The sequence below is a fragment of the Nesoenas mayeri genome (genome assembly GCF_963082525.1).
Source record: "Nesoenas mayeri genome assembly, chromosome: 25".
NCBI lineage: Eukaryota > Metazoa > Chordata > Aves > Columbiformes > Columbidae > Nesoenas > Nesoenas mayeri.
The window spans coordinates 3,678,346-3,737,120 of record NC_137549.1 but is presented as its reverse complement, the minus strand read 5'-3'; the positions used below and the strand labels follow the sequence as shown (position 1 = coordinate 3,737,120).

Sequence of the window (58,775 nt, the reverse complement as noted above, 5' to 3'; positions counted from 1 at the left end):
ATAGCTTTAATGCACAGCTCTCCTGAGCAAGACCACATACATCAATAAATAAAATTAATAGTAATAATTAGAACACCCCCAACAAACCCAGCTGTCACCAGTTTGGCTTCTGTGTTCTCCGCTGTGCCCTTTTCAGCAAGGGGTGCTGCCACTTGGCCGATGCACCAGACACAGAAGAAGCACTGTTGCCCCTTCTCGGTGAAGATCTGCTGGGGGATCTTCAGTTCCCTGGACACCAGCCTGGGCAGAGTCTTCCAAGGCACCTGTGGGCTCCCACGCTTCTTCATGCCCGGTGTCCCGAGGCCTCGGCTGCTCCCTACCCATCCGATAGCCACATTGCCCTTGTCCCAGGAGCAGCGCGCAGCTGAGGTCTTCCCCGTGCAGATGTCGTGCACCCCGTGCCCAAGGGATACCCAAGGGATACTCAAGGGATACCCGAGGGATACCCACAGGATACCGGAGGGCACCCGGCTCTAGCACTGCTTGAGGGGTTCCTCCAGGGCGATGTACGGCACCACGACAGGCCATGAGTCACTGGGCCAGTATCCCAGCTTGGGCTTAAATGACGGCATCTCGTTCCTGACGTCAAAGTAGATGACCAGTGGGAAGCAGTACAGGAGGGATATGGCTATCAGCACATGCCTGGCGAGGAAACCAAAAAAATGTATTGGACAAGGGTGATTCCATCTAGTACTCCTGCAGCTGGCATTGCCACCGCAAGGCTTGAGCCGGGGGTGCGGCAATGACAGGCAAAGTCCCAATCCCAAAATACATGAGGGTTGCAGGGAGTGCAGGTCCTGCCCATGGGGAACTCCTAGGAGAGCTCTGTGAGCTGGAGAGTCAGTTCCTTGGATGGAGGAGAAGGGGTGGTGTGGGGGACTTAAACCCAAAGTACCCATTCCACCTTGCCTGGCCTGGCCCAGCAGCGCCGAGTGTCCATCCCAGTTATCCCAGTGGTTTGTGAGGATGAATCTGAGAGCGTGCGGTGTGTGCAGCACTTACAACTGCACTTGACCAGGCACTGAAATGTCTTTCCCAAGCAAATCACTGTCTTTCACTTTGGCTGTTAAAATAACTCAAAGAACATCGCACTTCACGCAGCTTCCTCAGAGCAAAAGCAGCCCTTGGAAAGCACGTCTCTTACCTGGAGGGACTTTTGGAACAATTTCACTTGCAAAACACCATTTGGCTGGTGCAGAGGAGGTCAGGGATAGCAAGCAGTGATTAGGATTAAATCCTTGGGCTGGGGCCAGCGCGAGGAGCAGCATCAATAGCAACAGAGAAAAGGGAGAGATGGCTGGGCAGAGATGCAGCTGCTCCCTGCTCGAGTATCACATCCTTGCTGTTGTCTCTCCTTCACTGTAGTTCTTTATCTCCTGAAATGTTTGGGCTGGGGTACCTGCCTTCATGCTGGAGCCCTTACCAGAAGCTGTGGAGGTAGGGGAAGCCGATGGCCTGCCAGAGCCCGCAGAGCCACCGGTCACTGATCCAGCTGCTGATGGCCAGCACCCACCACAACACCATGACCGCGGCCATGCGGTGAACCCTCTTGTCGTTGCACCTGGAAGACACAGCAAGAGAGAGGAAGTGGAGGATTGCGTTGCAAGGAAAGGGGGTTTTAAAGAGGGCTGTTGCTGTCTGCAAATGCAAATGCAACAGGGCAAAACCCAGGGAGTTTCTTCTGGAGAGTATTCATCAGAGCTGGAGAAGCGTAGCTCTGGAGAAGGGGCTTTTTGACTTTCTGTGGGTGAGGATGATGCCAGGAGATACCAAGGCTCTCCTGCCTTTCTCCCCAGATCCCGGTGGGTTCTTCCAACCCCACACCGGTTCCCAAATCTCCCCCAATTCCTTGCAAAGTTGATAGTCCAACATGTGGCTGATGAAGACTTGGGCTCAATTCACCATTGTGCAGCATCTTGGCCATATGTGATCCTACCAGGAGCATGCAATGGACCCGCAGATAACCCCCCTCAGCTCCCTCCTTACTTTTTGAGCTCCCGCCACATCAGGTACAGCAGGTGGAAGGCGATGCAGTTGAGTGCATAGGCATTGACAGCAGGTTTGACAAAGGACATCAAGGTACTGACCACGGTGGTGATACCGGTCAACCAGAAGAAATGCTTCCTATAGGGAGATGGGAGTGAGTGTCAGTGTCCCCAAGGTGCAAAGTGTGGAAGGATGATGTATGGAAGGGTTCTCAGCCTGGAGAAGGCTCGAGGGAGACCTTATAGCAGCCTTCCAGTGCCTTATGGGGATGCACAGGAGAGCTGGAGAGGGACTTTTTACAAGGACATATAACGATAAGACGAGGGGTAATGGTTTAAACTGAAAGAGGGGAGATTTAGTTTAGATATGAGGAAGAAATTGTTGGCCCTGAGAGTGGCAAGAGCCTGGCCCAGGTTGGCCAGAAAGATGGTGGCTGAACCATCCCTGGAGACATCCCAGGCCAGGCTGGATGGGGCTCTGAGCAACCTGGTCTAGTGGAAGGTGTCCCTGCCCAGGGCATTGGGGTAGAACTTATTGTCTTTAAAGATCCCTTCCAACACAAACTGTTCTATGATGATTCTGTGCTAAGGATGGGAGAAGTCCTGCTCATTGCCTGAGAGAGGAAACCCTGCTCCAGAAACTCCAGTCTGTTTAGAATAATATAATCATAGAATCATTTTGGTTGGAAGAGACCCTGAAGATCATCGAGTCCAACCAAATTTGCACATGGCCAACCTCAGCCTCTGCAGTTAGTCCTGCCAGGAAGGCTGAGGTACCTGTTTAGATCTGTGCTTTGCCAAAATCTGCCCTGTTAGTCCATGCCAGAGCGGGGAACGCAGCTGGGGAGGTAACTCGTGCAGTTTCACGGTGCTGCCAGGGGTGAGCGTTGGGAAGCAGAAGCATCGGGAGCTCTGCAGAGGGAAGGGCTGCAGAGCAGGAGTCTCGGCAGCGGGGGCTTGAGCGGGGTGAACATGGAGATTTGGGCTGAGTGAACAACAATGGGGCTCAGCGGCGCCTTTCACATGCAAATCCCTTCCCAAGCCCCTTCCCTCTCCCCAGCCACCTCTCCCAGTGAACTCCTGGTGACCCCAGCATGGGAAGAGCAGACTGGGAGCAAAGCTTTGCAAGGCCTCTGACTGGGCTGGCTCAGAGGGCAAACCCGCCACGGTGGGATCATCCTTGGAGCAAAGCCTTGCTGAGTTCCATCTCACGCAGTCTCCCCATCCCCTCTGCTGAGCTCCTCCAGCACAGCCACCCTCCTACAAACAACCTTAGAAATGCGGGGTGTTAACTCAGACCAGCTTGTCCTGCAGGAAACCCTTCAGTGAAAGTTCTCTGTGGATGGCAGGAGAAGCTGTAGCAGTTTGTCAGCATGGGTAATTGAATAGCAGTGCTCGGGAACATTTGATTTCGTAATTCATTTTGATGATTTCCATGCAAAGTTCCCTCTGAGCTTTGCAAAGACAAGCAGCTCCAGTCGATAGGAGCCCAGCACAGCTCTTCCCCTTCACCACCGCCTGGTGGAGAGTCTAGTCCCAAAACAAACTGCAATAAATGCTGTGCTGACCTCTTGCAGGGGAGCTGGCTGGGGACTTGGGGAGGGATCTGTGGGTCACATGCACCAACGTCATTGTCCCCACTCCCCTCTCATAGCCTGCAACCCAGTGTCCCTCAGGGTCATACCTGCTCTTGATGCACCTGGGGAAGTAAGTTTTTGGTAACCAAAAGGAATAGGCCACAGCCAGTGTCCAGAGGATGGAGAGCTCGTCTAAGAGTTGTCCCACATAGCTCAGGGTCATGTGGAAGTACACGGAGAAGAGACCTACAAGGAGCAAGGACAACTCGTGTCAGCAAAGCTCTGTCCTTGTGCAAACCCGTGTGGCCTGGGAAGCTTCCTGAAGGGCAGGACATGGACCGTGGTATTCATGGAGGCCTGAGCAAGTCTGTCACCCAGCACTGTGGGGTTTCCTGAGCTGGACACTGTGCATCCACAACCAGCACGGGCTGCAGGCTGCCCACAGACCTGGCTGTTGGATCTCCCACCCCAACCCGCCCCCGGGCACCAAGAACCAGCCTCCAAAGGCATCACAAGTGAGCAGTCGGGTACTCTGGCAACCTGTCTGGTCTTCTCGCAGCCTTGGCACCCACCTACACAGAGGAGGAGGCCAGAGATGACGTACAAGGGCACGGGGCGGTGCTGACGGTACTGCCGGTTCAGGTAGAGCAGGACAGGAGAAAGGGCGAAGAAGCCCACATTGCTAATCTGAAAAACAAAAGGCACGTTCAGCTTATTGCATGATCTCGGGCAAGTCCCGTCCTACCGTGTGCTCTCAGTGTCTCCACGTGTGAAGAGGACACCGGTCTCTAGTGGAAAACATCGTGTGGAGGCAGGTGTTGCTCTTGGCACAGGGCAGAGGCATTTCTCAAGACGCCAGGCTGGAACTGGGCCCCTTTTGGGTGATGGTTTAGCATCAGCTGCCCGGTGTCTTCAAGCAAGCTTCCAAACCCCTTCTGCTCGCAGCTGTCTCCCTCTCCATTCAACCCAGACCTGCCAAAAATCTCCCTGGATGGCTTCTGCCCTTTTTGGCCAGCAGCTGGCTGGACTGGGTGGAAAACCATCGTTACCTGGGAGCGGGTGCGGTGGGAGCAGCAGGACAAGCAGGACGTGGGCGGGTGGGAAGGGGCAGGATGGAGGTGATGTGCTGCAGTGTCAGGTGCGAAGCCACGTGGCCCCGAGCGGGGAGGTATTTCTGGACACTGGTAATTACGTGAAGTCACAAACCTCCTTTAAGCATACCTAGCGATTTAATGCAGCAAAATTATTCTGCCCCGATTTCCAGCTCTGCGGAATTGCTGTATTGACAGACTCCCATGTGTCAAGGGAGGAGCGGGTGGTGCTGGGGCTCAGCCTGTTTTTGCCGCCCGGCTGGTTGCTGGTGCTTTTTGGGGAACAGAAGATGCTGATGGGCAAAATGTGGGAGCTGGGAGGATCAGCAAGTGCCCGAAGCCTGGACCTGTCTGCTGGATCAGGCCCGTTCCACCCTGCAGCTATGCAGGAATGAAGCTTGAAATAGTCCTTAACCCTCTTTAGGTTCTTACCAGGCTTTTTCACCTGATTTTCCAAGCTCAGTAAAGGGGTCTATTGGAGAAGCTCAGCCTCCACCGTGAAAAATCTTTCTTGCTCATGAGAGGTTGTGACTGTGGCACCGTGTTTTACCTGCCAGACAGGGCTCTGGAAGAGCATGGCAGAGCCATCAGTGAAAATGTCATTTGGCAAGTCACCAGGGTGACTTCTATCTCACCTTGACACTCCTTTTCCTTTCATCTTCCAGGTGAAGATGCTGCCCCGGACCCCCAGCCTGGAATCTGACCCCAGAGCTGGGGTCTCACCTCTCATGCACCAGGAAAACTGCAAGATCGACGCTTGGCTTGCGACGGCCCCTGGGATTTAACTTTATGGTAACAGGGCTGCAAATTACAGCGATGTTGTCACATATGTGAAACACACCCTCTCATATTCCAGAGGGAAACATAATTCATGCCTAATGTAAAGTCTCTATGCCCTTTAATACCTGGAGATTAATCTTGCATTTCACTAAGGCTTTCATGGAATGAGTTGATGCTCCGATTAACAGTAATTCTCAGGCCAAGTGTATTGGTTTTCTATAGGTGCTTAGAGCCAAATCCAGGCTTGTTTCCACTCCAGCTCTGAAAAGAGAAGCGCTAGTCCCGCTTGCACACTTGAGGTCAAACTGTTCGGAAACGATCGAGAAACCAAACCCTGTGTTAAAGTAACAACTGTGTTGCGAACATTTCTTTTCCTGTGAAATGGTTAAAGAGGCTTTTGGAAGACAAGCAGGGATAGCACCAAGAGAGAGAACGCTTGCAGAAAAGGCAGCAGCATGCAAGTGCCAGCACGTACGTCGCGGTGAGGAAACACGGGGCTCAGAGGTTGCTGAATCCCTGCTGCAGTGGGCATTGCAACAATGCCATTAATTACATGACAGCACTGTTATCACTTCATTCATTCATCATGAGATGTGCAAGATCAGATAGCAGAGGGGAGGGATGATCAGGGGAATTGTGCCAGAGTCGAAAAGATAAACTGACTCCTTGCAGGGCAACCAAACTCACAGCTTAGGGGAGAAATGCTACAAAACCGTGTCTGTGGGGCGCACGGGGTCGGATCTAAGCCCTGATTTGTGAGTGTTGTCTTATCTCTTCCCTTTAGGACGGGGTCAGCTCCATCTCAAGTGTGGTTAGGAGGGTTTTGTACCCAGTGCTCCCATTAAGAAGTGGGTTGTCACGGAAAGGGCTGCCGGGCATCGCAACAGGCTGCCCAGGGCAGCGGTGGAGTCACCATCCCTGGAGGGGTTTAAAAGGCGTTTAGACGAGGTTCTCAGGGACATGGGGCAGTGCCAGAGTTACGTTACAGTTGAACTCAGTGATCCTGAGGGTCTCTTTCAACCAAAATCATTCTGTGATTCTAGGTCGCAGATATGGATCGGGGCGGGAGATGCTGGTTTACAGAGCTTGCAAGCGCAGCAGCGCAGCAAGAGCAGCCAAGGCGTGTGCTCGTCTTTACTCCAGACAGGCGCTTTCTGCAGTGAAAGGAGATTTGTGCAAGACTCGCTGGAGAGCATTCAGTCACTGAAAAGCTTGTGAAGCAGCTTTAGCTGACAGAGGAGCCCACAGGGCCGAGGATAGGAGCAAACGCCTCCCAGGCTCTGCAGACCTGTAGAGCAAGTTCCGAACAGCCCAACTTGCGCGGCAGAGGACGAGGCTGCGTGTCCCGACACCGCGATGTCGCGCCAGCGCTTTGGGGCAGGAAACGGCTGTTTGTCTGGTGTTCGCAGAGTTCTGCGCGAGGAGCTGCCGGGGGCTCCTGCACGGGATTTCTGGGCAGGCAAGAGCGATGCCGAGACCGACACGCTCTGAAAGTGTTTCCCTGGGCTTATCTAGGTAACTTGCACCTGCAGTTGAGCATTTGTGGTGTCAGAGCTCCTGCTGCTTTGCCAGAGAGGCTGCTGAGGATTCAGGTGTTGCTACCAACATCCTGGATCAGTCATTTCAGGAAAGAAATGAGAGGAGAGAAAAGCTCCTGGCTGATGGCCCTCGTGTAGCACAACGCTGTTCTCCTACGAGCAGCCAGAAGACAATACATTTCTGGGTCACTGAGTCACTATAAATAGTCAGCGCTTAGTTGCTAAACCGCAACCAATCGCTAGCCACTGTGTATTATTAGGTACTTAAAAATGCTGTTTACATTCTTCGCTCATACCCTTGGTGCTTATTCTTAATAAAAAGCATCCAACCCAAGCAGACCTGAGAGAGAGCGTGGCTGGCACAGAGCAAATCTCAGCAGCACGAAACTGCCCTGCTCGAGCCCTAGGCAGCGCTGGCAAGAAGATGTTGAAGAGGATGCTCCATTGGGAAGCCCTGCTGATTTAGTGGTGCAGAAGCCTTGGGTAAGGAGCTGGCTGGATCCCCAGCTAGTCCAAAACTCTGGCAAATCGACACTGAAGTCAATATTGATATAATTATTTCAAGGTGAGTTTATCTCCTAGAATGAATTCTGATTTAAAGCACCACTTTCAGACTTGTGTGGAAATCAGCCCCTCTCCAGTGCTGCCAGTGACGCTCCAAAACACCGGAGCTCCATTTGAAATGCTGATGTGAGTCAGAGTGGTTTGTGCAGCTCCTTGCTGGTTCTGCAGCTCAGAGCTCACCTGCAAACAGGCAACAGCACAACACATCCAGCTGGTGCCAGAGGGAAGCGGGATTTGCTCTGGACTGGCAGATCTTCATTTAATTGTCTCAAAAAAAGAAATGACTATACACAGCCTGAACTTCCCTCCTCTGGGCAATTAGAGCTGTGGGACACAGGTGAGGGGAATTATCGTTATTATAGGCAATTTATTAAATGCAGGAAATGCTTTAAAAAATAGAGGAAGAGGCATTTCCATGAGAACAAGAACTACTACTGTTCAACAGTAATTGCTAAAAGTTGTAAACAAGACCTTTGGAAGGTTGTAAAGCCTCACACCCCTGCCAGCTTGTAATTGCACGGAGGTGGAAGGACGTCCTTGCAACAACTGGTTACCCTGTTTCCCTGAAAATAAGCCCTCGTGATTTTTGAGGATGCTTGAAATATAAGACCTACTACAAAAATAAGCCCTACTTACAGTTCATTTAAAAAGTCAATTTAAATAGTGTTGGGGCAGCTATACATGTAAAAAAAAGTAATCAATTTTTGGAGCGAAAATTGTAGAAGATCCTGTCTTATTTTTGGGGAAGCAGCGTAGGTACTGAGTTCCCCGCGGACAGATATGGGGCTGCGTTCACGAGCCTGGCACGGGATGGATCGCACAGGATCACAGGAGGTGAAACTTTCCTCTGCCTTGAGTTCCGGATTCCCAGCCTGCCCGCCACGGTTCACGCAAGCGCTGCCTCTCGCTTTGCCGCTCCTGTACGTTCAGCTGGAATACATGAGCCCTGTGCGAGACTTACCCCAGTTGGCAGGAGAGCGGCAGGACTGGTAGAACAGGATCGCGCGAATCTGGGCTAAGGATCACTGCCAGGGCTTTTTCGCTGGGAGCTCAGCCCCACATGTGCCACAGGGACCCCTGACCCCAGCTAGTTTTATGAGCCTGCTATAAGCAATAAAATTCTCATGGTGTACCTGAAGCTCAGAAAAAGTTTCCCGCACCGGCGCCCACCAACGCCAGGCAGTTCAAAGGAGCAAGCAGGAGGAGGGAAAACAAGGTTGTTGCGTTGCGTCTCGTCTCCCCAAAGTGGCTCGAGGAGCCATTTCTGCCCCCGCCTGCCCTCGGCATGCGCCCACACTCACGGTGTTGTAGTACTCGGCGATGATCGCCGAGCGCTCGAAGTTGCCTTCGCACCAGTCGACTTCGGCGCTCTGGTAGGAAAATATGTTCGGCATCGTTGGGCCACCTTTGCAAAAGGGAGATGAGTGGGTTAGTTTTGCAAAAGGGAAGGGAAAGGGGAGACGTGCGCTCTGCCTGCCCCTTGCACACACACGTTGCACCTCCAGCACAACATCCTTACCCTGCTACGAGAGTCTCATCCTCTTCCCGGTATATATCATATTGCAGAATATTCCTTTCTGTCTCCCCAAATCACCCTAGGAAATGTTCTTGAACTCAAGCCTGGGAATAGTCACCACAGCCCCATCCTCGGTATTAACGTCTCTGATCAGGGATCGTTGCTGCCATACGGTGCATCCCCATTCCAGCCCCGTCCTTGTCACCCTGTCTTCTCCCTTCTCTTCACTTTATGACTCAGATCTTTCTGCCAAGAAGACTTCCCTGTACTGTGTGTAGGTTGTGAACTACCTTTTGGGAGTGGACGACTCTGCTGGGTTTATTGCTCATTGGCTCGGTTCTCCTTAGTCCTTTCTCAGCATCTTCCTGAGGGCTGGAGCTGGGCTTATGCAAGCTCAGCCTGGAGCCCAGCACAGAGCCTGGCTATTACCTGAGTCCTGGGGCACAGGGCAGAGGCACTGGGAGGTGGTGGTGATTGCACGTTGTGTGTGCTCCCATGCGAGCTCCGTCCTGCTCTCCAGTGAAAGGCACCGAGTGGACTCTCCACTGCCAGGTCCCCCCGTTTACAGGTGGGATTCTAGACAAAAATCTAATCTAATCTCGTTTGAAAGAATAAAACTTCTGATCAGATTTCCTATTTGACATATTTTGTTAGAGGTCCTTGAGACTCTGGAGCTATTTCAGAAGCTGATGAATGGATGTCCACCTTAGGGGTGTTTGGAAGCACTGTTCAAACCCTGGCGGCTGCGTGTTTGGTGCACAAGAGCCACAGAAATTCCCCGGAGCTGAGCAGTTACACCCCTGGATGCTTCTCTAGCTCTGCAGAATGAGCAGGTACTGGGATGACACCGGACACTTCAGCAGCATCTCTGAGCTCCCAAAGCACTGATAGAAGACAGAGCTTTGAGAATCCTTTCAGCTTTGAATCTAGTGCAGGGAAGGGAAGTTTATCTTAAAACCACTCATCAATTTATCTTGTGCTTGCGGAGAAACAGTCAAGTCCCTGTTTACACTGGTCTCAGCTGAGCAACCGCATCGAGTTCAGCGGTTACTGGAGGTGTGCAGTGAAGTGAAGCCACCACAGCTTCCACTGCTTCTCTTCCCAAGAAGAAGTTCAAAGGAAGAAAACACAGGAGCATAGCACTAATACCAACAAGCTCTTCTACAACCTCCTCCAACCAGATAAACTCACTTGTGGATAAACCTCCACCGCTCTTTTACAATGGCAGGTTAATGATGCCCTCCCTTTAATCCAGGCTGGCTGGTTCCCCAAAGCAGATGAGATCACAGCTACAGAAGCAAACCAAAAGAGATGGGCAGGCAGATTGGTTTGAGATCTGCTCTTTGCGATCTTGGGCTTCCATGTGCCCATTGACTCCGCAGTGATTCTCTCCCGATCCCCGCTGCTCTGCATTGCACTTTCCCAGCAACGCAAGTGGCTGTGTAAGGTAAAAAAAGAATCGTGCCCAAGAGAGACTCATAGAATAATTTTAGTTGGAAAAGACCTTTAAGATCATTGAGTCCAACTGTTAACCCAACTCTTGCACTAACCCATGTCCCTAAGAACCTCGTCTAAATGCCTTTTAAACCCCTCCAGGGGTGGCAACTCCACCGCTGCCCTGTGCAGCCGCTTCCAATGCCTGACAACTCTTTCTGTAGGTGGTAAATCCCATCTCCTGGCTGAACAGGCATCAGCCAAGGTGTGGCGAAGGGATGGAGGAGACACGAGACAGAAGAAGAAAAAGGGATCTGAAAAACCGAAGCCGCAACCAGAGTGCTCTCCTCCCATTCCATCTCAGCCTGGCTTACCTGGGTTTCCTTGAGCCGGACCAGCAGGGCTTGAGGCGTCGGGAGCTCCAAGGTTTCTAGCAAAGCCGGAGCAGTAACCTGCCCGGCTGCTCTAGCTCTGCAGGAGTGCCCACGGTGTGAGCTCACCCGGAGCAGCCACCAGGAGCAACCTTGGCTCCGTCTCTAGGGAAAGCGTTGGGATGAGCCCAGAGCCATGCACACCCCCCGGGCAAACCTCCCCGGCCCCCCAAGGAAACATCTTGGCTGGAGGGTTTATATGTGTGCACCCAAATGGGCAGGGGCAGGGAGGGAGGGCAGAGGAGCGTGAGCTGGAAAGGTTGGAATTGCGGGTGGAAGTGCCGTCTGAAATCATCCGTGGTGCCCCAAGGCGGGTTCCTTGCGCAGGCGCACACACCCCAATCCTAACCCTGTTTTTCCCAGGGCAGGGACTGATCCATACAACCTCCCTTGCAGAGCTGGTTAAAGAACCCAATACGACTGCTTTTACCAAAAATCACGCAGCAAGCTGATGCTGCCTTGTTTTCAGGGGTTAAACTCGAGCCGCTTCTCAACTTTTCCCCAACTACTGTTTTATTATAAAAAATAATTTCATTATCAAATCACACTTCTTCTAGCTAGTTTACTTCATTATTTAGTTAAAGAATTGGCTGAATAGGACACTTCAGGGTGGCTATTTTGCAAACGGGAGCATACCTAGGAGACCTGAGCCCTTCCTGAAGACACCAGGGCTTACAAAAGCTTCCCAAATCCACACATATTTTGAAACAAGAGGGTAATTAACCACTGAAGCAGCTTTTATTACAACACGGTGGAGCCTCCGTTACATGCGACTAAGTCAGGGCTGGATTTCTTTCTGGAACAGATGATGCAACTTGAAGCAGAAGATCAGAGGCGATCCCCAGAGACGGCTGCACTGGGGTGTCTGTATTGAGGAAATCTGGGGTGAATTTGCTTCTTATTCACTTATAATTCCTGAATTCACGTGCTGAAAGGAGGTACCCAGTTTCCCCAGGGGAATCTCAGTGAGAAGCAAGTAGTGACTTGTCCACCCCAGCACGAAGGTGACGTGCAGTGTCAGCGGGGAAGGTGGCAGAGGTAGATTTGAAGATAAGATGGATCGCTGCCCAGACACAATGCCTGGTGTGTATGAACATCTTCGAAAAGAATGATTATTCCCACCTCAAAACCTCTGGCATCCTCAGCATGAACAAAGCACCCAAGCATCACTGTTATATCCTGTGCCACACAGCAAATAAATAACTGGAGAGGATGTCATGAATCCGCATCTTCCCTGATTCATCAGTTAGCAGCATTCAGGTCATAAAGAGGTGCTGATTGCTGCGTGAGTCCTGCTTCCCAGCTCCTCCTAATGGTACATCCTCCTGCCTGGAGTCACAGGGCCTGGGATGCTGAGGATGCTGAGGATGCTGAGGATGCTGAGGATGCTGAGGATGCTGATGTGGGAGTGAGCTGAGGAGGTGCAGGTACCCAGGGAGCAGAGGGATGAAGCTTTCTCATGGAAGAGTTGCGGAGACATTCCCCTAATCCTCCTCCCCACCTCTCTCCTAGCAGGTGACACCTTGTCTCCCTCCGATGTGTCACTTCCGCACCAGGAAAACCTCACAGATGAGGTTTACTCCTCATCCTGTCCCTTTAGCTGTTCCCTTCCCACTCCTTAGGACTGATGCTGTCTCGCAAGACCCCAGGAAACATCCTAGGCTTTGCAATATGGGATGTGCTGTCATCTGGAGAGCTTCATCCAGGCTCCTCTTCCTCTCCGTCATCCCTTGGGGGTTTTGCACCGAGGCAGCCAAGAGCAGGGGGTGGAAGGGACGGGGGCTTTCCCAGGGGTGTTTTGGAATGTGTGTACTCACACGCCATGGTGGGACACACTGTGCCACCAAAACAGGGGTGTGAGGGCTCTGGTGGGTAAGTTTGGGAGAATCCAGTGGCTGAACTCGAAGCTGGTCCTACCTACCCTGTCCTGTGGCACCTCAGATAGAGGTGTCCACCCTGACTGCTGATGAAAGGGGATGTTTGTTTTCCAAAAGCCCATCTGGGGAAGCCGTGGCTCAGAGACACGTGTGTTTGTTTATTGCCTATGCTGGTGCGGGGCCGTGACCGTGACCATGGCAGAGGGGTGGCCACAAGCAGCCACGAGGTGGGAGTGCTGGCATCCCGCATCCCCGCGGGCTCGGGGCGTGAGTCAGAGCCCTGGGCTGGCAGGACACCAAATGACTTCGCTCCATCCTCACAGCGAGTGGACAAGTTGGGAAGGGAACCCAGGCGTTCTGGCTCCCATGGCATCGCTCTGCCCATGCCCAGGAGAGCCCTGAACAGCCTGGGCAGGCTGCGTCTTGCTGACGGCTCTTTTGCTTTTGGTACATGACTTCAGCTCCAGGGCTGCAATTTCATGCTTCCAGGTATAAAAATACGGGTAGATGACCTGAGAGCCTTGCTCATGCCGAACAGTTAGACAATCCCTGTCATTCGTGGCTCCACGGGGCAGGAATTGCGTCCTCTGCTTGGTTTGGAAGCCGTTTAGCAAACCGTGGTCTGGAAGAAATAATAACAGCAGCGGGAGACGTGCTAAATTTACACAGCCAAATGAAAACATTCATCTTCATTGCTTCTGTATAGCCTTCTGGGAGCGATGTACCCATTCCTATCCACATCTGCAGAGCTGTAAATATCTGTGTCTCTTCTACCAGATGGGGTAGGGGCTGCAGGCAACCAAAAAGCAGCAGCGGCAAGGTCAGCCTGCATCCCACACAAGGTGTGGCTTTATAGTGCCAAATGTCTGAAGCACCTGCTCTTTACAACATCGTGACCCTGGTACTTGTGCAAGGCCGACTCCGTAGGAGCGGAGCACAAACCTTGTCAAGTGCCGGAGGGTTTGCTCTCAGGGTCCAAGAGAAATTCCCCATCTATCCATCACCATTGAGCAATCACCCAGGCACTTGATTATCTCTACTCCAGGCAGGATGCCATACCAATAGTCTTTGCCAATCTGACCACCCCGTGCTTGTTTTGAAATACAGACGGGTTTAAAACAAATGCCCTAATTGCTAATAGGGACAACAATCACAGTGATAATTAAGTGAAGTTCTCCCGGCGCTGTCGTGTGTCACACGTGCTCCTCGCTGCGGTTGTGCGTGCGCAGCAGACTTGGGCTTATGCAACTCAGCGGGAGCTGCTGGGCGTGCAGGGGCTGAGCAGAGACTTTTCTCACCTTTCTTTGTAGATGAAAATATAAACTATCTAAACCAGGAGAGAGTAGAACCACCTTATCCTTGGCAAGGCTCCCTCACTTAGCGTGGCTCACAGACCCAGCGAGGGCTGCCTGCAGTCCCCAAAGGTTTCAAACTCAGCAGAGACAGAGCAGGGAGGCGCCTCGTGCTGAATTTTGCCCCGCAGTCTTTCTTGTGGGAATCTTGACTATGAAGAGATGTGAAAATGGAAGGAGACAAGGAGGAATGTTCTTGTTTTCACTCGGGCTGAGCCCGCAGCTTTCCCCCGCAGCTGGCAGAGCCTTGGCAGCGCTTGGCGCCCGGGTAGATGTGTTTATCTAACGCTGCAATCCTTTCCCAGAGCGGGACGAAGCTTTGGCAGGAGGAGTTGGTGACGGTTTGTGTGAGGTCTGCCAGAGATTTAACACCAGAGCCCTGGGAACCAGAGGATTCTCCATCCAGGGCTGAGTACTCAAGGTGGGGAGACCCCATGGCCCCTCTCAACTCTGCTCCCCCTGGGCACAAAAGGAGCTGCTGTCTCTGTTTTGGGAAGGGAGAAGCTTGAAGGACAGAGCAAAGCCTGGGGAATTAATGCCCTCGTTAAAACGCCTGAGAAGCCAGACCACAAGTTTACCTCTGACCCTGTCATGTGCTGTGTTGGTCTGTTGGAAGGAGTATGAAAAGGAAGGTAAGCAGGAAATAATCCTGCCCCATGTTCTGGTGGTCAGTGATTTCATACTTCCTTAGCTGGAGGTCCTGGACCATCATGTTCCACCAGTCAGAACACACCAATCTCCAGCTTTTAAAGGTTATTTTTTGAGGTCATATCCTGTGGCATTGAGGTCCAGTTTAATGAGGTTCTGGGTGAAAAAATACCTCCTTTTGGCTATGTGCTGCCTGATGGGTACTCTCCAGCCGAGTCACCTCTGGAGTGGGAAATAACGTGTATTTGTTCCCTGTGCTCAAGGCCCCTTTACTGCTCCTCCCCGCAATGTCCCCATCCCACTCCAGTCCTTCCCAGTGCCTTGTCTGGTTTCGCATCTATTGTATGAGATGCCGACATGGCAGAGAGCATCCTTTGTGATTTAAACTCAGCCCTGATGACAAGCAGCTTGTGTCCTCCCGCGAGCTATCGAACAGCCTCTGTCTGCCTTCCCAGGCACTGGTCTGAGCACAATCAAACACGTGCATGTCAAGACCACTCTCCTGCAGACCCTGTCCCATCCCTCCCCATGCCGGCCCGCACCAGCACAGACATTTCCTTTATTCATTTAATAACTCCCTGTTTCTTGACTATGTTGTTCACTTGTTAAAATTTCCAGCTCTCATTGAGAACACAGAGGGTCTAAAAACCCATCTCTAAATAATCAAACCAACTAGCCCTGAGAGTTAAAGCATCTGCAGGCAACACGCTAAATAAATGAAGAAGTAACTCAGGCCCGAAATAACCCCAGGTTGGTGCAATTCGTTTCACTCGCTGCTTGTGTCGTGGCTGAGTTTGTCTCTGAAATAGCTCTGAGGTGTAAAATCTGCCCGATCCAGCCATCCTGTCCCATCTCTGAGGGCACATGTGGTGTGCGAGGGGACGATACCGCACCGTGATGCAGCCGTGGCACGCAATGCTGGAGCGTGTGCTGCCCAGCACGGCATGGCATGGAACAGCAAGGCATGGCATGGCACGGCACAGGGAGGCTGGCAGGCTCTCCCGTGCCCCGGTGCTGGCATGGGGCTGTTTCCCAAGCTCAGTTGCACCCCGTTTCTGCCCACACCCTTTGCAGGGAAGGCAAGAAGGTTGCACAATGGAGGAGGAGGAGGAGGAGGCTGCTCTGGGAACCCAGGCTCCAGGCTAGGTCCTTGCTTATCTCCCCAGCACTCCCCTGAGACTGGGAAACTGGGGTGGGAACTGGGGGAGGGAACCATCCCACCTGCGGGACTATTTCTCAAAGAGCAGAGTTGCCCAAATGCTATTTGTGTGTCCTCAATGCCCAGCGCACAGTGAGCGGAGTACAGTGTCCCCCATCGTACTCTGTTGTGATGAAGGTGATGAGGATGAGCTCCAGTTCATCTGGGGATGCTCTTATTGCGATGTTACTCCTGTCAGCAACCACAACACGAGCACGAACTTTGCAAATCAGGGGCAAGTGCAGCTCTGACCGAGCATCAGTGTGATAACAAACTGAGAAACCCTGATTTTTTCTACCTGTTCACAGAAACTCTCCAGACAACACAAACAGGTGGCGGGGTGGGATTTTGAAGCCTGGAAGCAGGAATTTTTGCAGCATCAGAGCTGGGGGGCAGCGAGGTGTGTAACCTGGGCTAGAGAAGGGAAAGACATCAGGGTTCACCCATCTATGCCCAGTGCTGCACAAAAATGGCACGAGCTGGTTGAGACCTGAGGGGGTTGAAGTATAATCTAGTTGACAGGAAAATGGTTCAGAGACAAGACACGGTCTTGGTGATTTTCTGAAAGATGAGTTGGGTATTGTTTCAACCGCATGTTTTTGAGATATGAAGCAAAGAGTGGTGGCATTTGACAATCCTACACATAGACTTTGCGCCCTTTTGCTCACATGTGTCATAAATCCTTCTGGATTGAAGTGTTTTGGAGGGTGAAATGTGTTTCGTGGGGTTGCCTGGGTGTGTCCATCCCAGCAGACACAGCATCACCTAACCTGAAGGTGAACCCCAGGGAAAGCTGGTGGCATCCAAACATTTTGGGCACCTGTGTCTTACCCAGAAATACAGAAGGCTGCCTGGCTGTTGCATCTTGGGCTGCATGAAAAGGAGCGTGAGCAGCAGGTTTGGGGGGGATTTTGCCCCTCTGCCCCACTCTGGTGAGACCCCCTGCAGTGCTGGTCCAGCTCTGGGTCCTCGGCACAGGACACACATGGAGCTGGTGGAGAGGGGCCAGAGGAGCCACAGGAATGACCCGAGGCTGGAATAGCTCTGCTGGGGACAGGCTGAGAGAGCTGGGGTGTTCAGCTGGAGAAGAGAAGCTCTGGGGAGACCTTAGTGTGGCCTTTTCAGACTTAAAAGGGGCCCATAAGAAAGATGGGGACAGACTTTTGAGCAGGGCTTGTTGTGATAGGACAAGAGGTGACGGTTTTAAACTAAAGGAGGGAGATTCAGGCTGGACATGAGGAAGGAATTGTTGCCCTGAGGGTGGTGAGAGCCTGGCCCAGGTTGGCCAGAGAGGTGGTGGATGAACCATCCCTGAGACATCCCAGGCCAGGCTGGACGGGGCTCTGAGCACCCTGAGCTGGTGAAGATGTCCCTGTCGTGGCGGGGGGGGCACTGAGGAGCGGGGAAGGGCCCTGCATCACAAACCGCTCTATGCGGAGTCTCCGCTCATGGCCCGGGCGGTGGTTCCCTCTGCCGGCACCGGGCGAAGCTGCAGCGGGACCCGGCGGGACCGGCCGGGCCGCGCACGGACCGGGGGACACGGGGACTGGCGGGGGGGACCCAGCACATGAACAGCCCGAAACTGCCCCAAAAATCTCTCTGGAGTAAGTCACCCTGGTAAGAGAGCTCAGCCGTGCAGGGACCAGCTCTCTTCGGGGCTTGTGCAGGTGTTGGCTCCCGCTGTTGCAGCTCATTTGGTGTCCCCATTGCTGCTGTGGCTGTGTCCCAGTATGTCCCAGCACAACCAGCTGCTGGGGATCTACAGCTGCCAGGAGATCTGGGGGAATCTTGTCCCTGTTTTGAGGACAAAGGAGAAGGTCCTTGCGGTGCAGACAGCAGTAACGGCCTCTTCATCCAGGGTTCACTCTCAGGAGGCACTGGGCTCGGAATGAAATAGTTAAAGCAGCGCAAAACAGAAGCAGATAATATTGTCTTGTATTGTAGACAGATGATACGTTATTCCCAGCATCTGTGCTCCAGCTTGCATGAAAAGCTCCAGACCTGAATTTCACCCCGTGTCAGCGTTTACCGTCCAGCCTGTCACTCGCACAGTAAATTACCAGCTTCATGTTAATCTGCTCGAACACAGAAAATCGAGATCGGTTTAAATGCATCTACCAGACATCAAACACCAGACGCAGCTTTAGAATCAATTGGGTTAAATCAGGGCAGCGTTTTGTATTTTAAGCCAAACATAAAGCTGAGCTCCCGAGGGAGCGCAGCCCACGGGAGGAGAGATAAAGCCACCCTGGGACGGGCGGGGAGGGGGGAGCATTGTTTTCTACAAAGAACAGGAAACGAGCCTCAAAGAGTACATGAAAGAGACCTTAAAACAAATGCAGATCAGCAAGGGGGGGCTTCTCGGCTCATCTCCCAGCTGCTCTGCCCAGGGGCCGCCTGCAGAAACTGCTGCTGGAGCCCGGCGGGGGGCTCGGAGGGGTAGACCTGGGGACCCCTCGGGTGCTGGGACTCCTGGGTGGGTGTGAAGCCAAAAAAGGGCCAGATGAGCCTGGGTTGGGGACCTGGTTACAGTGGGACTCGATAATCTTAAAGGTCTTTTTGAACCCCGCAAAAATCTCTGATCCTATGACCCGTGGGGATGCGATTAGCGTGAACAGGGCACTAAGAGGATGCTCTGGGCTCTGCACCCATCGTGGCCTCCCTGCTCCTGCAGTGCCCTCATCACACCTGGTCCTCACAGCATCTGCCCAGCTCCCCCCAGCCGCCGTGCTGGGCAGTTCGGGGGGAGCTCCATAGGGGAACAGAGGTGTGACAATTGCATCAAGGTGAAATGAAGTTTTGCTTCATGAAGGTGCCCTTTATTTGCTCTTTAAGAAAAAAAAGAGTTTGGCCCCTTTGGAGCTTAAACCCTTCTGTTGAACATTGCTGCTTCATTTTGCTGCTCCTAATAAAATAAGGTTCATGTTAGAGGCGACTGGCACAGAATAACTGCAATGTACCAGAAAGCCATTTCCTTCCATACAAGGCGAAGCAGTGGCCGGCTGCCAAAGGGGACAATGAGGGACTCTGAGGCTGGTCCTGTGGGCCCTCGTGTTCCTGTTTACTTGGAGGCTCGCCAGTTGACCCAAGACATTTCTCTGGGTATTTTTTAGTGTGATTTTTAACAAAATCATCGCCAGCGGTGCCCACATCATGCAGGAATCCTCCTCCTGCGCGGGGTCCCTGGGAGCAGTGGCACTGTGTGGCACTGGGGACCTTCCCGAGCCCCGTGCAGCCTGTTCCACCGGCTCCGTCGCACCCGACAGCACCTCCCGGGCTCAGCCGCCCGCTGACCCTCTCCTCGCCCGGCTGCTCATGGCAGGATTCCCAGCTCGCCGTGTCCGCACCCGCGGCGCAGGGTGAACCGCCGGCCTCTGCGGGCTGCCCATCAGATGGGAGATGGGAAAAACCTCATTGTGACCCTCAGAGGAACAAGGGTGTTCCCGCGGTTATCTTGTCCTTCCTTCAGCAGAAAGCTCGAGCAACGCCCCGGCTTTATCAGCCTGCCCGGCTGCGGTGCCGTGGGCAGGAGCAGCCCAGCGGCAGCTGGAAAGGGAGGCCTGGGGTGGGAATGGGGTGCTGGGCATGGGAGTGTGGTGCTCGGGGATGGCAATGTGGATCTGGGGATGGGAATGTGGATTTGGGGATGGGAATGTGGTGCTGGGCATGGGAGTGTGGCACCCAAGGATGAGAATGTTGTGCTGGGGATGGGAATGTGGTGCTGGGCATGGGAATGTGGCACCCAGGGATGGGGATGTGGTGCTGGGGGTGGGAACATGGTGCTGTGGTGGGAGTGTGGCAGAGTGGGATGGGAACATGGTGCTGTGGATGGGAACATGGCACCCATGGATGGGTCTCGGTGGCCCCGGGGCCAGCAGAGCGCAGGGTCTGGGGAAGAATGGGGTCCAGAATCACAGAATCCCAGAATGTCAGGGGTTGAAGGGCCCTGGAAAGCTCATCCAGTGCAATCCCCCCATGGAGCAGGAACACCCAGATGAGGTTACACAGGAAGGTGTCCAGGCGGGTTGGAATGTCTGCAGAGAAGGAGACTCCACAACCCCCCTGGGCAGCCTGGGCCAGGCTCTGCCACCCTCACCCCCAACAAGTTTCTTCTCATATTTAAGTGGAACCTCCTGTGTTCCAGTTTGCACCCATTGCCCCTTGTCCTGTCACTGGTTGTCACCAGCAGAGCCTGGCTCCATCCTCCTGACACTCCCCCTTTCCATATTGATCCCCAGGAATGAGTCCCCCCTCAGTGTCCTCTTGTCCAGCTCCAGAGCCCCAGCTCCCTCAGCCTTTCCTCACATGGGAGATGCTCCACTCCCTGCAGCATCTTGGTGGCTGCGCTGGACTCTCTCCAGCAGTTCCCTGTCCTGCTGGAACTGAGGGGCCACAACTGGACACAAGATTCCAGGTGTGGTCTCCCCAGGGCAGAGCAGAGGGGCAGGAGAACCTCTCTGACCTACTGACCACCCCCTTCTAACCCACCCCAGGTTCCATTGGCTTCCTTGGCCACCAGGGCGCAGCGCAGGCCCCGGGGGCGCGCGGTGGCGGGGCGGGGCCGGCAGGGGGCGCTGCGGCGCGGAGCGGGGTTGGCGCGGCGCTCGCGCGGCCGGCAGGGGGCGCGGCGCGCGGCCCTTTGTTGCCGTTGGCGCCTTCTCGGCGCGGGCGGCGGCGGCGCGCGCGGGCTCGAGCGGGAGGCGGCGGCGCGGGGCGGGGCGGCGGGAGCGGCGCGGGGAGCTCGGGGCGGCGCGGGGAGCGGAGCTCGGGGCGGCGGGAGGATGGAGATGAAGAAGCGGTTGACGCTGGAGCTGCGCAACAAGAAGCCGAGCGAGGTACCCGGGGCCGTGCGGCGCGTGGCGGGCGCGGCGGGGTGGGGTGGGGAAACCGGGGCCGCACGTGGTGCGGGGGCGGCGGGAGAGACGCGGGGCGGGGGGAGCCCGGTCCGGAGGGTCCCGCGCGGCGGGAGGGGGTTGAGCGGGAACCGAGGGTGCGGAGTGCGCGGCGGGGCGCTCCCCCCCCCCCCAGCATGGCGGCGCGCACGTGCGCGGCGCGGCCCGGCCTTGGGCGGTGGCGGCGGCGGCCGGGCCGGTCCCGGTCCGTCTCGGAACGGGGGCGATGGGCGGCGGGGGCGGCCGGGCCGGGCCGGGCCGGGCCGGGCCGTGCTGCGCTGGCTCCCACCGCGCCGCGGCCTCGCAGCAAGGCCGGTGCGGCCCCGCGCAGCCATGGCGGCTCGGCCATGTTAGCGGCCGCCTGGGCCTGCCCCGGCCCGCCCCGCCGGGCTCCCCCGCCCCGGGGCTCCGGGGGCCGCGCTGTCAGAGCTCGGCGGCCGCCTCAGCGCCGGCTGTCCCGGTGCCAGGCCCGAGCGGGGCAGCCCGGGCCGCTCTGGGTGCCGGAGCTGCCGCTCCCGCCGCCCGGGCTCAACCGCCTCAACTTTCCGGCTCCCGGCGGGGGACGCGGAGCCGCCCGCTCTCCATGGGCCGCGCCCGGGGCTCCGCACCTCCCGGCGGGGCCGCGGAAAGGCGGCTGCCCCTTATCTGTGCCCGGCCGGCAGCGAGAGAGCCGGGGGCTGTCACCCGGGTCGGGGACAAGTTGCGGTGTCACAGCGGCGTGCGGAAAAACAGGTTGCAAGCGGAGCTTTTGCTGGAGATTTGTGGCTGGCGAAGGCGTTTGCGGGAGGAGAACGATCGGAGGAGTCGCAGCGTCCCCCTGGGGCTGCGGGTCTGCTCGGGGTTGGCACCGGGAAGGTTTTGGGGGGTCAGAGCCCGTGTGTCCGCGCACCGGGCCGGGGCCGCTGCGGGAGGGACCGGCCCGGCTGCTCCTGCGGGTTGAGCCGGGCTCTGCGCCGGCTTAGAGCTGCTCCCAGCCCGGCTGGCCCGTAAGCCGGTGGCGCTCGGGCTCGCCGCTGTGCCCGCACCCACAAAATGGTGGCTTTGGCCACTTTCACCCCGCCGCGGGGATCTCGGTGCAGCCGGAGCCTTATCCGCGGTGTCGGGAGCACAATGAGCTCAGCTACAAAACTCTGGGCTGAGCCCGTTGGCTGCGCAGCTCGAAGCCCCGACCAGCGAGACCACTTCTGGAGCTTGGAGCGTTAATAAATTCAGAGCCTGTGCTGCCAGGGCGGTACAGCAGACCCGAAACTCTGCTGCCGGTAAGGCAAAGTGTGTTTAAAACAACCCTCTAATAGCTGGCTGGTCCGAGCAAGAGAGGTGAAACGGGAGCACCGCAAAGGGGGATTTTGGAGAGCGTCTCAAGTCTTCTGGCCGAGGGTGATTTATTTGCATCTTGCTGTGAAGAATGTGTGGGCTCAAAGCACGTTTTGGCAGCAGCCTGGGAGAGCTGGGGCTTGAGCTCTCACCTGCGCTTTGGGGGAGATGGGGGTGCCAGGTATGTTCCCCCTCCGGGCGGTTTGGGGGTAGCAGTTCTGTGCTGGTGCTTTGTGGTGCTGATGCCAGAGGGGGTTGAGGTTTGTGCTGAATTACAGCAGCGATGGCTTTGGTGTGTGTCATCTGTGCTGGGCAAAAGTGTGAGGTGCCATCGGTGGTCCTGCCCTGGGAGCCGGAGGTTGAGTTCATCTGCTCAGACACCTGCCCGGCAGATGTGTCACCTTGTCATGGGGACCGTCACAGGGAAACAAATCCTCTGGGTGCGAGTTTTCCAGCACCCCAGTGGCGTTGCGGAGAACGTTGAAGGGCACAAAACCAAATGACCTTGCTTGGCCTTTTAGCGAAACCTGAAGCATGACTCTCCGAAGGCTTTTTGGTGCCCTTGTGCGTGAAATGTTTTGATGCAACTTTGTGGTTCGACCCCTTAGTGCTTCTTAGTGGAGAAGGTGAAGCTGGTCTGGTGCTGCAGGGTTCGGGGTGGTGCGTGGCTCGTGCTTCAAGGTTGGAGTCCGAACCACCACGATTCTCACCTTGTGCCCTCACAAAATGTTATTTGGCTTTGAGATCTTGCATGTCCCTTAATGTAAAGGGGACCTTCGGCCCCACCGCCTGCTTTGGGGCGTCACTGGTGACAGCTGGGGGTGTCTGTCGGCAGGTGAATGAGCTGGTTCTGGACAACTGCCGCTCGGACGATGGGAAGATCGTTGGGCTCTCCTCGGATTTTGAGAACCTGGAGTTCCTCAGCATGATCAACATCAACTTGCTGTCCGTCTCCAACCTCCCCAAACTCGACAAACTGCGGAAGGTGAGTCAGACCTGTGGTCCCACTTCTCCTGCCTTTTCCCACTGACAATTATTTTCCCTGCATTTGCCAGAAAAAGGCAAGTTTTGCTTTTTCCTCTGCTCCTACAACCTGAGCAAGTGAGAGAGGTTGTTTTTCAGTATGCAACAAAATGCTTTAGAGCTCGTTATACGTTTAGCATCCTTTCTCTCTTTTGCTGTTGCGCTGCTGTCAGAAGCTTCAGTAACATCATAAATACTTCGGATTTTAGAGCATGTGCCCCTGAGTCCTGCAGTGCGGAAATGCTGTGAAAAGGGGTTTTAAGTGAAAACTTGAACTGCTGCTCTGTGTCGTGGTCTAACAAACAGGGTCTGGCCCTGAGTTGCCCACTGTAGGCTGCTTCTCAGAGCCATTTTATTCCCCGTGTTGCAAGCCCAGACGCTTTGTGACCATTTGAATTCCCTCCTGGCAGCTGGAGCTGAGCGATAACAGGATTTCTGGTGGCCTTGAAGTTCTAGCAGAGAGAACTCCTAACCTGACACACTTGAACCTAAGCGGCAACAAGATCAAAGACATCAATACCCTGGAGCCCTTGGTGAGTGGGAGGCCGTGCTGGAACCTGAGGGATGACGTTGTTTCCTTTGGGGAGCGTGTCTGTGCAGCACAAGTCCAACGTCTTGGTAACTGTTCCAACAGCACTTCGTGGTTCTGATGGGAACAGATGAGTGGGTCCAATTTGAGGCTGGGCTAATAGTTAATGGCTCCTCTGTCTGGAAAACCAGCAGCCAGTTGCTAAAAGAAGCGTGAAATTGGGCTGGATGAGTAAAACTGTGGATGCAGTGCTCAGTGTCCATCTGAGAAAGGACCGTTAATGGGTCGGATGCGGTTGGAGGTAGGTGGCACCTGGGGTGTCATGGAGCTGAGTTGCTTGGACACCAGTAAGGGTGTCCGTCACATCAGACCAAAGGCGCTGGGACCCTCTCGCCTGGGTGCCGTCACAGCGTGCGTTGCGGGGGGTTCCCGGGGCATCCGAGCTGCCCCAAGGAGGGCTGGTGCCTTGCGATCCTGACTCTGGGGCGTTTGCCTCGTTGTCTGTTGCCTTTGGTCCCTCCGTGTCCTCCAGAAAGAGCCTGAAATGCTTTATTCCTCCTCTCGACGTGGTGCGCGGGGCCATGGCCTGAGCAGGGGCCGCATTCTGCAGGCGCTCCGCTCCGCTCTGCTCTCCTCGTCTTGTGCTCTGGAGTATTTTGCCTGACGTTTTGGACAGGATGGGTCCTGCTCGGGGAGCTGGGCTTGCTGTGCTTGTTGCACACCCGTTCCAAAGGGAGCGAGATCTGCAAATGGATACACAGGGAGCTGACTCCAAGGAGGGGAAACTAGGACAGAGGAGCTAGAAAGAAATCTTTGGTTACGTTTAGCAAGAGCAAGAACTTCTCTCAGTCTGAGGAGCAAATAATGCATGCAAAGACACTTCTGTACTAGATCTTTGTAGCAAACCAGCTGTTCTCTGATGGCTGCCTGATCTTCAAACGGTGCCAACTCATAAGTAATCTAACAAATTGATCTTTGCAGAAAAAGCTGCCAAACTTGCATAGTCTGGACCTCTTCAACTGTGAGGTGACGATGCTCATCAACTACCGGGAGAGCGTGTTCACCCTCCTGCCCCAGCTCACCTACCTGGACGGGTTTGATGCTGATGACCACGAAGCCACTGACTCAGACCCTGAAGCAGACGGGGATGGGCTGGAAGATGAGTATGAGAATGGGGAAGGTGAGGATTTTCTCCTCTTGATCTTTCTTGCTGGGAACAACCCTTTTTCCCCTTCTGTTGCTAAATAGAGGGGGATTATAACTTGCCAGTGAAGTGGGGGCGGCCTGGGTAACCCCGCTCCCTCCCTTGGCAGCCTGAGTAGGGAACGATATGTGCTGCAAGTGTTCTGGCACCTCGTGCACGCGTGTTGTGTGTGATTCCCACTGCTCACGTCGTGCTGGCGTTGCAAGCAGGAATGTCGTGTCTGGGAACTGTCACGCTTATCTCCTCCTTCTTTTGCTAGAAGGTGAGGAAGAGGAGGATGATGATGAGGAAGATGATTTGGATGAAGAAGTCATTGATGATGAAGAAGATGAAGATGATGATCTGGAAGGTGAAGAGGAGGAGGATGGAGTAGACGATGAGGTGAGGCTTTCAGTACAAATCAGCACCACATTGGTGCGTACGGTGGCGCCTTTGTCCCTTCATCTGGTGACCCATCTGACCAGATGTCCCAGGTGACTCTTTGGGGGCAGATCTGCTGAGTGTCACTCTTCCCATACACCTTTAGACTTGTGGTCCACAACCACCATCCCTGCAGGTGTTTAAAAGGCATATAGACGAGGTTCTTGGGGACATGAGGCAGTGCCAGGTGTGGGTTAATGATTGGAGTCGATGATCTTCAGAGTCTCTTCCTACCACAACGATTCTATGATTCTATGACTTGTTTATTGCTTGGCCCCGTACTTCCCGTGGCTTCAAGTGATAAAGCCGCCCTGCTGCAAAATGACACCGCGGGATTGTGGTTCTTGCAACAAATCGCCTTCTTTTGACTCCAGGAGGAAGATGAGGAGGAAGATGGTGAGGACGATGAAGAAGACGAAGCTGATGATGGTGAGTCAGATCTTAAAGTGCTTGCAAAGCTGCCTCAGCAGTGTCACACGCTTGCTGGTTTTGCAGAGCTTTCCAAGCTCCGTGCCTGCAGTTGTTCCTTGATTAGAAGTGCAGTGTCTGCTCATGGGCACCGCTCAAGCTGTTGCTTATGCCTGGCTATTAAATAGCGGTTATAAACCAAGGGGTCACACAGTGGTGATGGACGAACAGGCTTCAGTGCCTGCTAGTACCAACCGAGCTGGGTAAATCGCCAAGTATTAAAGAGAGAAATTGCCTAGGAAAACATAAGTAGCTTGAGTGCCAGTCTGTGCATCTGTCTCGGGAGCTGTTGTCAGCGTGTGCGTGAGATGCTCCTGGGGGGACATGGTCCTGTCTCAGCTTTGGAGGGGAGGGCAGAGCCGAGTCCACACTCCTGGTTGTGACAAACCGCAAACACCCGAGTGCACCTTGGCAGAGCAGCTGACGTGACTTTGTGTGATCCTGAATGACCTTGGGCAGAAATGACTCAATTCTGTGGGTGCTGTGTTTTTGGGGGTGTTCAACACTGGAGAGAGTCCAGCGTAGGGCAACAAAGATGCTGAAGGGAGTGGAGCATCTCCCGTGTGAGGAAAGGCTGAGGGAGCTGGGGCTCTGGAGCTGGACAAGAGGACACTGAGGGGGGACTCATTCCTGGGGATCAATATGGAAAGGGGGAGTGTCAGGAGGATGGAGCCAGGCTCTGCTGATGACAACCAGTGACAGGACAAGGGGCAATGGGTTCAAACTGGAACACAGGAGGTTCCACTTAAATTTGAGAAGCAACTTGTTGGGGGTGAGGGTGGCAGAGCCTGGCCCAGGCTGCCCAGGGGGGTTGTGGAGTCTCCTTCTGTGCAGACATTCCAACCCGCCTGGACACCTTCCTGTGTAACCTCATCTGGGTGTTCCTGCTCCATGGGGGGATTGCACTGGATGAGCTTTCCAGGGCCCTTCCAATCCCAAACATACTGTGAACAACAGCAAAAACCCCCCAAAACCCAACAAACATTTTCAATGTAGGATACGTGGAGGTCATAGAATGGTTAATGTCTCGTGCTAGTCCCGGCTTTTGTGGGTGCCAGGCGGAGCTGGGCAGGGTGTTCTCCGCTCCGCAGCGGTGCCGGTCTGGTCCGTGCTCGTTGGCCGGTAAAGCCGGGCTGCCGCGGCGCCACGGGTCAGGCGCTGTTCCGCGAGGCCGAGCAGAGCTTCACGCTTCACCTCTTTTTGCAGACCTTCCGCGAGGCGAAAAGAGAAAACGAAATCTAGAGGATGAAGGAGAGGAAGATCCAGAAGACGAAGAGGACGATGAGGATGACTGATCCGAGCGAGCCAATCAGTTTTACAGACTCTGACTGTGCTTGTCTTAACCTCCCCGTTGTGTCTATGTGAGACTGTAAATCCCCGTCTCCCGCTCCTCCCCCCTTTGTATGGCTGCAGCATCCACAATATATTTTTTTAAGATGTAGAATACTGTAGGCATTCAGGGGAATCTTCCATACAAGGCTCACTTTCTCACAAGTATCTCATGACCAAAGGCTTTCTCCGTTCTGTGGTTTGTGCAGCAGTTTGCAAAAACAAAACAAAAAAAAAAGAAAAAAAAGAGAAATAAGTTTCCTCCTAGGGTATCTTTTGTGTCTGAAATCAGCCTCGCCACACTGGACCCAGAGCTCCAGCTGACAGCAACGGAGGCGGTTGGCGTCCGCGCGCCCTCAGAGCAGCTTTTCCGAAGACGCTTGAGCCATCTTGAGCAGTGGGTACCAACCCGGGTCATCCGAGTGGACTCAAAGCGAACGCTCGCTGAGGTCTCTCTCTGATCAGAAATAACGGTGATGTGATCGCTGGAGATGCTTGAAGATACTTTAGCGCTGGGGAACGGGGGTGCCCGGGGGCTTGGGGTTGGGGGGGTTGGCTGCTTGCATGACCTGGTACCTCTGACGATGCACCTTGCAGTAGCCCTACACTTGCTTTCCTATTTTTATTCTTATAAACTGGAATATTTTTTCCTGGTGGCCGCTAATACCTTTCACTTGGATGTCCAAGTAAGTCTGATGATTTTTGGTGTTAATTATACATTTTTGCGGCTGCGAGCTGCTGTGACGAGGCCCCTCGTCCTCCCGCAGCAGCCGCTCGCCTTTGGAAGAGATAGGAAAGGGCAAGTTGAGGGATACTGCGCTTCTGTCGACCTCCGTTTCGCACTGTACAGAAACACCTTCAACCAGTATCACTGTGATGCACCTAACTCGGCGTTCCCGGGAGTCCGTGTTAGCCTGTATGTTCTCAGGGTCCTTCTGCCCAGCTCTGGACAGTCTCCTCGGCGGTGTCCGCATCCTCCTCCTCCTCTTTTCAGCACGAAGAGCAATCGCAGCTCTCACCCGCTCGGGTTTACGCCAAGAAGGTGCCGTGGAGGACGTGTCCCCCGTGTCCCCGCGGTGCCTGGAAGGGGGACAAGGGGGGGATTCAGCCAGGTGGGTTTTTGACCCCTCGCCAGCCCTTCCCCTGCATGGAGGGATCCAGTTGGCACATCCCTTGGTTTGGGGGGAGAATCAGCCCCGTGGCACCCAAGGGACGGCACCTGCTGGGTGCTGGGGGGGGTAACCGCTGTTCTCCTGCTGTTGAGGTGCCCACGGGCGCTTTGTGGGGTTCCCGGCGCTGGGGGGGCGAGACGCGCGGTTCCCGCGGGGGGGTGGGGGGGGGTGTGTTGCGGCACATCCGACTTTCTGTTGCTTTTGTTTCTGTTCTCGCTGTTCTCTTGCATTGTACAGTAGCTGTAACCATTCGGAGAAGAACTAGTCCTGTAAAATGCAAACTGAGTAACTTATAAATGTTAAAAAAGGAATTTTTAAAAGAAATTTCAGAGCAGCAGTTACTTCTAATTTTTTTTTTCCCTGCATTTTTAGCAGATTGTATGGATTTTATATTAGCCTAGTAACTGTCAGGTTTTGATTGGTCAGACTAGTCCCAGAAATAAGGATCTCCAGCCCTTTTGTATCTTTTGTTACAGAATTTGGATAAAACTTTTAATAAAGACTTCAGTTTCTAAAAAGCCATTGCGATGAACGTCGTCTTCGCTGCCTCTGCTTGGGGGGGTCTGAGCTGCAGATGGGTGGAAATTTTGGGCCAGATTTTCTGGGAATCGGGAGGGGGGGTCTGTCCTGTGCCCCCAGTGCTGGGTTAGGGGGTGGGAGGAGGAAGAAGGTGGGTGCTTGGGGTACAGACCCAAGTGGGGGAGAGGGAACCCCAGTGTCACTGTGTCCCCCCCTCACTGGTGACCATGGGGTCCCTTGCTGTTTGCTGCGGGGGGGTCTGCAGTGCATGGGGGAGCATCCTCAGGCCGTGCAGGGCCGGACAAGGGATGCAGAGCAGCTTTGCTCCCCACTGCTGCTTTGGGGTCTGCTGCACCCCAGTGCTGCCCACTCAGCGCCCCCCCATTTCACACACAGCCTCGCTGCCCCCACCCACCCCACCACCTGTACAGGGAGCCCCCGCTCCCTCCTGGGCATGGGGCAGCAGTGCTGGAGCTGCAGCTCAGGCTGTCTGTCCGTCCAGCTCTCCCTGGTTTCTGTCCATCCTCACTGTGCCAGCACTGCCTTTGGTGACTCCCCAACCCGAGGGGCGCAGCCTCTGTCCCGGCGCTGAGCTGTGGGTGCCGGGGGTCCCCAGGACCCGTATTTTGGGGTGAATGAGTCTGGGACAGGGGAAGCTCCAGGAGCAAGAGCCAGGGCTGAGCCAGCAGTGATGGGGCAGCCCCCCAAGGTTTGTGTGCAGTCCCGGGGCTGGGGGCAGCACCCGCGTTGGGGTGCGGAGCAGCGGGTGCCAGCGGCACCTGTTTAGAATAAACTCTTCCCCTCGCCAGGAGGGGCTGGCACCCATGGGTGAAGCAGGACCCATGTCTCAGGAGCCCTTCATGATTTGGGATGGGTTGAAAGGGGCTTTGGGGCAGGGAGACCCCCCTTCTCCTCCCCCTTCCCCACCCAGGGCAGGACCAGCCCACACTGCTGGGGACACCCCCATCCCCATCTGTTCCCCCTTCGGATGGGGGGATCCTTAGGGCCAGCACCGCTCCTCATCGCCGCAACTGCCGTGGGGACTGACACAGGCTCTCCCGCCCGCCGCTCCTGTACAATTCCCATTTATTAGTTCAAGATCTCATTCCAGACAAGTCCACTAACTCCTGTGCAATCTACTGGGCTCCCCCGGCCCAGAGCCCCTGGAGCTGAAACAATGAACCCTTTAGGGGCGGGAGACGCAGGAGGCTGGGGGCTTCGAGGTTCCAAAACCAAAAGGGAAGGTAGAAATTAAAGACAACAATACAACCCCAAACCAGCCCCCTCTCTGCCCCTCAGTGCTGGGGGATGCTCCCGGTACCCGCGATGGTGGGTCCCTGTCCCAGCACGGGGACATGGGGCTGTGTGGTGTCCCCTGCCCGGCTGTGGGGGTTTGGGGGCGCAGGAGCAGTCCCGTGGGCGCCAGGGCCGTCAGAGCTGGGAGTACAGGGAGCTCTCCATGTCCGGCGGCAGCTTGGCGTGGAAGGAGGTGATGCCCACCCCGAAATCTGGAGGGAGAGGGAAGAGAGGAGTCAGCACCACATCCCCACCCTTGCACCCCAAAGCCCTGCGAGGCTGCTTGGGGGCTCATACCCAGTCTGGGGACACACAGGGAGGACACACAGACACCCCCCCAGGACATTGCTGTTGGCAGCAAAGCCAGACCCCACTGCCCACCCCCATGGCTGGTCGCCCCCCTCCAGGGCAGCAGGATCCATGTGGGGCAGCTCGACCCCCTTCCCCATGAGCATCCCAGCACTGGGGTCCCTCCTGTTCCCCCCGCAGGGTCCGTACCCATCGCTGCGTCCATGCGCGCGGGCGGCGCGGGGGGGTTCTTGCGGTGGTCCTCAATGTGCAGCGTCATCTCCTCGCGCGAGGCCGTGGAGTAGGGGCACTGCATGCAGGTGTAGCGGCCCCGCGTGTGCTCCCACACGATGCGGCTGTTGGACGAGTGTCCTGCAAGGACGGGAGAAGAGGGAAGCACGGTGGCCCCCGACACGGCCGGTATTGGAGGGGGGCTGTGCCGGAGCCCCCGCGCTGGTGGGAGAGGTGCCGGGTGGCCCCAGGTGCCGGCAGCATCGTGCTGGGTGCTGTGGGGCTCAGATCAGACAGTGCTATGGGGGCAGGAGCACCGCCACTCCGAGCCCCACGTGCATGGGGTCCCTTCCCCATGGACAAAACCCCGAATGTGGCAGCAGGAAGCAAGGCTGTGCACCCCGGTCCCCACCTCCCTTTGTCCGTCGGTCGTCTCTCCGCACCCCATGGAGCGAAGTTTCCAGCTACAGGGCTGGGGGGGCTCAAGCCCAAGGAGCTGTGGCAGCTCCTTCTCCTGCTGCTTCTGCCCACGGGCGCCAGAGGAACCAGTGCGGTGGCTCCCGGGGGTGCCGCTGCTGACCCCCCATCTCCAGCCCTACCTGGGCAGCATCCCCTCTCCGCAGCTCCCGAAAATGAGGGAGCCTGCCCTCCCCCTCCGCTCTCCGGGAGCAGCACAGCCCTGTGGGGACTCTCCCAGCCCCTGCAGCCCCCCCCGCTGCCCACCGCCCCCCCAAAGTGACAGAAAGCAGCCCCCAACCAGTAGGTGCCAAACTAACCTGCGGTCACTCCTGAGCCAAAGCATGGGAGGAGTGGGCTGACACTCACACCTGCGGAGGGAATCGAGGGCCAAGACAAGCATTAGGTCTTCCCCTCCCTGGGGTCGGGGTGGGGAGACACCGATGTGGGGGGCAGGCCGAGCCTGGCCCCCCCGCCTCGCACCCCCAGCACGCTGGGGAGCAGCAGGGCTGGGAAAATTTGGAGGCTTTTTGGTTTTGGTGGTTGCTGGCGCTTTCTCCAATCGAGCATCCCTGCGGGCGGGATGGACGGGGGTGCAGGTGGGATGGGGCTGGGGGGGCGCCGGGCCAGCCGGAGGGGGATCCTCAGCTCTGGGTGCTCCTCCGGGAGCTGCTGGTCAAGGCGGGAGCAGAAGAAGGTTTTCCCCGAACGGCCCCGCGCGCTCACCTTGGCTTTTCTTCCAGACGGCGTTGGAGACGGGGGGCCCGTGGCCCGGCACGTAGGGCCGCAGGCGGTGCTGCGCCAGGGGCTGGGGCAAGCTGTAGGGCGAAGGGTGCACATAGGGCAGGAACGGCCCCGGCACCGAGGAAGGGGCTGGCCCCGAGAACCGAGTCAAGGACGATGGCCCGAAAAGGCCGGGCTCCAGCAGCGGGAAGGGGTGCGGGGCCGGCGACACCAGCGGCATGGCCTCCAGCGAGCCGGGCAGCTCGGGGAGGCTGGTGGGGAGCGCGGCGGGGGTCGCCGGGGCAGTGTCCATGCTGGGGAGGATGGCTTCTTTCTCCGGGGGCCGGATAACGCTCAGGAGCTTGGGCAGCGCCTCGGGGGGCTTGGTGGGGGGCTCCTTCTCCGGGGCAGAGGTAGCAGGCGGGACGGGCTTGTCGGCTTTTGGGGGGGGCGCAGGGCTGCTGGTGCTGTCGGAGCAGACGTGCAAGTGCTTGAAGAGCGAGCGGTGTGTCCGGAAGCGCAGCAGGCAGTTCTCACACCTGGGGGGCCGGGGAAGCGGCGTCAGCATCAGCGTTCACCTTTGCATCCCCCCACCCTGGAGGGGTGTGCAAGGGGGGGAACCCCTGTGCTCGGGGCTGTTTGGGTGCTGCCCCACAGGTGGGATGCAGATGGGATGGGGACCAGCGGGACTCACTTGAAGTAGCGGTTGGGCTTGTAGTGCACCTTCATGTGCGCCATGAGGTCCTGCATGCTGGGGAAGGTCTCCGTGCAGCCCAGCGTGGGGCACTGGAAGGTTTTGCCTGAGCAAAGAAATGGGGTTACAGAGTCAGTACCAGCCCGGCTGCACTGCACTGCACCCCCAGGCACCCCTGGGCCAGGGCAGCCCCACCAGTGGGGCTCCAGCACCTCCCATGCTCTCCCCACTCCTGTCCAGCGCTGTGCAGCATCTCCTGCAGCCACAGGCACCACCAGTGCTGCCCGAGCTCCGAGCCCTGCTTTGCCACCTCCTAGCCAAACAAAGGCACCCTGGAGGGACACAGGGCGTCCCAGTCTTACCCTCGAGGGACTGTGTGGGTCTGTAGTGGACCTTCAGGTGGTCCATCAGCTCCTGCATGCTGGGGAAGGCCAGTTTGCAGCCGTAGCTCGAGCACTGGTAATGCTTCCCTGGAAGGAGACAGATGTGTTGGCCCCATTCCCGCTGTTGCTGTCACCTCTGCGGGGCAGAGCTGGGGCTGGGCTCACCTGGGACAGGTCTGCGCTTCAGTGGTCGCAGGTCCTGGGCTGGGGTCCCTCTGCTCCCCACCACCGGCATTGGGGCGCCGGGCAGAGCCGCTTCGCTGCAACCTGCGGGGACAGGCCCTTGGGCAGCGCAGGCAGTGCCAAGCACCACCCCCGGCCCAAACCACGGCCCCCTCTGCCCTCCTCCCCACCCTTGACAAACAGGGGTGCGGGCAACCGGGGGCTGGGGGGATCAGGCTTGGAAGGGGCTGGAGATGGTCACAGAATCATTTTGGTTGGAAAAGCCACTCAAGATCATGGAGTCCAACCATAACCCAACCCGGCACTGCCCCATGTCCTGAGAACCTCATGTCTGTCTGTCCAGCCCTCCAGGGATGGTGACTCCAGCACTGCCCTGGGCAGCCTGTTCCAATGCCCCACAGCCCTTTGGGGAAGAAATTGTTCCCACATCCAACCTCAACCTCCCCTGGCGCAACTTGAGGCCGTTTCCTCTGCTCCTGGCGCTTGTTCCTGGGGAGCAGAGCCCGACCCCCCTGGCTCCAAGCTCCTTTCAGGCAGTTCAGAGATCAGAAGGTCTCCCCTCAGCTCCTGTTCTCCAGCTGAACCCCCAGGTCCCTCAGCCGCTCCATCACACTTGTGCTCCAGCCCCTCACCAGCTCCGTTCCCTTCTCTCAACTCGCTCCAGCACCTCAGTGAGACAGGGGTGTCTTTGCTCTAGAAAAAGCCGCCGGTGCAAAGGCAAAGCCGGTGATGAACACGCTGGGCGATGCCACGTGCACACCCACGCGCAGCCTCAGGTGCTCCCAGCCACCCCTCTGGGGTGGGATTCAGCCAAAGGGACCACACAGCAAAAGGAGCAAAAGGCTCCTCCTGCCCCGAATCCTGTCGCCAACCCCACCACGCAGCACAAGGACTCACCTGCACCCTCTCCGCTGTATTTACCCCCCAGGGAGAAGGTGGGTACAGCCTCATCCTTCTCCGTCTTCATGGCCTGGTCACTGGTGTGCACGGGATGAGGTTTGTCCTGCCGACAGCGTCTTCTCCCAGTGATGCTACACCGGGCACAAGGGCGAGAGGTTAAACGCTGGCATAGAGCGATGTGACTGCCTCCTCCTCCTCCTCCTCCTCCTCGGTGCCTCGTCCCTGTGAGACCAACCCTCCTGCTCGGGGACCCCCCGGGCCAAGCTGGCATGAGGTTCTGGCTTCACCGGGGCTCTGCAGCATCTCTGCACAGGGAGCATGCTGCAAAAGCAGGACTTCACCCCGGGGGCATTGTGCTTGCCCCACCCAGAGCCATCGCCATCCCTTCCTTCTTCTCCCACCCCAGGGGTGCTCCACAACCCCCCCAAAAGCTTCCCCCCAAAGCACAGCCTGCCCCACACGTCACCAAACTCCCGCTTTGGGGTAAGGTCCAGCATCTATAGTCAACCCCCCCCAAACCACAGGACTCCCCTCCCCGCCGAGGCGGTGCAGTCTCAGTGCCACCAAACGGGGACTGCAGGAGCTCCAGCCCCCAGCCACGCTGGGGGGCTCATTGGACAATCCCCCCCATGCCAGTTTCAAAGGGTTTTCCAGCCAAGAGGAGCAGCTGGTCCCATTGCCCCATTCCCAGCTGATGTGTGGGGATGGTTCTTCCACACAACCCACATCAGATGGTCCCCAAAATTCAGCTGGCTCAGCCCCACGGACCTCGGCATGAGGCTTCAATGTGCAAAAGCCAGATACCAAATCCTGATACCAAAGCATCTGAAAAGTCCCTTATTCTGGGAGACTTCTCAATAATCTCTTAACCTCAAAGTTAACAAGAAAACAACAACGACAACAATAACAATAATACAAGGTGTTTCAAAAAGATGGACCCCATTTCCAAGCTGTATATTTCACAATGGCAACGTGTTACAACGACACAAAAATTTACAAAGGGTTTAACAAGTTACCAAGTTCTAGTAACCTTTTTACAAACGTTCCCTCCACCTGCTGTACGGACAACATCGAGACAACAGTTGAACTCATAGCAATGCCCACCTTTTTGAAACACCATGTAATAATGATAATGATAGCGATAATAATAAGCAGCACTGGGTGTGTGGAGTGGCTGCAACATGCAGCTGGTTACAGGGTTAATGTTTCTCCCCAGAGCACGGTGACTCTGAACACAAATGTCCCTGGGGATCGGTCACATCCATCCCCCCGGCCCTGCCAGACCTGCCCGTTATCATCTGCTCAAGAGGCACTTCCCAGCTTTTCCGCTCCAGCCCGGCTGTTACTGCAGCAACTGGTGGCGCTGGGATTGCGACCCAGTGGTCAATGCACCAGCGGAGTGGGGGCAATCCATGCAGGATTAGTCCTCCAGCTGCCCCCAGGCTTACGGCTTTGTTTGGGGGTTGTGTTGCTTCTTTTAGCTTTTGGTTTGCTCGCTCTGCACGCAGCAGCGGGGCCGGGGACACGGCGTGGACACCGTGCGGAAAGTTCACGGCCGTTTTGATGGTGCTTTGTTTTATCAGGAGGGGGAACGGCCAGTTTTTGCTGGGAAAAATAGCCTGAGGAATCTCCTCTTGAGAGAAAAAGCATTAAAAGAGTCAGGGTGGGGCTGTGCTGTCCTGCTCAGCCCCCGGTGCAGGGTCTGCGTGGCATCGCCACATTTCGGTGGCTGTCCCCAAGGCTGGGAGGCTTCAGTGCTGCTGGAGCATCTCCTGGTAACGTGCGTCCTGTAGCAAACCTCCTCAGGTCCCCACCTGGAAGTGCTGACTCTGGATGAGTCCTCGATATCACCGCCTGTCCCCATCCCACCAACAGTCCCATGGGGACTGACGGTCTCGGGACACTCGCACCTGCTGCACCAAGAGCACAAGCAAGCTTTTTCAAGTCACCAGGAGATTCTTCCTCGGTAGCATCACAGCGGGGCTGCCGGCTCCTGCTCCTGCTGTTCCATGGTCAAACCCAGCAGCATCTGCAGATTTTCCAGCTTGTACCAAACCTCCTTCCTCTCCTCTCAGCTGCGCTGTCCGATGCTGTTCTCCATTTCCCAGTTGTACCCTAGAGACGTGTTTCAAGTTGATTTTTCTCTTGAAAAGCTGAGAAAATGCCTCTTGAGCAGGTGCTAATGGGCAGGTCCGGTGAGGGCAGGTGGGATGGACATGGGGACACCTCGTTGCCACCTGTGCCCATCTCCCTGTCCCACAACATCCTGCCGGAGCAAAGCTGACCACGGCAGGGGTCGTTTTGGCAGTGGACACAACGGCAGCACCACATACTGAGCCCAGGTGCTGGTTTTTGGGGAGCTGGTGGCACCTGCATCATTTCTCGCCTCCCATGGGACGGTGTCCAACTCTTCATTCTCCAGGACTCTCCATTCTGTAACCCTGAGGATGATGCTCCAACCCAGGTGCCACTGTACTGCCACTGTCCCCAGCGTGGCCACCGGAGATGTGACTCTCCCAGCGCCGGTGCAAACCCTGCCCTGGAAACCCAAATCCCGGAGCCACCGCAAACTTGGTGTCGCTTTTTGAAGGGTTTTCCTGCCACAGGTTCAATCTCCTTGAAAACCTGCCGGCAGCAAACTTCCCTCCTCCAGCCCCTGAGGTTAATGGGGACCCCGGGAAAATCCTTTTAGGGGGTGATGGTGATGGGGTGCACAGGATGCCTTGCAGCTACTGGCCATCCAGAGCAGCTGCCGGTGCTGATTCACTTAATAATTAATACAGCTCTTCTCCCTCAAATGAACCGGGGGCTTTATACATATTGCCAAGCACGTAAGACTTTTACAAACCCACCCACGGAGGATAAATGGGACAAATAATCCTATTCGAGCATCTCCACACGGTCTGTGGCCAGAGGTTACACGGGCTTCCCAAAACGCAGCTCGCTGGCGTAGGAGATGAGAGACAAAGGCTCCGAACAAGGGGCTCATGTGATCGCTCAGCCGAGGAGCGGCGCGGAGGGAGGACGCACGGGCTGTGACAGCAGTGCGGCGAGTCCCCCGCCCACTCCGGCACACGCTCCAGCCGCCGGTCATGGGGTTAAAATGCCCATTATACATTAAAATGCACGTCATAAATTCTCCCGGGACCTTCAGCCATCACAGGGAGCCCTACAAGAGCTGGAGAGGGGATGAAGATGCTCTGGTCATCTGTCACCCAGCAGCCTCAGGCTTGGTGATGCCCACCGTGACTTGGGCGCCCTAATCACACCTTGCACTGGAGCAAAGCTGCTGCTTCAATGTTTTTCCCCTTTACCTCACTCTGAGGACACCCCAAAGCTCGGCGCAGCAGCTGCCAGTGGCAGCGTGGGCACCCAACGGGCGAGCGCTGAGCCCCTGCACAGCCACTGTGCCACGTCCCCAGGGCAGACACGGGGACAGCTCAGCCAAGGCCCTTCGGTGGCTCCTTAGGAAGCATCTTTTCTTTCTGCCTTCCCCACAGAGCTGCCCTGGGGTCCCTGCCATGTTCCCCGCTTGCTTCAAGCCATGGGTGACCAGGGTGGTGTGCGAATGGGGAAGAGCGGTGCTGCCATCCTGGCACCTGCCTTCACCTAGCTGCCCATGGCCAGCTGGGCTACATCAGCCCTTCAGCTGAGAAAAGTTCCTCTGCCCTTTCAGGAGCCACCTGGGGAGGACAGACCATCCTCCCTGAGCCCAGACAGAGCTGCCCCTGAGCAGGCAGACCGAGCCTCGGTCAAGTTCACACCATGACCGAGCTGTGGGAGCTCCCGCGCTTCAGCAGCCGCATCCCCCCAACCCCTGACAGCAACAAAGCAGCTCCCACGTGTGTGGGAAGATGGAGAGACCGTGGAGAGACCCCGGTGGGTGCAGCCCTGGGATATTCAGGGTGGCAAAAAGGGTGCCAGTGCTCCCACGGGCCACACGCGCCTGCAAAAACCGGGGGCTCCAGCTCCCGTGGCCAGCTGTCCCCGTGCTACCAGCCCCGCAGGCAGTAACCCCACGGCTAGTGGTTTCTGTGGCTAGTAGCCTCCTATGGGTAATACACCCACAGCTATTAGCCCTGTGAGCAGTAACAGCCACTGCTCGCACCCCCCATGGCCAGTCACCCCACGGCTAGTGGCCCCCATAACCTGGAGCCCCCCATGGGCAACAGCCCCACGGCTGGTGGCACCGGCACGGGCAGAGGGGTTTGCCCGGAGCGCCCCCCCCCCGCAGCCCCGCTGCGTGTCCCGGTTCTTGCAAAGCGCCGCTGTGTCCCCCGCTGCCAGTGTCCCCCCGCCCGGTGCCCCCTCCGTGTCCCCCGAGCCGGGGTCTCCCCGGTGCTGCCCCCGCGTCGCGTCCCGTCCCGTCCCGCACGTACCGGGGCTGCGGGGCCGGCGCCGCCCGGAGCGCATCAGCGGCAGCGCGGCCGCGGGGCCATTTTCTGCGCGGAGCTGTCGCGAGAGCGGGGGGGGGGAACGGGGGGAGGAAGAAGCGGCGCGGAAGGGGGGGCGGGGGCGGCGGGGAGAGTCCGGCCCCGCCCCGGCTCCCACCGGCTGCTTTTCCCCGTGTTTTCGCACGACCCCTCCCCTTTACACCCCCCCCCCCCCTCCCAATCCCCGCCTCCGGCAGCGGGAGCGCTCTGCATCTCAGCACCGCGGGCGGCCGGAGCGTCGCGGGGGCTATCGGAACATCCCAGGGCCCATGGATCGTCTCGGACCTTCGGAACATCCCGGGGCTTCAGATCATCCCAGGGGTCCTCGGAGCATCCTGTGGTTCTCAGAGCCCCTTGGGAAGCCGTGGACCCTTTAGCATCCCAGGCACCCCAAGCCTTTTGGAGCTCCCCAAACACCCCAGAGCACCCTGCACCCCTTAGACCATCCCAGGCTCCTCTGAGCACCCTAAGTTCCTTAGAGCACCCCAATCCTTGGAGCATCGCAAGTGCATCAGATCATCCACACCCCAAAGAGCAGCCCAAGCCCCTTGGAACCTCCCAGGACCCTCAGAGCACCCAGAGTCCCCCGGAGCACCCCAGTGAGTGCCCAACTCTGCCCAGCTCCCACCTGCCAGCAGGGCTGGGGTGCTGCCCACCCCCCTCCAGCCCCAAAGAAGGTGCAGAAAGGAGTTTCCTAAACCCCAGAGCTATTTCTTTTTTTCATTGCAATGGAAACAGCGGCTCTGCTCCTCCCCACAAAGCTCTGCAGTGCAAGGACACTTAAAAACCTGTGGTTTACAGGAAAAAAAAAAATATCACTCCAAGGATCGCAGGGGTTGTAAAAACCCGTGATGGGGAGGCCCAACCACCATTGGAGGACTTCACATCGCAGCAGCCTCCTGCTGCGTTCTGCTTCGGAGGACACAGGGTCCCCTGAACCCCTCTGTACCCCCCATCTCTGGGGCAAGGGCTGTGCTGCCGGGGGGCAGCCCCAGGGGGGCTGTGGGAGGAAGAGGAGGGCTGGGGCCGAGGCTGAGGCAGGGCTGCAGCGGAGCGGCTGGCGTCACTTCCTCCAGCGCAGGACCCGTCGGGAGGAGCAGGAGCGGTGCAGGGATGAGCCCGACATGTCAGCACCGTCCGTCCGTCTCCCTGCTGCAAACCGCCCGGAACAACCCCCGCATGGACTCAGCGCCCCTCCAAAAGACCTCCTCAGATTTGCTGAGTCTGATTATTTACCGTAATTATTAACAATAATTCTATTTATACCCCAGAATCACCAAAGCAGTTCAACTCCCAGAGTACGAAGAAGCAGCAAAGAGCCGGTCCTTGCTGCACGGAGGCCACCAGCTAAAGCAGCTGCGAGATTCGGTGGCTGCCACCGGCACAGCCCGGCAACCAGGACGGGCCAGGGGACTTGTGAAGAAGCGCTTGCGCAGTGCCAGTGTCGGTGGACAATGGCCACGGAGCCACCACCAGCCCCTTCGGCACAGCCTCGGTGGAAATGGGGTGGGAGGATGGTGATCCCCTCTTCGGCATGTGGCTGCTCAGATCTTCTGCACATAGTTCCCAGGAAAAAGCCCTTCCTTGCCATGCAGCCGCCCTTTCCACCAGCCGGAGATATCTGGGAAAGGGGGAAAAAGAAGACCTTGGTGAGGCACAGTGCTGCTGTGGGGCACGGTGGGGAGGAGCGGGGCAGGGCTGGGGCACAGTGGCACCTTCCAGGAGGATGTCAATGACATCTCCAGCGTTGAAGCTGAGCTCGTCCACGTCCTGCCCGATGTACTGGTAGAGTGCCTGGCAACGCGGCACCGTCACCTTGGGCTGCGGCTTGGGACGCCCGGCGGGGGGCGGGCGCTGGCTCAGGCTGCGCCGGCGCTGCATGCTGCGGGCATGGGGAAACGTGTCCACAGCGGGGACAGCGGGGAGCAGGATGTGCTGCACCCTCTGTCCATCCTGCTGTGCCTCACCAAGGGGGTGCTCTGTGCCAGCAGCCCGGGTGGGTCACAGAATTGTAGAATCATTTTGGTTGGAAAAGCCCCTCAGGCTCATCGAGTCCAACTATAACCCACCCCGGCACCACCCCATGTCCTGAGAACCTCATGTCCGTCTGTCCAGTCCTCCAGGGATGGTGACTCCAGCACTGCCCTGGGCAGCCTGTTCCAATGCCCCACAGCCCTTTGGGGAAGAAATTGTTCCCCAGATCCAACCTCAACCTCCCCTGGCGCAACTTGAGGCCGTTTCCTCTGCTCCTGGCGCTTGTTCCTGGGGAGCAGAGCCCGACCCCCCTGGCTCCAAGCTCCTTTCAGGCAGTTCAGGGATCAGAAGGTCTCCCCTTAGCTCCTGTTCTCCAGCTGAACCCCCCAGTGCCTGAACTGGGAGAACTGGGGTGTGCTAAAGCCTGGGAAATGCTGTTCAGGTTGCCCAGAGCTGGTGGGGCTGTTACTGGGTCAGGCAGCTGAGCTGCTCAGAGAGGAAAGAGCATCTCCTGGGGCCGATGGTGATGGGAGGGGAGGATGGGGCTGGGGGGATGTGGGTACAGGACCTACCCGGCCACCCCCTGGTCAGGCACGTTGAGGAAATCCATGTTCTGCTCAGACGGGGGTCTCGTCTTGGGCTGGCGGCTGGTGTTTCGAGGGGGCAGAGCTGCAGCTGGTGGCACCCGCCCCTGCTTCTGGGGCGCCGTGTAGGTGTCGGGCTGGGCCCGGCCATTGCCACGTGGGAACTGGGGTGCCCCATTCCTGCAGGTGCCTGGAAGACCCCCCCACACCGGGGATGGTGCATTACAGGGGGCCCAGGCTCAGCTTGCACCCCCCGGGAGTGCAGCACTGGCTGGATCCAGACTGGGGTCCCCCCTTCCCTGGACCCCGCCTTGGCACTGCCCTGCTTACCTCTGGGCGCTGGTGGGGCATTTCGGGAGGGTGCTGGACACCTGCTGCCACCTCTGCTCTGTGTTGCTCCTTTCCTCGTGGGCTCTGGGGGGGACGTGAGCCCCCAGTTAAGTGAAGGTCCTCAGCACTGAGCTCCCCTTTTTCCCAAAACACCCCGTGCTGCCCCATCACCCGAGCAGAACCGGGTCCCTCCTGGGTGAAACGCAAACCCCGCAGGGCTGGGGGACACGCTGGCTCACCCCAATGTCCCCAGGCCTCCTGCTGTGTCTTGTGGCCCCAGTGCTCCTGTCCCCCCCACTGCCACCCCCAGGCATCCTGGCACTCACTGGCATTCCTGGGGAGCCCGTCCCCGATGCTGACCGTAAGGGTTTTGCCTCCGGCTTTGAGGACGGCCACGTCGCCCTGTCCTCTGACGAAGGTGACACTGCGGGTGCCGCCACCGCCCCAGCCCTCCTTCTTCACCCGAAACTGTAGTCTGGGGAGAGAGGGGTTGTGAGGCCACAGGGACAGAACCCTGTCCTGCTTTGCCACATCTCTCGTTCTCCGTCCTTACGTGTCCTTGAAGGAGAGGCACAACTTGGTGTGGGTGAGCTCCTCATAGCGTTTGCACAATAGGCTGATCAGCTCCGTCTTGAAGATGGACTCCAAAAAACTGTCAGCATCTCTCTCGTGGAGGATGAAGAAATCATCCTGCCTGGTGCTGGGGGAGCAACCCCGGCATGGGGGTGTCAATGCGGGACAAGGCTGGTGCCAACCGGTGCCAGGGTGGAGCTGTCATACCCTCGGGGAACTGGGTCCACCCCAAGCAAATTTGGAGGGCGACTGAGGTGGAAACCTCCATGGCATCCAAAGCTCCATCTGTGGGGAGCCCCCTCCCCATGGCTCGGTGCCCGGCTGCCTTTGCGGGTGAGGGGCTGGGGGCAGTGGGGGATGGAGGTGCCGGTGGAGCTGGTGCCCATGCTAAGGGACGCACCTCAGCGAGACGCCGCTCACCGCCTGCAGCTCCACCTTCTTCTTGAGCACCTCCTTGATCTGCCCCTTCTCAGGACCTTTCTTCACCTTCTCCCGCCCGATCACGTAGAAGCACTTGGGGGTGAGGATGAAGTCCCGCTTGATGGGCTGGGAAAGGGGGGAAACAGGGGTTTGGGGGTGTCTGCAGGGGGGCACAAGCCCCCTACACACACATCCCACCCAAGGGCAGCCACCATTAGCCACAGCCTGGCCTGTCCCAAGCCCTGCGTGTGCATCGTACCTTAAACCTCCGGTCATACTTAGTGATGGAGTCGGCGAAGTCGATCCGCTCCCGCTTGGCCAGGAACTGGCGCAGCTCCGGCCGCTCCTCCATGCCCAGGTAATCACCCACGAAATTCCTGTTGATGCTGTTCCTCCTCCGCTCTTTGAAGTTGTAGAGGATGTTGGAGGCTGGGTGGGAACCCAAAGAGATGCTGATGGGACAGGGCTCTGCACCAGTGGCCTTGGTCCCTCCTGCCCTCCCAAACCAACTGTGGGCTCCATGGGGACTGTGGCAGCAAGAAGTGAGGCTCGTTTTATGCCACAGGAGGAATCTGAGCCGCTCGAGCTTGGTTGGCTTTGAAACCCATTAATTGCCCTCAAAAAAACTTGTGCTGTGGTAGGGAGGGACCCAGCTGCTGTGTTTTTCCCATTGATTTTTCACTGGGAGGGTGAGAAAATGCCAATGATGGTGTCAAGCGGTGACCACCAGCCTTTTCCATCCCTCTTCAAACACCGACACTCAGCTGCTCCTCTCCATCTCCGTGCAGGCAATTAAAGGAGGAGTGAGACAGCAAGAGGTTCCAGTTTCTGTCCTACAGACCCTCCCAGGGCTGGAAATAGGAGCAAGAAATCCACACCCTCCTTTGGGATGTAGGAAATGACCCTGGGCAGCTCACTGTACTGCCCTCACTCTCCTTCTTGTTAGTGTCACAATTCGGAGCTGGCTGCTGCTCTGCTGCGGCTCTAGCAGTAGGGCTGTCCCCAGCGAAGGGCACGCTAAAAGAGGTGTCCCCATCTTTACCCTCCTCTCGCATCTGCTCGTATTTCCGGATGGCGACGTGCCGGCGCCAGGCCTTCTGGATCACCCGGGCAAAGCCGTCGAATTTCCGCTCCCGCATCTCTTCAAGCAGGAAAAGCTGTGGGGGTACACGGGGTGATGAGCCAGGGGCCCTCCAGCCCCTGTGCTGCATCACTTATCATAGAATCATAGAATCACAGATGGTTTGTGTTGAAGGGACCTTCCCAGCTCCCCCAGTGCCCCCCCTGCCATGACAGGGACATCGTCACCAGCTCAGGGTGCTCAGAGCCCCGTCCAGCCTGGCCTGGGATGTCTCAGGGATGGTTCATCCACCACCTCTCTGGGTACCTGGGCCAGGCTCTCACCACCCTCAGGGCAACAATTCCTTCCTCATGTCCAGCCTGAATCTTCCTCCTTTAGTTCAAACCATCACCCATTGTCCTATCGCAACTGGCCCTGCTCAAAAGTCTGTCCCCATCTTTCCTATCGGCCACTTTTAAGTCCAAAAATAAGGTCTCCCTGGAGCTTCTCTTCTCCAGCTGAACACCCCAGCTCTCTCAGCCTGTCCTCCCAGCAGAGCTGTTCCAGCCTTGGCTCATTTCTGTGGCTCCTCTGGCCCCTCTCCAGCAGGTCCCTGTGTGTCCTGTGCTGAGGACCCAGAGCAGGACCAGCACTGCAGGGGGTCTCACTACAGCGATGCTCAGTGTGTGCAGCACCCCTTGGGATGGTGGGTTGTGGGATGAGGGGCAGAGCTTTGTCACCTACCGATTCGGGGTTCTTGACAAACACCTTGCTCCGACCCATCTGGTACTGGTCCGGGTCCATGTTGACGGAGCGCAGCAAGTGCTGCACCCCTTGCCGCTCATCCCCGCGCCAAGACGGCCACGTCTCAGGGGTGAGGATGGCATAGCTGCCAGGAGAGGGGACGTGAGTCATGGCCACACTGCGGGGACCCCCAAGCCCCCATCCCGGTGGTCTCTCACCGTTGCAGGAATTTGTGGAAGAGTCGGCGGTACGCGAAACCTGCCCGGCGCACTCGGATGTTCTCCTTCAGCCCCAGGTACTCGACTTGGTGCTTCACCCTGCGGAGCCGGGAGGGACACAGCAGGGGATGGCAGGTGGGTGGGGGACATGCCCAGTGCCTTTGGCCACAGAGGGACCAGCCCAGAGGTGCAGCTTTTAGATGAAAACTGGTCTTGGCTGCATCCCCCTTACTGGGTCCTGCTCCCTGGGCTCCTTCGTCTCCCCAATACATCACAAGGCGCCTCTGTTACCTGCTCTCCTCCCAGTCCCGGGGTTTCTTGGTCTCGTTGGGCTTGATGCAGCGGATGTAGTGTGGCGTGCACTTCATTAGCGTGTTCACCAGGTCATTAGCCTGTTTCTGTTGCAAGGATCGACCTCTGTAGCGTTAAAGGCATTGGTGGGAGCCCATCACCCTGTTACTGCCTCAGAGGCAGCTGCTGTCCCACAGCCTCCGGGACGTACCTTGATTTTGGAGCCTGCGGTGGTCGGTCGTCCCTTTTTGTCAGAATCAAGTTTTTCTGGGAAAAGCATCCGGATGAAACCACTGAAAAGCAGGTGACAGTCCTGGGTGAGAGCCACCAGGCCCCCCAAGCTCAGCAGGTGCTGAGCTGGAACCAGCTCCAGCTCTGCTTGCTGCTGCCAGGAAATCCTGCACTGTCCCCCTGGACTGGCCCCAGGCCAAGCAGATGGGTGCTGGTGAGCACCCCCCTTCTCAGCCCTGCACCCCTGGGTGCTGCTGCCCTCAATGGGGGATGCTGCTGGTAACCACGGGGTGATGCGGGATGCTCAGCACCCCGAGCTGTGGCTCCAGCAGAGGCAGGACCAGCAAAGCTTTATGTTCTGGATGTTGAAGATGCTGCCCTCTGCCCCAGCCCTTTTGGGGTGGCCCCCAGGACCATAGTGCTGCCAGGACTCACTATTCGCTGCTCTGCATGAGCTCGATCAAGTCGGTGAAGAGCACATCCCGGTTGCGCTCACAGAAGCCATTCACATCATAGGAGACCTGGGGGCAGGAATCAGAATCAAAGAATCATTTTAGTTGGAAAAGACTCTTAAGATAATAGAGTCCAACCATCCCCCACCCCCGGCACTGCCCCATGTCCTGAGAACCTCATGTCCGTCTGTCCAGCCCTCCAGGGATGGTGACTCCAGCACTGCCCTGGGCAGCCTGTTCCAATGCCCCACAGCCCTCTGGGGAATAAATTGTTCCCAATATTCAATCTAAGCCTCCTGTTCTCCAGCTGAACCCCCCAGGTCCCTCAGCCGCTCCCATCACACTTGTGCTCCAGCCCCTTCCTCAGCTCCGTTCCCTTCTCTCAACTCGCTCCAGCACCTCAAGGGCTTTATTGGCATAGGGGGCCAAAAACTGGCCCCAGGATTTGAGATTCGGGCTCCCCAGGGCCCAGCATAGGGACGTTCACCACCCTGGGCCTGCTGGCCACACTATACAAGCCAGAATACTGGTGGCCTCTTGGCCAGCTGGGTGCACGTTCAGCTCAGCGCCATGGGGTGCAGGATCTGGGTGTGGGGTGCTGTACCTTGCCTGCGTAGTGGTGGATGACGAAGCCCGAGCTCCAGCTGTTGAAGTGCTCGTGGGTGCCCACGGCCGCCTGCAGCTTCTGCAGCAGCGTCTGGTCCGCGCCCTCGCCGGTGGCGTGCATGGTGGCACAGACGTCGTCCAGGACACTCATGATCCCAGGGGGGTTCTGGTGGAGGGACAGTGATGCTGTGTGTGTTTAAAGGCTCAATCCTGCATCTGGCTGTGCTCAAGTGCCCTGCACTGGTCAAAGTTGCTTCATGCTGAACCACAGCTTAGGACGCAGAGCTGCTGCTCTCCCAGGGATGCTCCCTGGTAGGACCAACTGATGCCACCTGTCCCCAGGAGCACCCAGCCCATCCAACACCCCCATCCCTGGATGTCTTGGCTCCCCAAGTGAGCACTCCAGGGGAGACGACCTCACTCACCAGCTTGTTCTCTATCAGGTCGCACACCACCTTGTTGTTGAAGTACTGGATCTGAGTCCACTTGATCCCCTCCTGCACATATTCCTCCTGGGGAAGCACAGGGACATCTGGGGGAGACACCCTACAGCCACCCTTCTCCAGCGCAGCACTGGGACCAGCTGGTGGTGAGGTGCAGGAACTGGGGTGCTGGTGCAGTCCTCCCATAACCCAGTCCCCCCTGTACCTGCTCTGCCTTCAGGGTCAGCTCTATGAAGATCTGCTGCAGCTTCTCATTCACGAAGTTAATGCAGAATTGCTCAAAGCCATTTTTCTGCAAAAGAGCAGAAGACGAAAAGAGTAGATGGGGCTAAATCATGTGAAGATGCCCCTGCTCATGGCAGGGTTTGGATTGGATGAACTTGGAAGGTCCCTTCCAACCCAAACCATTCTGTGATTCTATACCTGGAATATTTCAAAGCCATAGATGTCCAGCACCCCGATGCTGTACTCCTCATACGGCTTCTGCATTGCCCGGTTGATAGACTGCAGGGAGAGATGGGACGAGCCTCCTTCACTGGGGTGTCCGGTGGTGGGGCCAGAAGTGGATGGTGAGCATCCCCTCCACGCCATGGCCACGCTCAGCCCGTCCCCTGGGACCACGCACCTCCACGAGGAAGTCGAAGACGCGGGCGTAGAGCCCCTTGGCCAGGGCGTCCCGGGTGTAAGCCGCCTGCTCCACGTTGAGGGTGACGGTGATGGACTCGGAGCGGCCTCCCCACTTGCTGTCCATTTTCCTGCTGGTGACCTTCTCGTTGAGGCGGTCCTGGTCGATGCCCAGCAGGTAGGCAGGGAAGGCCAGGGCTGGGCGAAAGGGGGGACAGTCAGGGTTCCCCGCTCCCTGTGCACCCCTGTCATGCTGCCCACAGCCGCTGCCGGACATCTCAGTCCTGTCCCACTGCAAAGGACAGCAGTGGTGCAGCAGCTGGGGATGTGGGATGTGGTCCTTTCCTCTGCTAAATCACAGCAAGCGACTCCTGACATCTGTCCCCTTGCTAATTCCCTTGCTTCTCCCAAGTAATAAGCACCAGGAGCAGAGGAAATGGCCTCAAGTTGCACCAGGGGAGGTTGAGGTTGGATCTGGGGAACAATTTCTTCCCCAAAGGGCTGTGGGGCATTGGAACAGGCTGCCCAGGGCAGTGCTGGAGTCACCATCCCTGGAGGGCTGGACAGACGGACATGAGGTTCTCAGGACATGGGGCAGTGCCAGGGTGGATTATGGTTGGACTCAGTGGCCTCGAGTGTCTCTTCCAAGCAAAATGATTCTATGATTCTGTGATTCTGCGATTCTAATTAAGCTCTAGTGTTGTCATTCACTTGCTGCCCCAGTTTCCCCATGTCTAATACAGAGAAGATGCCAATGCTGCCTCTCTCCTCTGCCAGGAAAATTGTGTTATGGGGAGTTTGCAGTTCATTGCCAAATGTCTCTGTGGGTGTCCCCACTTGTCCCCCCTGCAGCAGGAGGAGCTGGCTACTCACAGTCAGCATTTTCCACCCGAGCGTAGTTGCCTTCCTCCCGAAAGCTGATGTTGCCCAGGTGTAGGATCCCCGCCACGATCTGCAGCACCAGCTGCTGGTCCTCTCCCCGGATGCCGATGACCTGCATGGCGTTCTGGGGGCACGGGGACCCCATCAGCCCCTGCCCAGTCTCCCTTTTATACTCTCCCTTTGGGGACTCCCACTCTAGGGCACTCACCATGGTCTCATGGAAGTCGCTGCGGTCATCTGTGCCCTCCACTTGGTATGTGTCCGACTGGTTCAGGTAGTAGTAATAATCCGGGCTCATGATCCCCAAGTTCTGCCGCTGCTCTTGGGACGCCCCTTCGATGAGCTGGGACAGAAACAGGGGCTGCGGTCACCCAGCCCCTCCAGCAGCCCGGCTGGCTCTATGTCCCCCCCATACCTGGTAGTAGATGTGGAAATTCCTCTCGCACTCGTTCTGGCTCACCACCCGTGACTTCTCCAGCAGAAAGTTGGAGATCTTCCCACCATCGGGCTCGCCGCCCCGGCTGAACTGGATCTCGAAGTACTTCCCCTGCCCCGGCACAGCGGCCACTCAGAGCCGCAGCTGGGGGACCCTTTGCCCCCCACATTCTCTCCCTTTATGCCACCACACCAGGAGCTTTGCTGGGATGGATCCCAGCTGCAACGTCGACCCTCTGCACCTGCCCTGGTGACTTACGAAGCGGCTGGAGTTGTTGTTGCGGACGGTTTTGGCGTTCCCAAAGGCTTCCAGCAGCGGGTTGGACTGCAGGATGATGTCCTTCACGTGCTGGGGGCAGAGGAGGGGAAGGAGCTGAGCAGTGGGGGCACACACCTGCACCCCACTGCAGCGGATCTGCCTTCAGGCTGGGGACAAACCAGGGGCTTTGTGTGTCCCCAGCCCTGGAGCCACCATCAGATGGGGGAGCGGTTGGGTTGGGAGGCAAAGTGATGCACGACGGCAGCAAGGGGAGCAGCTGTACCTGCACTTTCTCGCCACCCCCGGACACTTTGGAGATGTAGCCCATGATGTATTTGGCTGCCACTGTTTTCCCGGCCCCGCTTTCTCCGCTGTACAAATGTTAAAGCAGAGTTGTGAGACAGCGCCTGCCCCTGAGCGTACCGGAGTGGGATGCTGGATTAGAGCCAGGGGGTGACAGTGGGTGATGGGGGTTGTGGCCACTCTCCTGCTGTGCACCCTGAGTGTGTGGCAGTGCTAATGCTGGGGACAGGGCTGCCCCGGTGCTCTGGGGATGCTCTGGGACAGAACAATGAGGGCGGTGAGAGCCTGGCCCAGGTTGGCCAGAGAGGTGGTGGATGAACCATCCCTGAGACATCCCAGGCCAGGCTGGACGGGCTCTGAGCAACCGGAGCTGGTGAAGATGTCCCTGTCATGGCTGGGGTGGCACGAGGTGATCTCTAAGGTCCCTTCCAACCCAAACTATTCTGTGATTCTATGCTAAGTGGGGCTGGAGCAAGGCTGGGTGAGAAGCTGCTCTGGGAGCTGTTGTATTTCTTGTTGCTGGATTTTGGAGGGGAAGAGGGAGATTTAGGAGCCTTGAGGGGAAGTCTCTGCCATTGCCCCACATCCTGACCATTTCCCTTGCAACACTCAGCCGGAAAAGACATGTTGCACAAGGATCAGGCCCTGCTGTGGACATCCCGGTCGCAGCCCCGCCTGGTGCTCGTGGCCCAGGACACCGAGGTCCCTTCATGGACTCCCATGTTCTGGGTTCCCTGGGACTCACCACTGGGCTTCAGCCACCTCTTGCCACTGTGTTTAGCTGGGATGACCCCAGGATGTGGGGACAAAGGGTGACCGGTGTCAGGGGGTCCCCAGCTGCACCCACATACCCCCTACCTGATGATGACGCACTGGTTCTCCCCATCGATCAGCATGTTGCGGTACATGTTATCGGTCAGGGCATAGATATGGGGGGGATTTTCATACTGAGCCTAAACAGGGGACAAGAACAACAGTGCTGAGCACAGAGCAGCCATCAGCAATCAACCCTGAACCTCCCCCCCCAAATCCCCTCAACCCTGCCCACACATTGCACAAGGCGGTGGCACCCGGTGGGGATGGGGAATTAATCTCTTGCCACAAACACGAGGTAATCAGCAGCACATCAGATGGTTTTCTTCAACTCTCCCCTCCTCCTCGGGAAGCTCCTTGTGGCAGAGCTGCTCGCTCGGCCTGAATTTTCCCATGTTTGGGTTGCTTTGGTGTGTTTTTATAAGCAGAATTTCCCAGGAATGTGGATTTGCTCCCGACTCTCGTTACTGACTCTCCATCAATGTGTTTGGGAAGCACTGACTTCTGCAGCACCCAAAGGGAGGATGGGGACACTCACGAGACAACCCCCAGGTGTTTTGTACCCAATTAAACCCAGTAAACCCCTGGCCAACCCCCCGAATGTCACACAGCATCCTCACCGCCCCCTGGTACAGCTCAATCTCCCGGTCGGTGAAGTACGGCATCTGCTTGAAGGGGTTGACGGAGATGAGCACCGGCCCGATGTAGGTCTGAGCAGCAGGTTAAGGTCCGTGTGTCCTTTCCCATGTCCTGCTGTCCCTTCCTGCCCCGACTGTTGTGTTGGGGGGTGATGCCAGCAGCAACAACGGCAAGAATATGTTGGGGGGGTCCCTGCGTCTGCCTGGAAGCTGCACCAGGGATATCGTAGGGTTTCCAGCTCGGGTGCAGACAGAGCTGCTGCTGCGAGTTGTCCCCAGGGTGTCCCCCGCAGCGTGACCAGTGCAGGGCACAGCAGGAGCATCCCTGCAGCTCCCTGGCTTTGTGCTGCCTTAATCTGGATGCAGATCAGCTCCAAAAGCGTAATTTCCAGCATCCCGCAGCCTTCCAGTGTCCGCCCTTCGCTCAGCTGCTCACACTCCATCTGCAGTTCCATCTCCATTGTACAAGCAGGGAAACTGAGGCACGGAGAGGGGGGAACTGCTGGTTCCTGCCTTCCTCAGCTCCCCCTGCAGCCTCTCCAGGTCACCCAGGATGGAAAAGTGGGGAGTTGTGCCTGGAAATGCTGCAGCGGCAGATGGGGATGAGCCCCCAATGCCCCGGGGGAAGCTGGAGGTTGGGGACAGAGTGGGGTCCATGGGGTGACCCCGAGCGCCCCGTGTCCTGCCCACCTGGCAGCAGGGGAGGGGGAAGAGCAGCCGGAGGGCAGGAAGAGAGGGGCTTTTCTGGGAAATGCAGAAGCGTGGGGTGTTGAGTCACGGCCAGACGGGCTCTGCGCGCAGCAGCACAGAAGACGTAGAAAAAGGAAGAGGCCGTGTGGGGTATTTCTTTCCTCAAAAAAAAAAAGCCAACCCCTAAACACATTTAAAGCCCCACGGCTGCCGAAAGAGCGGGGAGGATGGCTGCGTCACCGCCAGCCCGGGACAGAGCATCGCCTTGTAAGGCAGAGCCGCATCTTCATGGAAACCGCAGCCGCTCGCAGCGGCACTGGGACAGCCCCGGTTTGACCCGTGCCCTGGCAAAGCCTTGGAGCAAAGCCCTGCCGCTGCCTGTCCTCGTCCCGCGGCCCCGGGAAGGATACAAAGATGTAATCGTCCATAAAACGCTTCTTGAGGTTCTCCACAATGGCCTCCTCGGAGATCTTGGAGAGCAGGACCATGTCGTCCACCCCACTCTGCTTGACATTGTGGCTCTGCCAGTGGAAGCGTTCCTTGCTGCCCTGCGGGGAGAGGGTCACAGCCACTGCCCCGGGGCCACAAGCCTGGATCCGGACCCCCCAGCCACCCCTAAGCTGCTGGTAGAATCACAGAACAGTTTGGGTTGCAGGGACCTTCCCAGCTCCCCCCCTGCCATGACAGGGACATCGTCACCAGCTCAGGGTGCTCAGAGCCCCGTCCAGCCTGGCCTGGGATGTCTCAGGGATGGTTCATCCACCACCTCTCTGGGTATCTGGGCCAGGCTCTCACCACCCTCAGGGCCAACAATTTCTTCCTCATGTCCAGCCCGGTCATTATAACTGGCTCCCAGCCCAGCTGTGGCTTCAAACTGGCACCTTCAGGTGCAAAGATGAGCGTTTTGGCCACACTGGGAATTTGCAAAGCTCCAAATCTCAGCTCTGCTGCACCCAGACTTGTCCTATCTCTCTGGCCGGATCGTGCCTCCCTGCAGATCCAGCACCCTAAAGAGAAGCACAGGGCCTGCAGGTGTCTTTATAACATCACTCCTGCTCCTTCTGGAGGTAATGAAGGGCTAAAGAAGCAATTACTGCACAGGCTTTGCTGATGAGTCAAAGGGTGGCAAAAATAACCCAAGTGAAGGTCAAAACTTGCAGCTGGTGGAGGCATCCCCCAGCACCACGCATCCTCTGCGTCCCCTTTGCACTGGGGCAGGGGTGTGACTGTGTCCCTGTCACCCCTTCCAACCTGCCCAGGGAGACACCAGCACCCACTTTCCAGCTGCCCACCAGCTCTGTCCTCTGGGGCCGTGGGGCAGCAGGAAAACTGGGCTGTGATTTAAGCCCTTGCGGTGCTAAAATCAACCCTGGGTGGGGGGTAAGATTTCACTGTGCGAAACAGAAAACTGCTCAAAGGCCCCTTGTCATCGATGCTGCAGAGGAAACACAGCCGTGGTGCCCGTGTGTCCCCGGCGCGGTGCCGGGAGGGGACACCCCACCTGGACCTGCCCACGGGTTTTCTGTGCTCGTCCTGCCGGTTCTGCTTTCCCCCCAGCGCTCCCGGCACCGATTTCACTTCTCCTCCCTCCTGTCACCCCCAGCCTCTTACTCTTTCCATTTCCCTTTTCTTCTCTTCCCCTTTTGCTTCATTTTCCTGCTGGCTCTCAAGATTTCAGGCCTCCAGACCTCACTGCTTTCGCGCTCTCCCATCTGCCCCTGATTTTCATGGGCTGCTCACGCGCCCCCCAGCACCCACCCTCGGATGCTCCGCACAACCCGGCACCGTCGCGATGGGGACAGAGGGACCGTCGTGGAGGGGATGGGCAGCATCGCGCTGCTCTGCCCGGCTGGGCTGCTGGGCTTTGCAACCCAAAAAACCATCCATTTCCCTCCCAAGTGCAACTCAAGCCCGCAGAGTTGGCAGAGGGGCTTTTGGGGTTGTTGTCCCACCGCCTTCCCTTGGGACACAGAGACCTGGGTCAGCTCAGGGGGCCCAAAGGCGCCGGGGCTGCTCGTGCAGCCTGAAACTGCACCGGGCGCTTCTGCTCTTCCTCCCATTTGTTGCTTATGGGCTCTTTTCTTGCCCTTCCCCTCCTCTTCCTCCCCTCCATCCTAACAAGCCCCTGGAAAGGACACCTGGGAAAGCACAGATGGGCTCAGTCTCTCACTCCAGGTCACTCTGCTGTCACACAGGGGCTGGCAGTGACCCCGGGAGCCTCCCAGCTCCAACCCCACCTGCCCACAACCTCCTGCTTCACATGGAGCGGGTCCGGGGTCCCACACTTTGGTTTCCCATCCCCTAACTCCATCGTCCCCTGGCACAGCCACCCTGGGCTCGCGCGGCTGGTTCTGGCACCAAATTAAGGCAAATATGAGCGTTTCCTGTATTGTAAGCTTGTCACTTTTGAGCTGACACCTGAAGTTTCTCCTGCAGTCACGCTCAGAGCTGCCAGCAGCGTGTGCCTTGGTGACACCTCCTCTTCCTCCAGGCGCAGGGTCGGTGCTTTCCTGGCCAGGGCACCTGGTGCAGCACAGCAGCAGGGAAAGCACCAGCTCGCTTTAAATGAAGGTTTGTCCCCGATATCTGCAGGGCCGTGGTTGTTTCCACTGGGGTTCTGGGAACACAAAGTCTGCCGGGTTTTCCTCAGAGGTGGCACAGGGGGTTTGCAGGGTCAGGACTCGCTAAGCTGGGGAAAAGCCTCGTGGGGAGGATGAAGAGGAGTGATGCTCCTCGAATCTGCGACGTGGCCTGTGCTCAGCACCCAGCGAGCCCTTGAGGGGCAGCGGTGGCACAAACTGGGTTTGCTTTCTGAGGTTTGGGCAGCGGTTCCTCAGTTTCCTCCTCTGTCCCAGGCCAAAGCGTCCCCAGGGAAGGGGACTAATGGGTGGCTTGGACCAAGTGTCTACATGAGGCCATTTCATCCTCGGGCCGAGAAGGGAGCAGCTTTGGGCAGCCCTTGGCCTGGGCTCGCAGGTGCTATTTGCAGCCACTTTGCACAAGGGACTTTGCTCTGCTGGTGTCCCCATACACGATCCCATCAGGATCCCCAGCTGTGGGACGGGGACCATCCCCGCTGCCCGTCCCTGGGCTTGCGGGTGCACACAGGATGGCTGAGGCAGGGAGGGAGCGGCCCTGTGGCAGTGACCACAACACATCATCTGTTTTTCTTCAAAGCTCTGGTCTGAGCACCAAAAACCCCTGTGGGTGGGGAGCAGACGCAGCCCAAGGTGGCACCTTTCATCTCAAGATGGGACAAGCCCAGAGGAGCCAACACCTTAAAACCACAGGAAGCCTCAAGAAGAGCAGCATGGTGTTGCATCGCTGTCACCCCCTGGCTCCCGCGACTGGCAGCATCTGGGGATGGGGCATTTCCACAGCATTTTGGGGAGGGGTCTGGCCCGGAGCTGGGAGCTCATGGCCGCGCAGCTCCCCGGCCCGTCATGAAGCCACAAAACATCGTTGTGTCTCTTGTGGTGGCGGGGAGGGGACAGTGTCTTGCAGAAGACAGCATCTGAGCAGCCTCTTGGAGGTGACAACCGCAACTGCGGGGTGGAGAAGGCTCCGTGTCAGCCTGGCTACTGTCCCCTTCCTGGCTAGGAGGAAATGTCTGGGGACAGTGTCACCCCCCAAATGCAGAGAGAGCAGAGCCGTGGGCTGCAGGACGTGGCTGTGGCCACACTGTGCAGACTCTTCATGCCTGAGCATCTGCCTCATTTTGAGAGCTCTTCTCTTCCTCTTCTGCTTCCAGACCAACCTGCAGCTCTGACTGCTGCACCGTGTTCTGTCTATGGCCCCTGTTCCCTGCATGTGTCCTGGGTGCAAGGTCTGACCTTGGGCACCAACACCCAGAAGGTCCCTCCCAGCTTAGAGCCAGCCTGGGGGGTACAGCTGCCCCCAGCAGCACCTGGCACCATGCTCTGCCTGCATCCTGCACCCTGCACCATGCTCTGCCTGCATCCTGCACCATGCACCATGCTCTGCCTGCATCCTGCATCCTGCACCATGCACCCTGCTCTGCCTGCACCCTGCACCACGCACCATGCACCATGCTCTGCCTGCACCCTGCACCCTGCACCCTGCTCTGCCTGCGCCACGAGTGCTGAAACCAGAAGCGCTGGTGGGAAGTTGGCCCAAGAGGAACACAAGGCTTCTCTCTCCTGTGGGTACCGCACCGGTGACAGCAAAATCAAAGCCGCTTTGTGTCGGCCCATCTTCACCATCTGGTGCCCTCGGTCCTGCTCAGGTCAGTGCTCCCGGGGGCACCAACCCTGCACCCAGCACCCAGCACCCATCCCTGGCTGCTCCCCACCGCTGCCTCAGCCCCAGCTCCGCTCCCTGTCCCCAGCCCCAGGCAGCACCGTCCCCTCTCCAGTGGGGACACTGCGGGGGGGTCCTGGCGCCTCCCAGAAAGCAGCAAAGGACCACGATGGGCGCAGGAGAGGACAGGGCTGACCCAGCCCCCAGGGGGCAGGAGGAGAGGGTGACACCCCCAGGGTGCCAGAGGGGTCCGGCGCGGGGGGACCCAGCGAGGGGCCCCGTGCACTCACCATGGTGTCCCTGCGTCCCTCCCGCGCACAGGGCACACGGGGCTCCTGTCACCGAGGGCTCGTGGCCATCCCGAGGCACCTTGTGTTTCTGACTACAAATTGCAACTGAGTTTTTTTTTCTTTCCTCCTCCCACTTCCTCATTTTGTGCCAAACTGGGGGTGGGGAGGATGAGGGTGGCTCTGTGCTGCGGGGGGGCCTTGGCGTGGCCCCGCCCAGGGTGACCCCACCTTTGCGGCACAGGGTGTCACCGAGCTGGGGAGCAGGGGATGCTGGGCAGAGACTGCAGGGATGCCCAGAAACTCCACCAAACATTCCCCCTGCCCCCCGGTGACACTTTGACGTGACCCCCTCTCCAGGAGCAGCCACGCAGCGCTGGGGCTGCTCTGCTTTAAGGTGGTTTCAGGAGCAAGATGCTCTTGGTTGCCGTGGTGTCCCCACCGTGACTGCAGAGCCAGAGCTCCTGCAAACCCTGTGCACGTGGACCCGTCTTCATGGAACCACAGACGGTTTGTGTTGAAGGGACCATCCCCATGTCCCCAGTGCCACCCCTGCCAGGAGCAGGGACATCTCCACCAGCTCAGCTCCTGCACAGCCCACTCCAGCGCTGCACTCCCTGCTCCCCATCCTGTTGACACATGAGACAGTGACCGGGATGGGGGGTGACCATCCAGCCCCCTCGCCCTGGCAGGACACCTTGGGGATCAGAGAGGTAAGGGAAAGGTGTGACACCATGTGGGGACAGCATGTGGCTGCTTTACACACAGACATCCCAGAAACACTTTTCTTTTTACTATATATCAGCCTTTGCATTGCAGAGCAGAGGGTGCTGGAAGGAGCACCCAGCCTTCCACCAGGGTCAGGGCTGGAGCGGACAGGATATTGCCAACCAGTGGGGCCTGATTTGGAATTTATGGCAAATTCTAGAAGTTATGGTACATTCTGGAAATGCCAGGCTTGGGACAGCCCACCAACAGGCTGGAAGAAAACTGGTCATGTCAGAGCTGGTGGCTGCTTCAGCTTCTGTTGACCAAGAGCAGCTGTTCCTCCCCAAAGCAGGTGTGGGGTGATGGGACTGTGGTGAGTGGGACCCCCCATGGTGGGACTGGGCAGGGGCTCAGAGCCTCAGCCATGGGCAACTTGCTCTTCCCTCTGTCAGGCCAAGCACCCAACAGCCACAGGCACCAATGTGCCATCACAATGTCCTCTCAATGGCACAAGCCATCTCCTCGCTGCCCATTGTCCCCCCACACTATAAGAAGGCAGGTGGCCCTGGCCACCAAGCCAGTGTTCGCATCTGCAGCACTGGCAGTCGGAGCAGGACGGAGCAGGGAAACCTCAGGCAGCGATCGCTGTCTTCTGCGGCCCAACAAAGCTGCCCCATGGAGTCTCAGGGCGATTACAAGAGATGTCAAATCTTAGAAGACCTGTGGAAACTCTTCAGTTTTCAATTAAAAACCACAGAGGACGGCACAGAGCCCACGGCGGTCAAACCTCTGGAAGAGCAGGAAGAAGCCATGGAGGTGGAACCACTTCCAACAGAGCTCATCGGGTACCGCGGCGCTGAGCCCAGGCTGTGCTTGAAGAAGGGGACCCGTCGCGCTGGGAGAGTCTGGCCCTATCCAAGGCTCTACCGGCCAAGCTCCTCAGCAGTGGTCAGGTACGATGCTGTAGGCGGGAAGCCAAGGTGGTAGTGCAGCCAGCAATCCATCCATCCATCCATCCATCCATCCATCCATCCCCCTCCAAATGTGGTGGAGCTTCAAGTCCTCCTTGGACTCTTCCCACCCTGCACTGCCTGGCTGCCCCCCAGATATTCACGGGGTGTCTTCCCCGCCCTTTGCGCCGGGAGGTCACACTACAGAAACCATCCTCGGTGAGCACACACCCTGTGCTGGGCACGCGTCTCATCAGCAGAGTTTGCAGAAGACAAAGGATCAGGGCGTTCCTGAGAGCTCTCCTCTTCCAATAAACCTGTTCTAGCCTTGGCCTTAGAATCACAGAATGTCCTGAGCTGGAAAGGACCTGCAAGGATCATCGAGTCCAACTCCTGTCCGTGCATAAGACAACCCCAAAATAAACACTATGTGTGAGGGCTACAAAACCATGACTACAGGAATAATAAACTTCCAGCCAATCTGAAATTGTGCAGGGAAGCATCAGTGCTGTTTCAGTTCACAGCAGTTCTTCAAACCAACCCCCTCTTAAAATCCCAAACCAGCCTTACCAATGCGGGGTCTGTGTGCCCGGGGGGTCTGCCAAGGAAAAGCCGCTTCCTATGTGTTGTGCAGCAGCTCTGGGTCGATCTGCACATCTCCAACCTGCTCTGGTCACTGTGGCTGCAGGAAAAACCCTCCCCTGCTGCCCAAATCCCCTGCAGCACCAGCACCAGGAGCATCGCTGCCCAAACCCCCTGCAGCACCAGCACCAGGAGCATCGCTGCCCAAATCCCCTGCAGCACCAGCACCAGGAGCATCGCTGCCCAAATCCCCTGCAGCACCAGCACCAGGAGCATCGCTGTCCAAACCCCCTGCAGCACCAGGAGCATCGCTGTCCAAACCCCCTGCAGCACCAGGAGCATTGCTGCCCAAACCCCCTGCAGCACCAGCACCAGGAGCATTGCGGTGCGGGGCTGCCTGGTTGAGAAACAAGACTGGGAGCAGAAGCTGTGCCCAGGATCGTAGCTACTCCTTTATTATAAATCATGCCGTTACGTCGCTCCTCCTCAGAGTTAGTATGTTAAACATTTTTCATTATATATATATCTATATAAAAAGGTGAAAATACCCCCCCCTCCCTTCACCAAAATGTCAAAAAGGAGCATGGCACCAGGAAGGAAGACAAATGAAGGGTCCCGCTCGACAGCCAAACGGGATTTGCTGAGCACCAGAGAAGCTGTGATGGGCTGAGAAGCGGGGAAAACATCCAGATGGTCGAGGAACACGAGGGCTGGCAGGGCAGAGGGGTTTGCTCTGGGGAAAGAGGGCTGTCCACCTCCCGACCTGACCCCACAGGGGGCAGAACACGGCTTTGGACACCACTTCCCATCTTTGTGATGCAGAAAGGCCTGAAAATCATCATCACCGTAACAATACTGATAACAAAAAGCAGATGCTTTGTAGACTGGATATTCAGTGGCCTGCGGAGAAGACGTGCGTTGGCCAGGAGGTGACCTGGAGGAATTTCAAGCCTGTTCTTTCCCCCCGCTG

The 58,775-nt window shown here is 57.4% G+C and overlaps 4 protein-coding genes across 5 annotated transcripts; 1 reads left to right on the top strand and 3 right to left on the bottom strand.

Moving 5' to 3' along the window:
- Positions 1-473: 473 nt before the first annotated feature.
- ACER1 (alkaline ceramidase 1) lies at positions 474-8,929 on the bottom strand (the record flags this gene model as incomplete). Its single annotated transcript, XM_080359527.1, has 6 exons — positions 474-642; positions 1,424-1,561; positions 1,987-2,124; positions 3,670-3,808; positions 4,135-4,249; positions 8,837-8,929. The coding sequence occupies 6 exons, from the start codon at positions 8,927-8,929 to the stop codon at positions 474-476; spliced, it is 792 nt and encodes a 263-aa protein (XP_080215653.1).
- Positions 8,930-20,715: 11,786 nt separating this feature from the next.
- LOC308049734 (acidic leucine-rich nuclear phosphoprotein 32 family member B) lies at positions 20,716-27,285 on the top strand. Of its 2 annotated transcripts, none has more exons than XM_080359542.1 (7): positions 20,716-20,826; positions 23,033-23,182; positions 23,631-23,753; positions 24,731-24,929; positions 25,216-25,334; positions 25,748-25,802; positions 27,048-27,285. In XM_080359542.1, exons 1-7 carry the CDS (start codon positions 20,773-20,775, stop codon positions 27,134-27,136), a joined length of 789 nt encoding a protein of 262 aa, XP_080215668.1. In that variant the 5' UTR covers positions 20,716-20,772; the 3' UTR covers positions 27,137-27,285. The 2 variants fall into 2 exon arrangements, with proteins under 2 accessions (XP_080215668.1, XP_080215667.1); XM_080359541.1 differs by having other exon boundaries at positions 25,213-25,334.
- A 3,007-nt stretch (positions 27,286-30,292) lies between these two features.
- On the bottom strand, positions 30,293-34,097 carry ZNF414 (zinc finger protein 414; the record flags this gene model as incomplete). The annotated part of the gene is made up of 8 exons (XM_080359437.1): positions 34,013-34,097; positions 33,098-33,199; positions 32,912-33,019; positions 32,550-32,655; positions 31,859-32,394; positions 31,453-31,503; positions 30,656-30,817; positions 30,293-30,369 (listed from the first exon to the last, which is right to left on the bottom strand). Exons 1-8 carry the CDS (start codon positions 34,080-34,082, stop codon positions 30,293-30,295), a joined length of 1,212 nt encoding a protein of 403 aa, XP_080215563.1. The 5' UTR covers positions 34,083-34,097.
- A 5,763-nt stretch (positions 34,098-39,860) lies between these two features.
- On the bottom strand, positions 39,861-55,640 carry MYO1F (myosin IF). The gene is made up of 28 exons (XM_080359418.1): positions 55,569-55,640; positions 51,429-51,566; positions 50,311-50,400; positions 49,736-49,830; positions 48,858-48,945; positions 48,575-48,664; positions 48,296-48,427; positions 48,089-48,223; positions 47,872-48,004; positions 47,000-47,196; positions 46,798-46,878; positions 46,580-46,666; positions 46,357-46,443; positions 45,930-46,097; positions 45,309-45,394; positions 44,854-44,935; positions 44,643-44,749; positions 44,352-44,450; positions 44,134-44,278; positions 43,372-43,486; positions 42,589-42,758; positions 42,310-42,455; positions 41,890-42,036; positions 41,663-41,811; positions 41,337-41,420; positions 40,995-41,196; positions 40,164-40,330; positions 39,861-40,069 (listed from the first exon to the last, which is right to left on the bottom strand). Exons 1-28 carry the CDS (start codon positions 55,569-55,571, stop codon positions 39,993-39,995), a joined length of 3,300 nt encoding a protein of 1,099 aa, XP_080215544.1. The 5' UTR covers positions 55,572-55,640; the 3' UTR covers positions 39,861-39,992.
- Between the last annotated feature and the right edge of the window lie 3,135 nt (positions 55,641-58,775).

Bases quoted from the DNA above. Each gene is read 5' to 3' on its own strand.
- LOC308049734 (XM_080359541.1), top strand. From the start codon at position 20,773: ATGGAGATGAAGAAGCGGTTGACGCTGGAGCTGCGCAACAAGAAGCCG. The intron at 24,930-25,212 runs GTGAGGATTTTC...TTCTTTTGCTAG, and splicing joins TGAGTATGAGAATGGGGAAG to AAGGTGAGGAAGAGGAGGAT. The intron at 25,803-27,047 runs GTGAGTCAGATC...CTCTTTTTGCAG, and splicing joins AGAAGACGAAGCTGATGATG to ACCTTCCGCGAGGCGAAAAG.
- MYO1F (XM_080359418.1), bottom strand. The intron at 48,665-48,857 runs GTACAGCTGCTC...CTCTGCCCCCAG, and splicing joins GGGGTGGCGAGAAAGTGCAG to CACGTGAAGGACATCATCCT. The intron at 44,451-44,642 runs GTAACAGAGGCG...CCGGCTCCGCAG, and splicing joins CGGGACTGGGAGGAGAGCAG to GGTGAAGCACCAAGTCGAGT.